The following is a 64,192-nucleotide window of genomic DNA, read 5'->3' as shown; positions in this document are numbered from 1 at the left end:
TGAGTACTTTTACAGACCTACTTACTAAGTAAATTTGTATAATTTTTGTACACTGGATATATACTTTTTGTATAATATGTTACCATGTCTAATCAACTAGTAATATGCATTCTGTCTATAATGGAGACAGACTGTGAATTCCATTGTGATTCTATGAAAATGCCATTCTGAGTTTTGGCAGTTCTAAGCATTTCAACTGGTTTCCATGACCATTGGGCTGGGATCCATAAAGTACCCATTATATGAAACCTACTAATCAAACCTTCAGATTTTTCAATGATATTCAATTTTGTTTTGCCAACATTGGGATATGAGCGTCCATGTAGTCTTCTGAAAAGACAAACTCCATACTTCTTGGAACACAAAAGTGTTACTTGAACTGTCACTTTTCGCCTAAAAGTTATGTTACTGGTTTGCCATGGTGGAAAAAATGCACACCATGTACCACAGTGTCCTTCCTGATTATCAAGGAAAGGTTTCTTCTTTCCATTTTGGCTATCCTTTGGCTGTAAATTTTAACATATTCACTACTATGCTTGATGAGTATGTAAAATGAAATTTGCTGATACATTTATCAGCTATTATTTCACAGTTTCCTTCAGGTTTGTTGTCTCATTACTTCTTGTTGATATCAGTTCTCTGATGCCATGTTGTTTTATGGGCAACATGTGATAGTCTCCATCCCCTTCACATTGTGTACAATAATATTACAAGTATTGGTGTTGTATTTTCACTAAATGTTTGATAACATTTGATAATGAAACATTATTGAACAATTTGTTCCCCATTATTTGGATGCACTTTATTGATTATTATACCACTCTAAAATATGGTGAGATGCAGCACAAAGGCAAGATTTAGTCAAAACACTGAAGCAGTTATGAGAATCCACAGTCATTATTTTACACAGATGGAAAAATGTCCTCTTCCATGACTGAGACATGAAATACAAAGGATCTCATTGAATACCTGCCAATATTTTGTGCTTACTCTTTAAAAATGGTTCACTGAACAGCCTAGACTTGAAGGAAGTGGTGAAGAATAATGTAGGTATAAAAGTGGATACCAGCTCTACAGATGATTAATAAGATTTTAATTCGGGAAAGGCCATGCTTGTGACTAAACATTCAGGCTCTCTTACACTTGGACCAGCAGAGGTCGTGGAGCACAGGCCTGGTGAGGTTGCACCATGCGTAACCATAGCGCAGAGAGGGCTTGGCAGTGCTTGTGGAAATGTTTTCCCCCAGGACCACAGTAAGGGCGGGACTTCTGTCAGAGGTACTCAGAATCTGCCCGGGAAAGACCGTGCTTGCAGACTAAGTGCACAGGCTCTTTTCCACCTGGACCAGTAGAGATCCTGGGGCACAGGCCTGGTGAGTTTATGCCATGAGTAACCAGAGCACAGAGAGGACTTAGCAGTGCTTGTGGAAATGATCTGTTTCCAGCCCATAGTAAGACTCAGGCCTTTGTCAGAGGAAACTGGGGTGTGACCAGGAAAGGCAGTGCTTGAAGATCAGCTCCACAGGTCCTCTTACACCTTGACTTTCTTTTCAGAACCTCATTACACCTATTACAAAATTGAGCATATAGTCAGTCAAAAAAACAAGCCTCAATGTATATAAGAAGATTGAAATACTCCCATGAATCTTATCAGATCACCATGAACTAAGGCTGGTCTTCATTAACAACAAAGACAACATAAAGCTCACATACACACAGAAAATGAACAATGCTCTACTCAATGATAGCGTGGTCAAAGAAGAAATAATGAAATTAAGGATTTTCTGGAATTTAATGAAAATGAAAGCACAACATACCCAATCCTTGGGGATGCAATGAAAGCAGTTCTAAGAGGAAAACTCATAGCTCTGAGTACCTCCAAAAAGAAACTGGAGAGTGCATACTCTGGAAACTTGACAGCACATTTCACAGCTCTAGTACAAAAGAGGCAGATACACCCAAGAGGAGTAGACTGCAGGAAATATTCAAACTCAGAGCAGAAACCAACCAAGTAAAAACAAAAAGAACCATTTAAAGAATGAACAAAACCAAGAGCTGGTTCTTGGAGAAAATTAACAAGATTGATAAACCCATAGCCATATTAACTAGAGGGCAAAGAGAGAGTATACAAATTAAGAAAATCAGAAATTAAAGGGAAGACATAATAACTGAAACTGAGGAAATTGAAGAAATCATCAGATCCTACTACAAAAGTCTATACTCAACAGAACTGGAACATCTATCAGAAATGGATACACTTCTAGACAAATACTAAATGCCAAAGTTAAACCAGGACCTGATAAACCATTTAAACAATCTGGTAACACCTAAAAAATAGAAGCAGTCATCAAAAGCCTCCCAAACAAAATAACCCCAGGACCAGGTGAGTTCAGTGCAGAATTCTATCAGACATTATTGACCACCTAATACCAAAACTCTCCAAAATATTCTACAAAATCGAGTCAGATGGAACACTACGAAACTCATTCTTAAAAGACACAATAAGGCATTCCTAAACACACAAATACCATACAAGGAAAGAGAACTTCAGAGCAATCTCCCTTATAAACATTGATGCAAAAATACTCAATAAAATTTTTTCCAGGTGAATTTAAGATTGTATACAAACAATCATTCACCATTATCAAGTAGGGTTCATCCCTGAGATGCTGGGATGTTTTAATATACAGAAATTCATCAATGAAATTCACCATTTAAACAAACTAAAAAAAAACCCCACATAATGATATCACTAGATTTCCATATATTAAACCATCCCTGCATCCCAGGGATGAAGCCTACTTGATCATGGTGAATGATAGTTTTGATATGTTCTTGGATTCGGTTTGCAAAAATTTTATTGAGTATTTTTGTATCAATGTCCATAAGGGAGATAGGTCTGAAGTTTTCTTTCCTTGTAGGGTCTTTGTTTGGTTTAGGAATGAGTGTTATTGTTGCTTCGAAGAATGAGTTAGGTAGTGTTCCATCTGACTCTATTTTGTGGAATAGCTTGGAGAGTATTGGTATTAGGTATTCTATAAAATTCTGATAGAATTCTGCACTGAACCCATGTGGTCCTGGGCGTTTGTTTTTTTTTTTTTTTTTTTTTTTTTTTTTTTTGTTTTGTTTTTGTTTTTTTGTTTTTTTTTTTGGAGGCTTTTGATGACTGCTTATATTTCTTTAGGTGTTATGGGTTGGTTTAGATGGTTTTTCTCATCCTGCGTTATCTTTGGTATCTAGTATCTGTCTGGAAATATATCCATTTCCACAAGATTTTCCTGTTTTGTTGAGTATAGGCTTTTGTAGTAGGATCTGATGATTTCTTCAATTTCCTCAGTTTCTGTTATGTCTTCCCTTTCATTTCTGATTTTGTTAATTTGGATACTCTCTCTTTGTCCTCTAGTTAGTCTGGCTAAGGGTTTATCAATCTTGTTAAATTTTCTCAAAGAACTAGCTCCTTTTTTGTTTTTTTAATTTATTTTTTGTTTTTTTTAATTTCTATTTTTGAATTTTTGTATTGTTGTTTTATTTCTTCTTGATTTCTGCTCTGAGTTTGATTATTTATTTTCCTCTACTTATCTTGGGTATATCTGCTTTTTTTGCTCTAGAGCTTTCGAGCTGCTAGTGTATGCTCTCTCCATTTTTTGTTTTTTCAAAGAGGTACTAAGATCTAAGAGTTTTCCTCTTAGTACTGCTTTTGTTGCATCCCATAAGTTTAGGTAAGTTGTGCTTTCATTTTCATTAAGTTCTAGAAAATCCTCAATTTCTTTTTTATTTCTTTTTGACCATGCTATCATTGAGTAGAGCATTGTTCAGTTTCCATGTGTATGTAGGCTTTTTGTTGTCTTTGTTGTTATTAAAGACCAGCCTTAGTCCATGGTGATCTGATAGGATGCATGGGAGTATTTCAATCTTCTTATATCTATTGAGGCTTGTTTTGCGACAGACTATATGGTCAATTTTGGAAAAGGTGCTATGAAGTGCTGAGAAGAAGGTGTATTCTTTCGTCTGTTAATTGCATTTGGTTCATAACCTTCAATAGTATCACTGTGTCTCTGTTCAGTTTCTGTTTCCATGATTTGAGTCAATTGATGAGAATAGGGTGTTGAATTCTCCCATTATTATTGTTTGAGGTGCTATGTATGTTTTGAGCTTTAGTAGGGTTTCATTTATGAATATGGGTACTCTTTTATTTGGATCATATATATTTAGGATTGATACTTCATCCTGGTATTTTTTTCCTATAATGAGTAAAATGTGTCCTTCCTTATATTTTTGAAAACTTTTCGCTGAAAGTCTACTTCATTCGATATTAGAATGGCTACTCCAGCTTGTTTCTTGGGGTCATTTGCTTGGAAGTTTTTTTCCCCAGCATTTTACTCTGAAGTAGTGTCTCTCTTTGTCTCTGAGATGAGTTTACTGTATACAACAAAATGCTGGATTCTGTGTATTTATCCAGTCGATAGTCTGTCTCTAAATTTAGGAATAAAGTCCATTTATGTTAACAGACATTAAGGAAAAGTGATGGTTGTTTCCTGTTATTTTTGCTGTTAGAGGTAGAATTATGTCCCTGTGTCTTTTTTTTTTCTTGCTTAATTATTTTCTTTCTTTTTCTAGGGTGTATTTTCTTCCTTGTTTTGAGATTTACATCTATTATTTTTTGTAGGTTTTACATCTATTATTTTTGTAGGTCTGGATTTGTGTTCAGATAGTGTATAAATTTAGTTTCATCCTGGAATATCTTGGTCTATACATCAATGGAAATTTAGAGTTTTGCTGGATCTAATAACCTGGGCTGACATTTGTGTTCTCTTGGAGTCTGTATGATGTCTGTCCAGGATCTTCTATCTTTCATAGTCTCTGTTGAAAAGTTGTGTGTAATTCTGCTTGTTCTGCCTTTATATGTTACATGTTCTTTTTCCCTTACTGATTTTAGTATTCTTTCTTTGTTTTGAACACTTGGTGTCTTTATTATTATGTTTCGGGAAGAATTTCTTTTCTGGCCCAATCCATTTGTAGTTCTGTATGCTCATAGTCATCTCATTCTTAAGGGTAGGGAAGTTTTCTTCTATGATTTTGTTGAGGATATTTACTGTGCCTTTTAGTTGTTATTGTTTGCCCTCTTCTATTCTAATTATCCTTAGGTTTGGTTTTTCTCATTGTGTTCTGGATCTCCTGGACATATTGGGTTAAGAGCTTTTTGATCATTACATCTTTTCCGACTGTTTTGTCTATGTTTTCTATCTTGTCTTCGGCCCCTGACATTCTCCCTTCCATTTCTTGTAGTCTGTTTGTGATACTTGCATCTGTGACTCCTGATTACTTTTTTAGGTTTTCTATCTCTAATCTCTTTTTGTGTTTTATTTATTGTTTCTATTTCCATTTTCAATTTCTTCTACTGTTTGGTTGTGTTTTCCTGTAGTTCTCTGAGTAATTTTTGTGTTTCCTCTTTATGAGTTTCTCCATGGCAGCCACGGCCCAGGAAACCATGGGGACGGGCGTTGGCATGAACTTCCTGACTAAGTTCACCGGCAAGAACTGCTGTAGGGCACAGCCACTTGGAAGTGGCGGTGGTGAAGCGCTGCAAGTGTGATTTGAGGACTTCAAGAGGGAACAGGCTCAGGGCGACTCGGGCTGCACCTCCAGCGCCAGCCATCCCTGAGGGACCTGACACTGGCCAAAAGAAGACCCTAGACAAGAAAGATGGGAGAAGAATGTCTTTTCAGAAGCCTAAAGGAACTATGAATATACTGTTGAATCAAGGGATTTTTTGAGTAGGATAGCCCTGAAATGTAATACCACAAACACCCACACACCCACACACACAGACACACAAACAAGTTAGGTGAAACTTAATTTATTTGAGATGGCAAAAGAATCTTTGGCTATTTGAAGAAGAGGTATGCTAGCTAGATGCTTTAATTAGCACCCAAAATACAGATCAGAAGATTTCCTTTTGTGTGGGAGGTCATAAAAAAATACATATAGTTGATAAAGTTCGCACATCCTGTCCTCCAGCTAGAGAGTACTGATCACATTGAGAAGTGGCTACTGAAAATGGTCTTATAAGACTCGCTCACCTGGAAACAATTTTTCTTTTAAAATGAAAGAACATAAGTTTTTTTAGCCAGTGCCAGGTGCTTTTCCAACCAAACTAGCAGAGAACCTGGGTCACAGGCCTGGTGAAGTTGTGCCTTGAGGACCCAGAGCACAGTGATTGCTTGGTGGCAGGGCTTGTGGCAAAGGTTCTTTCTGGCCCACAGTAAGGGTCAGGCCTGTATCAGATGGAATCTTGGTCTGCCTCTTGTAGTCCTCGAAGCAAACTGGTCCAGCCTGCTGTTCTGGAAGCCGTGGCTCCGCCTCACCTCCCTTCTTAGGGAGGGGAGACAAGAATTCTGCTCCCTTTTTTGGCAAGGGTATTGTATTTATATTCTTGACACAATTTCCCAGTAGAACTATATCCATAATAGTTAATATTTTTAATTTAATTTTATACATAATATATAATAGTTAATGTATTTAAGTTTAATTTTCTGGCAACGAATAAATTTATAGATCAAAATGACTAGATGGAAGAAATACACACTGCAATTGACAACAGTTTTTGAACGTAGACTCATTTTAACTGTGATTGTTTGTGCCTGAAAGCTGCTCTCTTATTTTCCTGATACATGATTAACTGCTGAGCACATTCCAGAGAAATCCCACTTTTTAGTTTAATGTCTGCTAAGGTAAAATTTCATGATTGAAAAGGTGGTTTTCCTGCATAATGTGCTTCCTGTGAGTTAGATGATCAGGAACTGATACTAAGCAGCCACAGAAATGTGGTTGAGTTAAACGATGCTCAATACACATAAAATTGTGTAGTAATAGCATAGAACTCAGACACATTCTCCTTACAGTGTAAATCAGCTTAGATGTTTTACCATATTAAATATAATGTTGATTTTAAGAAAACACACTGAATGACTAGGAAATCATAATCTCTCCACACACATTGAAGACCAGAATTCATTCACTGTTCATCAGACAGCATTACCCAGGAGAAACGGTACAAGACCTCAGAGACAAATCATAGTTCATGCTTGGCATGATGTACAAGAACAGAGGAGGGAAAGGTTTAAGAAAAACCCACAGGACTTTTCTTAAAATAGTCAAAGTTTCCTGTCCATCACTAACAGCCAGAGTTGCTCTGGACATTGTGTATTCTTCCTGTGAACCTTCCAATTTCTGGAGAAGCTTGGAATCAAATATTTCAAAAACTAATAGTCATATAACAGCGATCTTTCTGAAACTGCTTCAGTGGGTCAGTAGGTCCCGTGTTCTGATGTTCTGTGGTATGGCAAGGAGGTGGACATGGGGGATGGTCTAGAAAGTCTGCCATGGGAATCTTAAAGATACTCATCTCTACCCATTCCAATAGGTGTCTGTATTTAATAAACACTAATGTTTAAATAAAATAAACACTCTCAGAAGCTAGAGGCAAGCAAATTTGAACCTTCTCTTACACCTCAAAACACAATGGGCTTGGTCATCTCTGTCCAAGGATCATTAAGTCTGTTATAGCAGCTCCTGGAGTCCTTGTCTGGCTTATGAGGGCTGTTATGGTGCTTTAAGCTCTAGTCCCTCTTGGTTATTTTGGTGCCTCTTATTTTCTCAAGTGTAACAAACTGCTTTAGAACTGACTCCTAGGCTCACTCCATATCCCTGCAGTAATGGGCTTCTAGGAGCAAACGGAAGTGGAGGTGTGGCTGTAATCTCTGAGTCTACTCCTCCATATTGTCATCCCCTTAGCAAGTTCCCAAAGGCTACACAGTGAATTTGTAGCTCAGACTTCCACACCCATGGATTCAGCTTACAAACCTGGGCACGATATACACACCTATAATCTCAGCCGTCAAGAAGAAGAGACAGGAGGATTTTCAATTCAAGACTATCCTGGTTTAATCATGAGATTCTACCTTAATACATCACTGTCTTCATGGGAAAAAAAGAAATTGAAAGGAAAAGGAGATGTAGAAGAATATAGATGAGGAAAATAAAAGAAGAAGAGGAAGGATAAAGTGACTATTTAAAAGATGTTATTTCTGCATCAAACACACAGAGATCTATCTGTGTGCCCTGATTTCCTAAAAATTCAATGTGTTTTCTTAGAATCAAACTGGTATTGAATTGTATAAAATATCTAAGTTGTTTACCATTTAAGGAGGATTATGTCTGGGTTCCATGCTATTACTATAACTAAATTTTACATAGGAGGCATGGCCATCCCTAGATGTGATATTGATGAGGGTGCTGGATCCAAAGTCCCATGTATTCAGAGAACTGACTGTATGCTGACTCTTAACTACACCTTATGGAAATTGTCAAGGTTACAATCAGAATCTAGGGAAGATTCATTATATAAATGAGTCATTCTGTCCCATGTATGATTAGACAGGGTGAGAGTAAAGAAGGTGGCAAAGAGTCAAACAGTGAGCACCAACAGCCCTCCCATCTTGTCTCTTATGTAGTATGTTCTATGACAAGAGTTGTCCAGAGGAATTAAAAAAAGGCAAAACCCAGAGATGATAACCTTCATTGTTATCTGCTTTTTAACTTCTTTCTGAAGATATGTTAGGAGGCCACATATAGAAAGTATATTAAACAGCATCTAACAGAAACCTCACAAATCTCTTCCCCTCAGTGCACAGCAAGTACCCATACTCAGAGGTGCAAGAGTACTTTTCAAGGGAGGACACAGGAAGAAAGGTGGGATCCACTTCTCCTGCTTGCCATAGGTTAGCCTAGTTGTGGTCTGTTGAAGCAAGATTTTTTTTCCACTCAAAGCAATATGTCATGTATTGCTTTATGCTATGAGTCGGAGATTTGGAACAGTGTGTTCTTTTTTTAAAATTTTTATTTTATGTATGTTAGTAAATTGTCATTATCTTCAGACATACCATAAGAGGCCATCAGATCACAAGACAAATAGTTGTGAGCCACCATGTGGTTGGTGGACATTGAACTCAGGACCTTATAGATTGTCCTGAAGCTGTTTATATTTTAATGTTAATTCCACTTCCTCAGGAATGGTTGCCTAGTTCTATAACACCAAATGAATCTTCCCATTTTAATTAGTAAAATAAAGGAAAGCTGTGACTGGGTGTGGCGGGGGAAGTAGAGAGGGCTGAGAGGTCAGAATAAGGTCAGAGGACAGAGGTTAGAGGTCGAGGCAACATGGGGCTCCCCAAAGACCAGCTGGATCTAGGTGGGTTTTATTGGTGTTAAAAAGCTATAAATATTAAGGATTTTACAGGTAGAGGGTTTGTCGATTGAAAGTTGAATAAACCTATATGAAAGTTGAATATAAACCTATATGAAAAGCTATTGGGCTGTAGAGTTGTTTTTGTGTGGGACTTTGGGGTACAGAAATACCCCGGGACAGAGGCAGAGAACAGGTGGTAGAAAACTGCCAAGGGAAGGGAGTTGAGTCGTGGTGTCGGCTCAGACTGGGCGCCAGGTGAGCGTGTGGCTCCAAACTAAAACCGGGCTTAAGGAGTGAGACCTCAGGGCCAGTAGAGAGATAAACCCGTACAATTTTTTAATATTTACTGAAACAGAGAAGCATGGCAGTATCCAGTGCTGGAAGAGCCAAAAAGCCCACTCCAAAATTTCTCAACAAGCCCACATCTCCTAATAGTGCCACTTTCCAATGAGCTAAGCATATACAAACCACCACCTTTGGAGATCCCTGTGACTTGCAAAGGCTTTACCACATTGATTACATACATATGTTTCTCTGCATATGCATTCTTTTATGTATTCAGAGATTACTGGGTTGTGAAATGCTTCACCTCAATGATGACATTCATGGTGTTTAGCTCCAGTATATATTTGTCTATGAATTTGGAGAGTAATGTGATCTGAAATACTGCTTTACCATATTGATTTCATTCAATGGGTTTCCCCTCCAGTATGTTCTTTAATGTCTTTTCAGATAATCATGTAACACAAAGGCTATACACTGATTCTATATGTAAAGTTACTCTACAGTATAAACTATTTACTGACTTTGAAGTTAAACATGAAAGGAAAAAGATTTACCACATTACTTACATTCATAAGGTTTCTCTCCAGTATGTGTTCTTTTATGTATTTTGTGAAAAGGCTTTATCACAGTCATTATATTTCTAAGGTTTATCTCCAGTATGCTTTCTTTTATGTACTTGGAAATTACTATGATATGCAAAGGCTTTACCACATTGATCACATTCATAGAGTTTCTCTCTAATATGCATTTTTTTATGGTTTTGAAGACTACTGACATGAAAAGGCTTTACTGCATTGATGACATTCATAGGGTTTGTCTCCAGTATGTGTTGTGTATTTGAAGATAATTATGATATTCAAAGTTTTCACCACATTGATCACATTCATAGGTATCATTTCCAGTATGTGTTCTTTTATGGTTTTGAAGACTATGGTGAAATGCAAAGGCTTTATCGTACTGATTACATCCATAGGGTTTCTGTCCAGTATGCATTCTATCATGGTTTGAAGACTTATGTGACATGCAAAGGCTTTTCCACATTGAATACATTCTTAGGGCTTTTCTCCAGTATGTGTTCTTACATGACTTTGGAGTCCACAATAGAATGGAAAGGCTTTATCACCTTGAATTCATTCATAGGGCTTCTCTCAAGTAAGTATTTTTACATTACTATGGAGTCAACAATGATATTCCAAAGCTTTAACACATTGATTACATTCATAGGTTTCTCTCCAGTATGTGTTCTTTTATGGATTTGGAGATGACTGTGTCATGCAAAGGCTTTGTCACATTGATTACATTTGTAAGGATTCTCTCCAGTATGAGTTCTTTCATGTCTTCTAAGCTGACCATAACATGCAAAGGCTATACCACATTGCTTACATTCATAAGGTTTTTCTCCAGTATGCTTCCTTTTATGTATTTGGAGATAATTGTGATGGTAATAGGCATTATCTCATCGATTACATTTGTAGGGTTTCTCTCCAGTATTTGTTCCTTTATGTATTTGAAGATAACAGTGATATACAAAGGTTTTACCAGACTGATCACATTCATAGGGCTTCTCTTCAATATGTGTTTGTTTATGAATTTGGAGATGACAGTATTGTGAATAGACTTTATCGCATCGATTGCATTTGTAGGGCTCATCTCCAGAATATGTTCTGGTATGTATTTGGAGACTATTATGATGTGTAAAGTCTTCACCATATTGAAAACCATCATAGGGTTTCTCTCCAGTATGAATTCTTTATGCCTTTGAGGATAACTGTGATATGCAAAGGTTTTACCACATTGATTATATTCAGAAGGTTTCTCTACAGTAAGACTTCTTTCATGCCTGCAAAGATAATTGGCACATATCAAAGCTTTACCACATTCAACATATCATCTAATCTGTTTATCTGTGGGAATTAATTATACAGTACAGTCGAGTTGTACAGGGAAATCAGATCTTAAGTCTTATCACTTTGTTCACAGTCATGGTTTCCCTGTATTTTGTCTTGCCTGAAGATGCCTGTAATACTAAGAGTGTTACATGGGTCAAAATTATATTGTCCCATTCTTTATGAGGTTTTTCACATATTTGAAGAGAACTGGAACAACTGAAGCTTTACCACAGTGAGTACACTTATAAATTTTCCTATAGTGTGAAACACACTACATTTGCATACAGAATTTGCAATGTGAACCAGGACAAACAGAGAAAATTTTCCCATTCCTAGAACTCTTAGGGATTTTCTGCAGTGTGATTTTGTGGATATCCTTCCAATGAAATTGGAAAACTGATTAATTATAAAATTGTATAACACCAAGAAAGTCTACTCCAATGGGGGAATATCTTCTAATTGTTCTGGGAGAGAAAGAGACACCTTGCTTCTTTCAATATTCCTATGCTCACATGATGTGTATCCATTGTAACTTATGATATACCCATTTTTAAAAAAAATACCAAATAAAATATTTCACATTGAATTTCACAGTTTTACTTTTTATTCATTAAAGCCATGTGGTATAGGGATTAAGGTTTCTCCCCAACAACATTCTAGACTCTCATAAACTTCCCCTCTCACTAACTTTAGCAATGCCAGTATAGGTATATGAGCAACACCAGCTTTACTATGGAATATTTGTAATGTATTTTCTTTTTGCAATATGGGAGTGGTATGAGTCTCTATAGATTGGCAGTTCAACAAAATAGCTGCAATGATGCAAATGTTTGTTAAGGCACTGTTTCCTTATCTACTTTTTAGATGAATGCCTTGCAAACACAAATCAGACACCTGTCTCTGAGATTTATGAATCTGTGTGAATTTAATAATCATCAATATACTTAAAGAGTTTTTTTTTAACCACTGTTCTTTTTCTTTAAATCGTCCAGGATACATGAACATTTCTTCAGAGGCATACTCATACCAACTTGTGCATGAGAATTACCTTGCATTACATCTTCTAGAACATTGACAATGTTCTTCATATTATGGAATGAATCCCCAAGTCAGGCAGTCTCTAGATGATCTTTTCTCCACTACCTGCAATATCTTTAAATTTTCCAGCTTCTTTTAACAATCAGAGACTTTTTACACTTCAAAGTCTTAACTGTGGGCTTTACATTTCCCTTCAAGAGGGTAAAAATATCAGGGCAAAATCACAATCAAATGCAAAATCAATTTCTAATCATCCAATATATGGGATCCAATTATGAACTTCTGGGCTCCTCCAAGGGTTTGGGTCACTTCTCCATCTCTGCCCTTTGCAGCACACACCTTGTCTTCTAGGCTCCGGCTGCCTGTCCTCTACTGCCACTGTTGACCTTGGTGGTCATCTCATGGTAGTGGTATCTCCAAAACACTACTGTCAGTCCTGGGGCACTGATTGCAGCTGAGGCTGCACCTTCACCAATGGCCTTCCCAAGTGCCGAGCCTCAGGTACTCTTCATGACCCCTTCATTCCGTAACAACCTGTTCCACTTGGGTGACTCTTAAACATTAACAAGTTCAGCCACAACACTAGGTACAACCTTGGCTATCTCTGGAACTCAGAAAAACATTTCCCAGAAGATTTAACCTCAATGATGCTGGTCTCTTCTTTTTCACCCCTAATTTCTTTTTTTTCTATCTTTTTAAATTTTATTTTAAAAAGCAAAGATTAAAAAAAAGAACAAAAAAAATTTAAACATTTTTGCATAAATGTATACAAATACATTTTTGTCAGTGTTTGGTTTTTTTTAACAACTTTATTTGAAAAAACAAAGATAAATGTACAGACTTTAAGCATTTTTTGTATAAAAGTATACAATACATTTTGGTCGGTACTTGGTTTTTTTTATAAAGGTTTGACAGTGTGATTAAGATCTTACTAGTTACAATGAGCATAATGTACATGTAAAACAAGATGTAACCTGGAAATAGTCAAAGTTTTCTTGGTGTGTACAGAATTTTTTTTTTACAATGAGCAAACATTACATGTAATACAGGGTGTAACCCGAAATTTGTCAATGTGTTCTTGGTGGGTAAGGATTAAGCAAAACTTTTTTTTTTTGTTTTGTTTTGTTTTCATTTTTTCTTGAACTTCACACAGTATGTGAGTTGTTTCTGGGGCAGTGCAAGCCTCTGGGGTTAGCATCCGACTATCAGTGACTGCATATTATGTCTGTTCTTTTGTGACTGGGTTATCTCACTCAGGATAATATTCTCTAGATGCAGCCATTTTCTTAAGAATTTGGTTAAGTCATTGTTTCTTATGGCTGAGTAGTATTCCATTGTGTAAATGTACCAAAATTTTTGTATCTATTCATCTACAGAACGACATCTGGGTTCTTTCCAGCTTCTGGCTATTATAAATAGAGCTGCTATGAACATTGTGGTGCATGTATCTTTGTTGTATATTGGAGTGTCTATGGGGTATATGCCCAGAAGTGGAATAGCTGTGTCTTCAGGTAGTACTATGTCCAATTTTCTGAGGAATCGCCAGACTGATTTCCAGAGTGGTTGTATCAGTTTACAACCCCACCAGTAGTGGAGAAGTGTTCCTCTTTCTACGCAACCTTGTAAGCATCTGTTGTCATCTGTGTTTTGGATCTTGGTCAATCTGACTGGTGTAAGGTGGAATCTCTGGGTTGTTTTGATTTGCATTTCTGTGACGGCTAAGGATATCGAGCATGTCCTCACGTTTTTTAGCCATTCGATATTCCTCAATTGAGAATGTTTTGTTTAACTCTGTACTCCATTTTTAATAGGGTTGTTTGATTCTCTGGTGCTTAAGTTCTTTGTATACCTTGGATATTAGGCCTCTATCTGATGTGGAGTTGGTAAAGATCTTTTCCCATTCTGTTGGCTGCCGTTTTGTTTTTTGACAATGTCCTTGGCCTTACAGAAACTTTGCAATCTAATTAAGTCTCTTTTGTTAATCTTTGACCTTAGAGCTTGAGCCACTGGTGTTTTGTTCAGAAAATTTTCTCCTGTGCCTATGTGTTCTAAGGTTTTTCCTACTTTCTCCGCTAATAGTTTCAGTGTATCTGGTTTAATGTGGAGATCTTTGATCCACTTACACTTGAGCTTTGTACAAGGAGATAAGAAAGGGTCTATTTTCATTTTTCTGTATGCTGAGTGCCAGTTGGACCAACACCATTTGTTGAATAGGTTGTCCTTTTTCCATTGAATGTTTACAGATCCTTTGTCAAAGATCAGGTGACCATATACAGAAGGGCTCATTTCTGGATCTTCTATTCTATTCCATTGATCCACATGCCTATTTCTGTACCAGTACCATGCAGTTTTCAGCACAATTGCCTTGGAATATAGCTTGAGGTAAGGGATAGGAATTTCCGCAGATGTTTTCTTGTTGTTGAGGATGGATTTTGCTATTCTGGGTCTTTTGTTGTTCCATATGAAATTGCACATTGATATTTCCAACTCAATGAAGAAATGGGTTGGAATTTTGATGGGGATTGCATTGAATCTGTAGAGTTCTTTTGGTAGGATGTCCATTTTTAAAATGTTGATCCTTACAATCCATGAGCATGGGAGATCTTTCCATTTTCTGAGATCTTTCTCAATTTCCTTCTTTAGCGGTTTGAAGTTATTGTCATACAGGTCCTTCACTTGCTTAGTTAGAGTCACACCAAGGTATTTCATAGTTTTTGTGACTATTGTGAAGGGTACCTTTTCCATAATTTCTTTTCCACCTGTTTGTCCTTTGAGTATAGGAAGGCTACTGATTTGTTTGAGTTAATTTTGTATCCCGCCGTTTTGCTGAACTGGTTTATCAGCTGTAGGAGTTCTCTGGTGGAACTTTTGAGGTCACTTAAGTACACTATCATGTCATCTGCAAAGAATGATGTTTTTACCTCTTCCTTTTCAATTTGTATCCCCTTGATCTCCTTTTGCTGTCTAATTACTCCAGCCAGGACTTCCAGTACTATGTTGAATAGGTAGGGGAAGAGTGGGCAGCCTTGTCAAGTTTCTGATTTTAGTCGGATTGCTTCAAGTTTCCCACAGTTAAGTTTGATGTTGGCTGTTTGTTTGCTGTATATTGCTTTTATTATGTTTAGGTATGAACCTTGGATTCCTGTTCTTTCCAGGACTTTAAACATGAAGGGGTGTTGAATTTTGTCAAATGCTTTCTCTACATATAGTGATATGAACATGTGATTTTGTTCTTTGAGTTTCTTTATATGTTGGATTACATTGATGGATTTCCTAATATTAAACCATCCCTGCATACCAGGGATGAAGCCTACTTGGACATGGTGAATGATTGTTTTGATGTGTTCTTGGATTCTGTTTGCAAGGATTTTGTTGAGTATTTTTGCATCAATGTTCATAAGTGAGATTGGTCTGAAGTTCTCTTTCCTTGTAGGGTCTTTGTGTGTTTTAGGAATGAGGATTATTGTGGCCTCAAAAAATGAAATAGGTAGTATTCCATCTGATTCTATCCTTTGGAAGAGTTTGGAGAGTATTGGTGTTATGTCCACAATAAATGTCTAATAAAATTCTGCACTGAACCCATCTGGACCTGAGATTTTTTTGGTTGGGAGGTTTTGATGACTTCTCTATTTCTTTAGGTGTTATGGTATTATTTAGATGGTTTACTTGGTCTTGGTTTAACTTTAGGATCTTGTATCTGTCTAGTAATTCATCCATTTCCTCCAGATTTTCCAACTTTGAGGAGTATAGGCTTTTGTAGTAGGATCTGATGATTTCTTGAATTTCCTCAGTTTCAGTTGTTAAGTCTCCACTTTCCTTTCTGATTTTGTTAATTTGTATACTCTCTCTTTGCCCTCTAGTTAGTCTGGCTAGGGGTTTATCAATCTTGTAGATTTTCTCAAAAAACCAGCTCCAGGTTTTGTTGATTTTTCAATGGTTCTTTTGTTTCTATTTGGTCTATCTGCCCTAATTTTGATTATTTGTTGCAGTCTACTCCTCTTGGGTGTATGTGCTTCCTTTTGTTCTAGGGCTTTTAGCTGTGCTGTCAAGTTGCTGATGTATGCTCTCTCCAGTTTCTTTTTGGAAGCACTTAGTGCTATGAGTTTTTCTCTCAGTACTGCTTACATTGCATCCCATAGGTTTGGGTATGTTGTGTTTTCATTTTCATTGAATTCTAGAAAATCCTTAATTTCTTTCTTTATTTCTTCTTTGACCCTGCTATCATTTAACAGAGCGTTGTCTAGTTTCCATGTGTATGTGGGATTTTTGTTGTCTTTGTTGTTGTTAAAGAACAGCCTTGGACCATGGTGATCTGAGAGGATGCATGTGAGTATTTTAATTTTCTTATATCGATTGAGGATCATTCTGTGTCAAATTATGTGGTCAATTTTCGTGTAGGTGCCATGGTCACCCCTAATTTCTTAGTGTCAGCTGACCAGCATCAATACTCCTAGTACTGCAAAGATTTTGCTTTAGTAGTTCTGGTATTATACTATTCACTGCTGATTCATCAGCTCCAGCTAACCAAAACTACAGAATCTTCACATTCAAAACAGCCACAGCCCTGATAAGTGTTTTTATCTTTCCTCTGAAATTTCAGAAGCCAGGCCTCCATAGTCTGCACTGTTTCAAACATTATCTTCCACACTTCTACAGAATATCCCACAGAGCTATTAATATCCCAATAGCTCTTTTAGCTCATAGTTCCAAAGTCCTTACACAATCCTCCCCCAAACATTGTCAGGTTGTCACAGCAATACCCTCACTTCTGTTAACCAATTTTTCTTAGTCAGGGTTTCTATTCCTGCACAAACATCATGACCAAGAAGCAAGGTGGGGAGAAAAGGGCATTCCAGCTTAAACTTCCACATTGCTGTTTATCACTAGAGGAAGTCATGACTGGAACCCAAGCAGGTCAGGAAGCAGGAACTGATGCAGATGCCATGGAAGGATGGTGCTTACTGGCTTGCTTATCTTGCTTTATTATAGAACACAGGTCTCTCTGGCCAATGATGGTAAGACGCACAATGGTCTGGGCCTTCACCCCTTGATTAGTAGTTGAGAAAATGCCTTACAGCTAGATCTCATGGAGGCATTTTTTCAACAGAGGCTCCTTGCTCTGTGATAACTCCAGCTTGTGTCAAGTTGACACAAAACCAGCCAGTACATTGAGGATATGGAATCTGAACTGACCATCCTTTGTAGCCAGGCAGGGCTTCAATGGCGGGAATGGGTTACATTTGGTTGAGCTGCTGCCCAAGGAGGTCCTAGGAGATCCTTAAACAACCCATGCTGATGCTAGGACAAAACTTGTTTCTCTTAAAACTGACAGCAGGGCCCCATTGATGAGGACAATTTCTACACAGCTCCATTGAATGTAGAGGTCAAGCATCACTGCTATGTTCTAGTCTCTTTTAGGAGAGAAGGGACTCTACAGGCTACAGAGAGACCACTTATGCCAACTACTTCCAAAGGAGGACAGCTCTCACCTTCCTTCCTATCCCTTCCATGCTGTGATGTCTTACACAGGTCCTTATTCACCACTAATTCCCTGCAAATGTCAGGGAGATAAGAAAACATTCATTATATAGTCTCACTTCCTGTTCACTGACCAGTGAGGACTCAGCCCAGAAGCAATTGCAAAACTCTTTTTCAGTCACAGAACAGCAGAGGCAGGATAAGATGTTCAAAGCAAGTCTTAACTATATAGCCAAGCCTGAGAGACAGAAGATATTGTTCTAAGCAGAAACAAATTATCAAAGCCCTTGAGGAAAAAGGAAAAATTCTTAACAACACAGAGATATTGCACAATAGAAACAAATAATAGATCAGTGATTCATTAAGAACTTAAAATTAATCCCAACATTGGCTTCTTAAAAAAATACAAATAGAAAAAGTGCATAGTTCTAGTAACTTTACAAAAGAACAGACCAATCCTTGGCATCAATAAGATATCATTTGATCTTGCTCCCTTGTGCAATGTTAGCTGCTGAGAACTGTATCCTGTCACATACAGCTATAGCCAAAGGCCTGTGTCTCAGGCCCACGGAGCTAACTTAACTATGTCAAAAAAGATTGTACACATCTCTATAAGACAGTCTCCTAATTAGAAGTTCAATATTCTTTGGCTAAACACGAACTTCCCAAACTGTATATCCACTAATCTGGTCTGTTCTCACTAATATCCATGAATTAATACATGCTGTGAGATTACAAAATCACCACACTGCCTGAATCAGAACTTTGATCATAATAGTGAACTTTCTTTTGTAATAATCTCAGGTGTAGGGATGTGGGGCTGCTAATGATTGTCTATAGTCACTGACCATGATTTGCCTTGTGCTCCAGCAGGATGGTTTGACAAGCTACAGGTTTCTGTGATGTGACATTTGGAATTCTGGAAACTTTTTGAGGGCACTTCAAGAACCCCAAAAGGCAGTGTGATGATGGTGTGTATATGCTTGGGCCAGGGAATGGCACTATTAGGAGCTATGACCTTGTAAAAGTAGGTGTGTCAGTGTGGGCATGGGTTTTAATAACTCAGTCCTAGCTGCCTAAAAATCAGTCTTCTCTTAGAGGCCTGCAAATGAAGATGTAGAAATCTCAGCTCTTCCTGCACCATGCCTTCTTGGAAGCTGCCATGCTCCTACCTTGATGATAATGGACTGAATCTCTGAACCTGTAAGCCAGCCCCAAATAAATGTCTTTATAAAAGTTTCCTTGGTCATGGCGTCTGTTCCCAGCAATAAAATCCTAAGACTGGCAGGGTGCTTGTTGGTCTTTTAGAGAGGTTGGATGTACTTTGGTGAGTAGCTTAAACAAAAGGAAAGAAATCACATTCAAGGATGTCTTTCTCTTCTATCCTTCTTTCTTTCAGATCTTGTGTTGGGGTGAAGGGGGAGGTGGTAGTGGTGGATAAAGTATGGAAAAAAGAAGAAACCACAAACTAGGAAAACCCAGCTACACTGGTTAAGGCTAAAAGAGGAGTCAGCCTAGGATGAAGTTTGTATTCCACATATGCTCTCACCCTTAAGTCTCTTTTAGGTTCAGATCCCAGGTTATAATTTGAACAATTTAAACATGGATTGGAGACTACAAGTCTAGTCACTTAGACAGATTAGAGTCTTATACAGCAAAGATATCCCCAGGATCATTTCTTAAATACACAGTTTCTTAAAACTGCTGGTCATTCTTTAGTGACAGGGTCTTGAGAAGAAGGTCACATATGGGAAACACATAGGAAAAGGAGATGATAGAATGTGTAAATGCTGGGGTGGGGGGGCTTGTATATGCTATGTTTTATGCTAAGTAAGCTTCTTAAGAATAACATCTTGGGCCCTGCCCTGCCTGATCCAGGGCCCAGGAACCCAGCATTGGGACCTCTGTCCCCACCCAGCGGCTTGGGGCACAGAACCGATCTCGGCCAATCTGCCACTTGGGCCAGCAGTTTACAAAGGTAAGGCCTGGTGAGAAGGATATCTGTGAAGCCAGGGAGCAGAGAGATCTCTGCCGAGTGTACACAGTGAGTGCTCCCCTGCCCTGTCTGATCCAGCAACCAGGAACACAGCATTGGGACCTCTATTCTCACCTGGCAGCGCACGGAAAGCCCGCCCCAACCTGCCTGATCCAGAAACCAGGAACCCACCATTGGGAACTCTTTTCCCACCAGGTGACTTGGGGTGCAAAACAGGTCTTTGCCCATCTGCCACCTGGACCAGCATTTCGAAAAGTCTAAGGCCTGGTGAGTAGGAGATCTGAGCAGCCAAGAGGCAGAGAGACCTCTGCCAAGTGAGCACGGAAAGCACGCCCCTGCCCTGCCTGATCCAGGGCCCAAAAACCCAGCATTAAGACCTCTGTTCCCACCTGGGGGCGGACTGAAAGCACGCCCCTGACCTGCCTGATCCAGGGACCAGAAACCCAGCATTGGGACCTCTGTTCCCACCCATCGGCTTTGGGACACAGAACAGGGCTCATACCATCCAACACCTGGAGCAGTGGAGATTCAGGGACATAGACAGGTACAAGCTCAAAGCAAGAACATATCAGTGACAACAAGATGGCAAGAGGAAAGCGAAAAAGCATATCCCAAAAAAACCAAGACAACCTGGCAACACCAGGACCCAGCTCTCCCATCACAGCAAACATTAGAATGACAAACACTCCAGAAAAAGAAGACGCAGACCTAAAATCATACCTCAAGACGATGATAGAGATCCTTAAACAAGAACGGTAGGAAAAGCAAAAAGAATCAGAAGCTTTTAAAGAGGAAACAAGAAAATCACTCGAAGAACTCAAAGAACTAGAAAAAAACAGAACCAAAGAGAATGAGGAATGGAGGAAATAATTTAAAACAGAAATGACACAATAAAAAAACACTAAAAGAGATAACCCTAGAGGTAGAACACCAAAAAAAGAAATCAGGAGTCACAGAAGCAAGCATTTCCAGTAGACTGCAAGAGATGGAAGAGAGAATCTCGGGGGCAGAAGACAACATTGTAAACATAGACAAGATAGCCAGAGAAGATGCAAAAAACAAAAAGCTCCTAACCCAAAATGTCTAGGAGATCCAGGACACAATGAGAAGACCAAACCTAAGGATAACAAAAATGGAAGAGGAGAGGAATATCAACTAAGAGGCACAGTAAATATCTTCAACAAAATGGTAGAAGAAAACTTCCCTACACTTAAGAATGAGATGACCACGAGCATAAGAAGCCTTCAGAACTCCAAATAGGTTGGACCAGAAAAGAAATTCTTCCCGACACATAATAATCAAAACACCAAGTGCCCAGGCACAGAAAGAATACTAAAAGCAGTAATGGAAAACAGTCAGGTAACATATAAAGTCAGACCAATCAGAATCACACCCGATTTCTCAACAGAGACTATGAAAGCTATAAGAGCCTGGACAGACATCATGCAGACCCTAAGAGAGCACAAGTGCCAGCCCAAACTGCTATACCCAGCAAAACTATAAATCACCATAGATGGAGAGATGAAGATATTTCAAGACAAATTGAAATTTACACAATATCTGACCACAAACCCAGCACTACAACGAATTAAGGTGGAAAACCCAATACAATGAGGGGAACTACATTCTCGTAAAAACAAGAAAACTCCTAAGCAAGAAAACCAAAACAATAAGGAGGCACAGACACAACTCAATCTACAGAAGCAATAAGACTAGGGAACAGAAACCACTATTCCTTGATATCTATTGTCATAAATAGTCTCAACTACCCAATAAAAAGACATAGGCTGTCAGACTGGATATATAAACAAAATTCAGCATTTTGTAGCATACAAGAAACTCATCTCAGAGACAAAGACAGATACTATCTCAGAGTAAAAGGGTGAAAAAAAAACTTCCACGCAAACAGCCCCAAGAAGCAAGATGGAGTGGTTATTCTAATATCAAATAAAATAAATTTCCAACCAAAAGTTATCAAAAAAGATAAGGAAGGACACTCTTTACTCATTACAAGGGAAATCTGTCAAGAGGAACTCTCAATCTTTAACATATATACTCCAAATACAAAAGCAACCACATTCATAAAAGAAACCCTACTAAAGGTAAAAAATACATTTCACCCCACACAATAATAGTGGGAGACTTGAATACCCCACTCTCACCAATGGACAGATCATGGAAACAGAAACTGAATAAGGATACTATAAAACAAGCAGAGACTATGAACCAACTGGTAGTAATAGATATCTACAGAACATATCATCCTAACATGAAAGAAAACACCTTCTTCTCAGCACCCCATGGTACCTTCTTGAAAACTGACCACATAATTTGACACAGAACAAGCCTCAATCGATATAAGAAGATTGAAATACTCCCATGCATCTACTCAGATCAACATGGTCCAAGGTTGGTCTTTAACAACAACAAAGACAACAAAAATCCCACATACACATGGAAACTAAACAATGCTCTGTTAAACGATAGCAGAGTCAAAGAAGAAATATAGAAAGAAATTAAGGATTTTCTAGAATTCAATGAAAACAAAAACACAACATAACCAAACCTATGGGATGCAATGAATGCAGTACTGAGAGGAAAACTCATAGCCCTAAGTGCTTCCAAAAAGAAACTGGAGAGAGCATACATCAGCAACTTGACAGCACAGCTAAAAGATCTAGAACAAAAGGAAGCACATACACCCAAGAGGAGTAGATGGCAAGAAATAATCAAAATTAGGGCAGAAATAGACCAAATAGAAACAAAAAGAACCATTGAAAAATCAAAAAATCCAAGAGTTGGTTCTTTGAGAAAATCAACAAGATTGATAAACCCTTAGCCATACTAACGAGAGGGCAAAGAGAGAGTATACAAATTAAAAAAATCAGAAAGGAAAGTGGAGATATAACATCTGAAACTGAGGAAATTCAAGAAATCATCAGATCCTACTACAAAAGCCTATACTCCTCAAAGTTGAAAAATGTGGAGGAAATGGATGAATTTCTAGACAGATACAAGATCCTAAAGTTAAACCAGGACCAAGCAAACTATCTAAATAATACCATAACACCTAAAGAAATAGAAGAATTCATCAAAAGCCTCCCAACCAAAAAAAGCCCAGGTCCAGATGGGTTCAGTGCAGAATTTTATCAGACATTTATTGTGAACATAACACCAATACTCTCCAAACTATTCTACAAGATAGAATCAGATGGAATACTACCTAACTCATTTTTTGAGGCTACAATAACCCTCATTCCTAAAACACACAATGAACCTACAAGGAAAGAGAACTTCAGACCAATCTCATTTATGAACATTGATGGAAAAATACTCAACAAAATCCTTGCAAACCGAATCCAAGAACACATCAAAACGATGATTTACCATGACCATGTAGGCTTCATCCCTGAGATGCTGGGATGGTTTAATATAAGGAAATCCATCAATGTAATCCACCATATAAACAAACTCAAAGAACAAAATCACAAGGTCATCTCACTAGATTCTGAGAAAGCATTGACAAAATTCAACACCCCTTCATGTTAAAAGTCCTGGAAAGAACAGTAATCCAAGGTCCATACCTAAACATAATAAAAGCAATATACAGCAAATCCACAGCCAACGTCTAACTTAACAGTGGGAAAATTGATGCAATCGCACTAAAATCAGGGACTAGATAAGGCTGCCCACTCAACCCCTACCTGGTCAACATAGTACTGGAAGTCTTGGCTGGAGTAATTAGACAGCAAAAAAAAAAAAAAAAAAAATCTGAGGGATACAAATCAGAAAGGAAGAAGAAGAACATCACTCTTTCCAAATGACATGATAGTGTACTAAGTGACCCCACAAATTCCACCAGAAAACTCCTACAGCAGATAAACGAGTTCAGCAAAGTGGCTGGATAGAAAATTAACTCAAACAAATCAGTAGCCTTTCTATACTCAAAGGACAAACATGTGGAGAAATAAATTAGGAAAAAGATACCTTTCACAATAGTCACAAGAACTATGAAATACTTTGGTGTGACTCTAACTGCACAAGTGAAGGACCTGTATGACAAGAACTTCAAACCTCTTAAGAAGGAAATTGAGGAAGATCTCAGAAAATGAAAAGATTTCCCATGCTCATGGAAGGATCAACATTTTAAAAATGGCCATCCTACCAAAAGCAATCTACAGATTCAATGCAAACCCCATCAAAATTCCAACCCAATTCTTCATTGAGTTGGAAAGATCAATGCGCAATTTCATCTGGAATAACAAAAGACCCAGAATAGGGAAATCCATCCTCAACAACAAGAAAACATCTGCGGGAATCACTATCCCTGATCAAGCTATATAACAAGACAATTGTGCTGAAAATGGTCTGGTACTTGTAAAGAAATAGGCACCTGGATCAATGGAATAGAATGGAGGACCCAGAAATGAGCCCTCATGTATATGGTCACCTGATTTTTGACGAGGTGCTGTAAACATTCAATGGAAAAAAGACAGCCTATTCAACAAATGGTGTTGGTCCAAATGGCACTCAGCATGCAGAAGAATGAAAATAGACCCTTTCTTATCTCATTGTACAAAGCTCAAGTGTAAGTGGATCAAAATCTCCACATTAAACCAGATACACTAAAACTATTAGAAGAGAAAATAGAGAAAACCTAATAACACATAGGCATAGGAGAAAATTTTCTGAACAAAACACCAGTGGCTCAAGCTCTAAGGTCAGATTAACAAATGGCACCTAATGAGATTGCAAAGTTTCTTTAAGGCTAAAGACATTTTCAAGAAAACAAAATGGCAGCCAACAGAATGTGAAAAGATCTTTACCAAGTCCACATTATATACAGGCCTAATATCCAAGGTAAACAAAGAACTCAAAAAGCTAGAACCCAGAGAATCAAACAGCCCTATTAAAAAATGGGGTACAGGGCTAATGTTCTCAATTGAGGAATGTGGAATGGCTGAGAAACATCTAAGGAAGTGCTTGACATCCTTAGTCATCAGGGAAATGCAAATCAAAACAACCCTGAGATTCCAACTCACACCAGTCAGATTGGCCAATATCCAAAAATCAGATGACAGCAGATGCTGGTGAGGTTGCAGAGAAAGAGGAACAGTTCTCCACTGCTGGTGTGGTTGTAAACTGATACAACCACTCTGGAAATCAGTTTGGCCATTCCTTATAAAATTGGACATAGTACTACCTGAAGATCCAGCTATTCCATTTCTTGGCCTATACATCAGAGACACTCCAATATACAACAAAGATACATGCACCAAAATGTTCATAGCAGCTCTATTTATAATAGCCAGAAGCTGGAAAGAACCCAGATGTCCTTCAGTAGATGAATGGATAGAAATATTGTGGTACATTTTCATAATGGAGTACTACTCAGCCATCAGAACCAATGACTTAAACAAATTTTTAAGAAAATGGTTGCATTTAAAAATATCATCCTGAGTGAGATAATCCAGTCACAAAATAACAGACATAATATGCAGTCACTGATATTGGGATGTTAACCCCATAGGCTCGGACTGCCCCAGAAACAACTCACAGACTGTGTGAAGTTCAAGAAAAAAAGAAAACAGAACAAAACTAACAAAAAAATTAACATTATACTCAATCCTTACACACCAACAAAACATTGACTAATTCTGGGTTACATCCTGTTTTACATGTAATTTTTGCTCATTTTAACTAGTAAGACCTTAATGCAGAGTATTAAACCCTAAAAAAAAAAAGTAAAAAAAAAAAAAAAAAAAAAAAAGCAAAGCACTGACACAATTGTATTTGTATACATTTATGCAAAAATGATTAAATTTTTTTCTTTTATCTTTGTTTTTTTAAAATAAAGTTAAAAAAAGTTGCTCAATTGAAAAAAAAAGAATACCATCTTGCATACTACTTACATGGGGTAAATGGAAGGAAGTGGGTGAGGTCTATGAAGTCAGCAGAAGCATCATACAATGGGGCACACTGAGAAGTCTAAACAAACGGGTTTTCAAGAACATTCCTGACCAAGCCTATAGTGGCCCAAGTCTGATAACCACAGCCCCAGACACTGGGAAGAGTTGTGTTCTCAGAATCTGATGCAACTACTCACTTAGACTCTGAATTATTGAGATAAAACAGAGTTCCTTCCCTAAAACCAGGAATATGTTTTAAAGAGCTGGGAATGGTCTGGGCCCTTTGGGCACTGGGACCTCAAGGAAAGAAAATCTGGTCTTATCAGGCCAGCACTCAACACAATAGTGTTTTGTTTTGATTTTGGTTTACCTTTTCAAATGGTTGTCAACAGGTGTCATCTTGCTCATGTGGAAGAAATATACTTTTCTTAATAAGATATCTTAACCTTTACCACATCAGGCCTTACTGTTGACTGTGATCCTGTAATCCTCATCAACAGCTTGTTAAAAGTCTGCTCCTTGATATGGGATATATTTGGTGGCTGGTTAAAAATTAGGGTTATTTCCTTGGTTATGGTCTGGAGCCATATCCTGGACATTCCTGGTAAATTAACTTGTGTACCCTAATATTCTAATCTCTAACATGCCAGGTTAGCATACTGTTTATCTGTGGGGTGTTATACAGGCAGTCGTCCCTCTGCTAAATTCTACTTGTTGTCACCATCTCTTAAGCATTAGTAAATCCTTTACATCATCAGGTCTGCAGTTTTACATCACCTTAATGTTAAATAAGGACAGAACTTAGAGAAACTAGGACTCTCTGAGTTTAGCATTATGCCAAGGATGTTTCTACACACAAGCCACTGTTCTAAATGCTCTAAACAGATGAAGCCCCAATAGTGAAGTTATTCAGAGGCTACCTCTGGGTGCAGCGAGTGGCAGGACCACAGTGGACCTCACCAGCATCTGGCCTCTGATTTCCACCCATCCCAGGAAGACCCACGACACCAGCTGCAGCTGCTCTGCCCTCTGCTCTTCTCCATTGTTGGCAGCGACTCTGTGCTCACCATTTCGCAACCTCGGAGCTTGTCTAAGCACTACTCACAGTCTTTTAGCAGCATTGCTCAGGGAACAACCATTCTAGCCTCCTCAGATGCTAAGGGAAACCTGCCTCAGGGCACCAGAAGAACCCGCCTCCTCTTCTGACTGGCAGATCTACATGATTGGCCAGCGAATCTTGAGGGACATGAGTTTCTCCCTTACGCTGAGATTGTGCTCAGGGATATGGACAAAACAGTGGTTCTTGTCCAGATCCAGACTTTTCCCAGATCTGCAGGGATTTGCATTTCATTAGTACTTGTCCCTGTCCTCCAATAGCTTACCCATCTGTCTCAGAGAGCGGTGCTTAGGGCACATACTTGAGGACAAGCAGGCTCTTACAATATTCTACCTATCCACTCCTGTGTGATGGATCAGTCCCCTTTTCCCTTTCTCAGCAACTGCACATAGCTGTCCATGCAGCACCCTTCCAGGCTCCCACTCTGTGTTCTCCAGTTTACAGAAAAGATCCTCAGTCCCCACTGAGTCATCCCTCTAGCGAGCCTGCCTGACTGGTAGGGATAAGAATAATATTCGAGATGCTTGCATCTCTCCCTGAGGCAAACATCTAGTGAAGCAGTGGACTCTATGAAATTTAGCTTTCCCCAGGAATCTCATTCTGGAAAAAATTGATTTCTCCAGATGAAAATGTCTATACTAAATAAACATTATCTTATTATCTGAATACCTTGAAGGGTAGAAAGAAGCTGAGAATGTGGGAGGGATTTATGAATAGGAAAATATTATTTACATGGCTTGGTTAGATTATTTCGTTGTTCATTTGTCTTTTCTTATTTCTATCTAAACCTTTTAGAAGCCCAGGGATGAATTAGTTACAATATATCATCATCACTGGTCAAAATTAGTCACACCAAGAAAATGTATTAAATTGTTATTAGTTTTCATTAATAGTTTGTTTTTTTCCATTGTTGCCCACCCCATTTTTTTTATTTTAAAGAATAGTCCAACGATGAATGTCTGGCTGTCCTTGAACTCAGAATATAGACTAGGCCGTCCTAGGACATCAGAAAGATCTGCCTACCTTACCTCCAGACTGACCGCATTATATTGGGAATATTATAGCTAGAATATTCTGTTCTTCTAGTTAACTTATTGAGGATGAGTGGCTAAACCTGGCTGGTTAGGGTACCAGTACCCAGGCTCCAGTCATAACTCCAGTTGCAGAAGAAGGTCCCAGCAACTGCAACTCTCTTTAAATTCAACTGTCTTCCAACTATGAGCAATGGTGTTGCACTTTATCATTGAGTCTGTTATGACTCATCAAAGGACTAGGGCAGAGTTCTGTCCTTACTCTACAGAGAATAAAATCCACCCACAGAGAAGCGTGGTTTTTTAGTATAGTTTAGTGCAGCTGTTGGTTGTACTCACCCTGTCATTCTATTAAGTCATTAAATCACGTTGAAACAGCCTAAGACAGGCATGGTGGCACGGGCCAGTAATCACGGTGCTTAGAGAGGCAGAAATTTCAGGATTACAAAATCATCCAAGGAGAGAATGGTCAATGGAATGGTGGGTAGTCCACAGAATAAAGAGACACTTCTATGTTTAAAGTCTGTATTTCCAGAGGAACTTACCTGAGCTCTCGGAATTGGGGTGCGTGGGTCTATCTTGGCATTTATCTGCCACAGCAACCTAGCTAATCGGGTAGAGAGAGGTTTCCAGAGCTCAGGGCCAGAGAGTTTGCCAAGATGAAAACACCCTGCTGGTGCCATGTGGCCTTCTGGTGCCAGTGCCGGTTCTAACCTTAGGTCACTATGTTGTTTTCAGTCTTAGTTTAGTCATAGGGTTAACCTAAGTTTAGGTTCTCAGTTCCTGGAGGAACTGGGGATTTCCCAATAGCAATCCTTCCATTATTATTTTTGTTGTTGTTGTTCCTGAAAACATTGACTGTCTTTAATAATACCTTCTGCCATTCATCTTTTCCTCCTCAAAAGGTAACATTTGTTCCTACCATTCAACAAATAAATGAGACTGGTACACTGTAACACCCACATTCTATATCAGTTGACATAGAAAATGACATAAGGAAAGCACTTATCTCTAATACTGATTGGTGAGGAAGTGTAGCTGTAACTTGGCACAATGTTTCTGGTTTTCAAACTTAAAAGCTCTAAAACACTCCAGCTCACAATGGGGGATGGGTGCATGGCGGGACAGACATTAGGTTCCGAGTATGTTCTCTGGTCATGATCAGCAGCTTGATTATAATAAGTTCTTGCCATTTAAGTTTGATCTCAGCTTGAGATATCAGAGGATCCCATAACAAAAGGCTTTGACACATTGCTTATGCTCACAGAGATCACTGTTTATTGATTAATATTTACTACTGTAGCTACGTGGGAAGACAGTCATGCATTTCCTTCCAGGCTGCGCCTTCACTACTCAGTGAAAGAAAAACTAGGGCAGTGAGTGTCTTCCCACCTCTGTGTCTTTATTGGTAGTTGCAAACAAAGAAGGGTCTGTGCAGGAACTGAGTTCTGTGACCAGTCTTGAAGCTAGTGTTGTCACAGCAGAAAAGAAGATGGACGAGAAGGAGGGTGAAAGCTTTCCTGCTTTGACAGTAGTTGACATCATCAAGGAGTAGCGAGGTAATCAATTGTACATGATCAACTAATGTCCAGACTGCGATTTCTCAGACCCACAAACCAGGCAATCAAGACTACGGATTTAAGAAAACCAACTGAATTTATTGTGAAACCAAATGGTTATAGTTACACTAGTTCAATCAAAATAGAACATCTGGCTGCCCTGGTAAATAGGACTGTTATTTTCCAGTTTAAAGATGTTCTGTCCTAGAGAAAAGGTATGAATTGTGTTTGGTGTGCTCTAATTCAAATCCCTACACAGCATAATGCTTGGTTAAACTTTTAAAAAAATTTTCTGGGACTATAATTACATCTTTTCACCATCATTTTACTGCTTCCCAGCCGTCCCATAGACCCCATACTTTTTTCTAATTCATGGCCTCATTAACAACAGTTACTGTTTGAATGTGACTTCTGTTGGGCTACAGGGCTTCCTGGGTATGAAGCAAAGGGAAGGCAGAACTGTACATTTAGTGTGTAATAGAATGTACACACAAGAGACCTTGCTTAGAAGAGAAGTACTCTGGGAGAATGGAAGAATTTCTGCAAAACTAAAAATTTCCCATACTAGGGTCCTGTCTGCTCCTAGTGTGGAAACTGTGTAAGTCTGTGTGGTCTGAGTCATGTGATCTCTGCTCACCACTAGGGGACCTGTTACAGAAGAGGCAGTGCTGGGTGGCCTTGGCTAATGATAAACTCTAGGAAGGCCTAGCAACCAGGGCACTAGTGAAAGGGAGCCTGTAAGTTCTTTCCAGGATTTTCCTCTGATGAAATTGTGGGACCTGTTAAAGAAACCAAGACATACCATGTGAGAGCCTATACAAAAGAGGGCTAATATTATCCAAAGATGGCATTCTCATTTTAGAAAAGATTAATAATCCTTTGTGGAGAGTACAAAATATTCATCTCCAAACTTCTGATCAAAGTCTTCCCAGTCTGTGTGATCAGGGAGAGGAGGATATGATTTTGAAGCCTTTAGAGCCACAGGAGCCATCGAGTTGATGTCTGAACCAGCATTTTAAAATAAATTATTTATTTACATTTCATATGTTGTCCATTTCCAGGTCTCCCCTCTGGAACGCTCCCACCCCATTCTCCATCCCCTTCACCTCTAAGAGGGTGCTTACCCACCTAACCAACCAACCACTCTGGCCTCACTCTTCTAGCATCTCCCTATGCTGGGAAAACAAGCCTCCACATGACCAAGGACCTCCCCTTCCTCTGATGCCAGACAAGGAAGTCATCTACTACATATGTAGCTGGAGCTATGGACCCATGGACCCATTGTGCATACTCTTTAGTGTTTAGTCCTGGGAGCTCTGGTGGTTGGATTAGTTGATATTGTTGTTCCACCTATGGGGTTGAAATCCCTTTCCTCTCCTTAAGTCCTTCCTTTAACTCTTCCATTAGAGTCCCAGGGCTCAGACCGGTGGTTGGATATAAGTATTTGCATCTGTCTTAGTTGGATGCTGGCAGAGCCTCTCAGAGGAGAGATACACTAGGCTCCTGTCTCGGAGCACTTTTTGGCATCACCCAATAGTGTCAGGGTTTGGTGTCTGCAGATGGGATGGATCCCAAGGTGGGACCATCTCTGGATGGCCTTTCCTGCAGTTACTGCTCCATTTTGTTGCCCCTGTGTTTTCTTTAGACAGAAACTATTCTGGGTTAAAAATTTTGAGATTAAATTTTGAGAAAAATTTGAGGATAAAAAAAATGGGTGGGTGGCCTCATCCCTCAACTGGGGGCTATACTTATATACTGGATGTGTTCTCTACAGGTTCAATCTCCCCTCTGTTGAGTATGTCAGCTAATGCCATTCTCTTGGGTCCTGGAAGCCTCTTGATTCCCTGGGTGTCTGAGACTTTCTAATGGTTCCCCCCTTCCCACCCCCACTGCTACACATTTCTATTCATTCTCCTGACCTCCTGGACTTCTCTCTTTAGGACCCCCTTTCGGGGACCCCCACTTGAGTCTCAGGACACGGGGTTAACCAGTGAAACACGAGAGACCTTCTTGTTGCAAAAGCATGAGGTAGTTTAATGATGGGGATCCGGGCTGATATCTCACGCACGAGTATCGGCCAAGAGGCTTGAAAGCTAGGGGTTTTTATAGAGGGAGGGTCAAGGGGGGCTAGGAAGAGAAGCTTGCCCAATATTCACTGCAGTCAGGGAGTCAGGAGCCTGGGCTCCACACAATGACCTCTTTGCTCCATTCCCCCTATGTAGGAGCATGGGCTTTTTTCAAGGACCTGGCATTTACACAAGAATTAATTACACTCTAGGGACCCAGGTACTGCAGTGTTTATACAAGATAAGTCACAGCTTCCCTAATGACTGTGAATTCCAGAGCTCTGCAATCAATTGTGTCCAGGTGTCTGGAGGAGGCACTTAAGCAGTTAAGCCCTAAATTTCCTAGCTAACAACTGACAAGATACTTCTCTCTGTCTGGTCACTCCCACATTCTATCTCTTTATATAAGAGATAGCCTAGACAAACCATATTCAGACAATAAGAATCATTATTTCTTCAAAAAAGAGCGAAATCAGCATTGCAGAGACTGCCAGATAGTGGAAGGTCTTAATTATTAAGGACTGAAATATACTATGAAGAGAACAACAAAATCCAGCAATAAGATTATCAGGCCTTGAGATTATCAGGCCTTGAATTTAATTTCCTTTCATTTCCTGTCCCGCCCCATACCTGATTCTGCCCCCCTTTCCCTCCCCACCTCTTCCTTTCATGTCCCTCTCTCCCTCTACCTCCTGTGATTATTTTGTTTCACTTTCCAAGTAGGATTGTAGCATCCACACTTTGGTCTTCCTTCTTGTTAAATTTCATATGGGCTGTGAGTTATATTGTGGGTATTCTGAGGTTTTGGGCTAATATCCACTTATTGGTGAGTACATGCCATGTGTGTCCTTTTGGGTCTGGGTTACCTTATTCAGGATGGTAATTTTTCGTTCTACCTATTCGCCTGCAAAATACATGAAGCCATTGGTTTTAATAGCAGAGTGGTACTCCATTGTGTATATTTACTGCATTTTTTGTACCTGTTTTTCTATTGATGAACCTCTGGATTATTTCTAGCTTCTGGCTATTCTTACTATTCAAGTAAAGCTACTATGAACATAGTGGAAAAGATGACCATCTTTTAGGTATATGCCCAGGATGGGGGTTATAGCTGGTTCTTCAGTTAGACCAATTTCAAATTTTCTAAGAATCTCCCAGACTGATTTCCAGAATAGTTGTACCAGTTTGCAATCTCACCAGCAATGGAGAAGTATTCCTCTTTCTCCACATCCTAACCAGCATCTGTTGTCACCTTGGTGTTTGATCCTAAGGATTCTGATTAGTGTGAGGTAGAATCTCAGGGTTGTTTTGATTTGCATTTCCCTGAAGACTAAGGATGCTGAACATTTCTTTTCTCTTTTTCCCCCAATTTTTTGTATATTCTCTGTATTTACATTTCAAATGTTATACCCCTCTCCTCCCTCTTCCTCCTTCTCAACTTGCTTTCAGGAAGGTGCTCCCTCTTCAAGTCATCCCTTCTACCTCAGTGCCTTGGCTGGTTGATGATGTTGTTCTTCCCATGAGGTTGCAAATCTTTCAGCTCTTTTAGTCCTTTCTCTAGCTCTTTAACTGGAGTCCACCTATACAGTTTGATGTTTGAACATTTCTTTAGATGCTTCTCCGCCATTTGAGATTTCTTAATAGAGAATTCTTTGTTTATATATGTACCCCATCTTTTAAAGGTGATAATTTGTTTATTAAAAATTATACAAACTTAGCTAAATTATAACATCAACTTATCAAAGGTTCTAAAAGTCAATTTTGCTTCAGGAAAAGTATCAAGTCTTCATATCCAGAATCTCAGCCCTTTATTACCTTGATTTATGGAACTATACACCAGTTCTTCTAACAATGACATCAAATGAAACCCTGTATCATATTGTTCCTTTACTCATAGCTTGGAATGTGTATCGAAATTTGTTTTATTTTATTTTATTGAGGGAAAATGTGAACAAAAGACCAAACATATATCAGAATGGCTTGTTTCTGAATTTCAACATGCAAAAATTAACTTTACATTGTTAAAAAATAGCCTTAAGTTGATTTTTTTATTAAAGAAGTTTTAAAGCAAGTTTGATCTCTGAGCCTTATAAAAACAGTTAGTTAATTTTAGCTAGGAAACTCACACTCACAAAAAGACATCCTCCAACAGTAATTATGTTAAAAGTACACAAAAGTAAATAAAGTTCTTAAATTGCTAAGAAATCCAGGAAGAAAAATCTAATATTCTGTTGAAAAATTTAGGTAACCTTAATAGAAAGATGCTTGGTCAATCTTTCTTAAAGCTTTTGTGTTTTTTGCCCAAATGTTTAAAAACAAAGGAAAAAATTTTCTGTTTCCTTCCTGTTGGCTTTTAAGATATCAATTTATAGACATTGACTTAAAGAAATATCCAGGGTATCTAACCATATTTGTCATGAATTTAGATACTCGCCTAAAATCTATAATATAAAAGTAAAAAATATATATACTTTCAGCCTAAGATGAGTTTACCTAACAAGTTTTACAAGAGAAATATCACATGAGACCTAAATAAACATTAGATACACAATTATATGACATAGCTTCATTCAAACACACATAATATCCAAGTCAGAAAACTAGACTGGCTTTTCTATGTCACCAGCTTTCATCAGAGCCTTACTTGCTCTTGCCCATATTTCAAGTTCTAGAAGCTCCAGTTACTGCGCAGAAGGCTGAACATCTGCTGGAGGAACAGTCAGGGTGGCCGCTTGGGTTCCTTTGGGCTAGACTCTGCCAGTCCCAAAATCTCATCCAAACTGTTTCAATATCTCTCTCCAGGTCATCTATCTGACCAACTTCACTCTGGACTGTATTTCCTGGGACCTCTGAAACAGCAGCAGCAGCAGCAGCAGCAGCAACAGGGGCCATGTTGACAGCAGCAGCAGCTTCTTCATTGCTTGGGTCTTCTATATCACTGTCATAAGCATCTGCATTAATACTGAGTACTTCACTGACTTCACCTTTCTTTTGTTTTCATTCCAAACCTTCTGGTTGTTCTCTCTCAGGGATGAAGGGATCTTGCTGATTGTCCAAATCAGGTGCCACCTTACAGCCTTCATCTGCTTCCTCTTTCATATTAGTCCAAAACATTGTTACACTCAAGAATCATCAAGGTTTTTGTTGTTGTTGTTTTTTTTTGTTTTTTAAGACAGGAGCTCTAATTGTTCCTGGCATAGTTTATTAATTTCTTCTACTGAACAGTTCTTCAGCACATAAGGGAGCATCGTCTGTGGCTTCTTTTCTCCTATCATACAGAAGGACTACCGCAGTATTTCTCTTGTCTCATACATAGAATCTAATAGGTTTTAATAAGACATTCAGAATACCCACCCACCTTCTTCAAGATCACTGTGCTTTGTCAAGAGTAATTATTTTTCCAGACTTGGTAAAATATTCTTGGTTTCCTGCTGCAGGGAGCCTGAGATGCTCCTCTGCTCTCAGCACTTGCTTCCGCACAACCTACTGTTTCATGCAACCATCTCGCCAGCAAGAATGACGCGGCACACGAAATAGGATTCTTCTGTGGTAAAGCTTTAATGCATCTCAAGAGGCAGAGCATAAGCTTGCAACATGTGAAGACGAACACCCCTAACTATCTAGCCCATCCCCTTATATAGGAATCAGTCCTCACCTTGGACGTGGAGCCCCCTGATTGGTTGAAACTCATCAGGCCATATGACGCCACGGGAGAGGCAGAGCTCAAGGAGTGGAAAGTTATCCAGCACGTGCGTGCGCACATGAATTGTTTACTGCTAACTCCAGCCGGATGTCAGCGCCATCTTGTAATGGAGAATGTGCAGGCTGCGCCCCACATCTCCCCCTTTCTTTTATTCTTTAAGCAAAGTAGGACACCCATATTAGGGGGTGGAGATAGAAGTCAAATCCTCATTAAGGTGTATAAAGACCATGTACAGAAGTAACCGCTAGGCTTTTTATAGCCCGTAGTACTCCTGACCTGTCACTCTGCCATTTTTCTGAGGGAGGGACACTGGGGCAGGCAACCCTCATGCAAAATGACATATCTCCCAGAGATACCCTGCGGCGAGGGGATCTCAGTTCGATGCTTAGCTCAGCATCCCTCATGGGCTGCTCAAACCAGACATTCTAATCCTGTGCAATGAACCAAAGTTCTAGGAGACAAGGGCTGTCTGGCCGGCGACCTACTGCTTAAGTATAGACAACCAGATATCAGCTGATGCTCCATGTTCCAGAGCAATAACCACCTTGTCTCTCTTTTTGTTTGGGCCTTGAGCTTACAAACCAGCCAGAGAAGCAACACAAGTCCACAGCAAAGGATTGCTCCAAAGGGTCCCACCCCCACTCAAGTTGGTATCAGTGGTGAAAAACTTAGGGAAGACTGTTGCATCATGTTTCACTGGAATTGGTTTCAGGAATGCCGACATTATCGCCCATCTCGCCTCTCCTCTGACTCTCTGGTTCCAAAGCATCAGGAGCAGGGCTGTCATCAGGAGTCTCCACCATTTTTCAAGTGAGCCTCTCGGGGACCCAGAAGGGATTATTTTCATCATGAGGGAAAACACAAACATCTCCCCTGGATCTGATCAATACAAGATCCGGTCCTTTCCATTTATTAGTTTTGACATCTTTTCATTTCACCATCTCTCTTGGTTTGTCCATGAGTAGGCAATGCCTTTCAGCCGCCGTATGGCCGTGGTCATCAAGATTTAAAAAATTTAAGGTGAATAGTTTCATGGAAGTTGCAGTTCTAGGCACAGGGGGTAGAGCTTGCATAATTCCCCCTTTTTGTTTTATTAAATAGGATTTGAGGGTATGGTGAGCACGTTCCATGATGCCTTGCCCTTGTGGGTTGTAAGGCAAACCTGTGAGATGTTTCATGGCCATGTGGCTACAAAATTGTTGGAATTTTTGTGAGGTATAAGCCGGACCATTATCTGTTTTTAAGAACTTTGGTTTACCCCAGGCACTCCAGGCCTCTAGGCAATGTTGGATGGCATGCAAGGCCTTCTCTCCAGATAAGGGAGTGGCTGCAATTACACCCAAACAGGTGTCAATGGATACATGTACATATTGCAGCATAGTCAGGCTATTAGCCATGCCCTGAGGCAGGACCTTCCATTGGAACCTCTTGTCAGGTTCTGCATGATTAATAGAAGGAAGGGTAAAGTCAAACCTGGGCCTATCTTGAGAATGTAAAGGTATGGAAAAGAAACAATATATATTTTTTTTTTGCTTAAAATTATACATTATTGTCAGTACTGTTTTTTCAGACATTAAAATAAATTTTACATAAAACCATGTGAATATGATTTTTAGTCAGTACTTGATTTTTTTCAAAGGCTTGACAGTATGCATTGAAAACGTACTAGTTGCAATAAGCGTAAAGTACATGCAAAACAAAACGCAACATGGAAATAGTCAAAGTCTTCTTGTTTTGTGAATATATGTATAGTTTTTGTTTTCTTTATTTCTTGGACTTCATACACTCTGTGAGTTGTTTCTGGGGGAGAGCAAGCCTCTGGGGTTAGCATCCCACTATCAGTGACTGCATATTATGTCTGTTCTTTTGTGACTGGGTTATCTCACTCAGGATGATCTTCTCTAGATGCAGCCATTTTCTTAAGAAATTGGTTAAGTCATTGTTTCTGGTGGCTGAGTAGTATTCCATTGTGTATATGTACCACAATTTTTGTATCCATTCATCTTCTGAAGGACATCTGGGTTCCTTCCAGCTACTGGCTATTATAAATAGAGCCGCTATGAACATTGTGGTGCATATATCTTTGTTGTGTATTAAAGTGTCTCTGGGTTATATGCCCAGAAGTGGAATAGCTGGGTCTTCAGGTAGTACTATATTCAATTTTCTGAGGTATCGCCAGACAGATTTCCAGAGTGGTTGTATTAGCTTGCAACCCCACCAACAGTGAAGAAGTGTTCCTATTTCTCCGCAGCCTCGCCAGCATCTGCTGTCATCTGAGTTTTTGATCTTGGCCAATCTGACTGGTGTGAGGTGGAATCTTAGGGTTGTTTTGATTTGCATTTCCCTGATGGCTAAGGATGTCGAGCACTTCCTCAGATGTTTCTCGGCCATTCGGTGTTCCTCAACTGAAAATGATTTGTTTAGCTCTGTACCCCATTTTTTAATAGGGTTATTTGATTCTCTGGTGTCTAGCTTTTTGAGTTCCTTGTACACCTTGGATATTAGGCCTCTATCTGATGTGGTGTTGGTAAAGATCTTTTCCCATTCTGTTGGTTGCCGTTTTGTTTTCTTGACGATGTCTTTAACCTTACAGAAACTTTGCAATCTCATTAAGTCCCATTTGTTAATCTTTGACCTTAGAGCTTGAGCCATTGGTGTTTTGTTCAGGAAATTTTCTTTTGTGCCTATGTGTTCTAAGGTTTTCCCTACTTTCTCATCTAATAGTTTCAGTGTATCTGGTTTAATCGGAGGTAATTGAAGAACCCATACTTGATCTTCCGTTTTCCATGGTATGGTCCGTACTGCCTCAATTGCGCTTAGGAAAAACCCAGACCCTGCCTTTCTTTGTTGGGGTTAGGCGAAACAGGCTCTAGGGATCCTTGTTCATAATGTCCCAAGCCTTTTCCCTCTTTATATCCCATCTTATCCATAATATCATAAGCCTGTGCAGAATATTTATTAGACAGAATTAGCCCCATTTGTTGCATTATATCTCTCCCCCATAAGTTAACTTGAAGAGGGAGTACATAGGGGACAAATTGCCCACATTGGCTTTCAGGGGCTTTCCAGGTGAGTGAGGCTGCACTGATGGTAGGGCAGGACTTATAACCCAATCCTTGTAAGGAGTGTGATGACTCTACAACAGGCCAGTGTTTGGGCCACCAATGAGTGGATATAATACTTTTATCGGCCCCTGTATTGAGGATGCCCTCAAATTTCTTCTCATTAACCCACAACTTAAGCCTTGGCCTGGTATTCAAAGATACTGCTAAATAGGCTAAGTGGGTCCCAGAGGAACCCATCTGTTTTTCTGCTTTTTCCTTAGTCTTTTTATCAGAGTTATCAGGGAGGAGCAATAACTGTGCAATCCTGTCACCCTGAGTTACAGAGAATATGCCCGTTGGGCTGGAGCACAGTACCTGTATTTCAGAGGAGTGGTCATTGTCTACTATGCCTGGGTGGACTATCAGTCTTTTTGCTGTAAGGGATCCTCGTCCAATGATCAGTCCTAGGGTTCCTGGAGGCAAGGTGACCGTTCCTACAGGGATGGGCTGAACGCCCATCTGAGGCATTAATTAATATGAGTGAGGAGGAGGCACACAGGTCCATTCTTGTTGGCCCGTTTTTTGGCATCCAATTGGTCTGGGCAGTCTGGCTCTCTAGTGGATGGAGGAGCCAACCTTTGAGGTCTCTGATGGAGCGGCAATGTTCAGCTTTATGGTACCCCTTGCCACATCTTGTGCAAAGGGGCGGAGGGTCTCTAGTGACCATCGATGATCTTTTTTCAAGTGTCCAGATTTTCCACATCTAAAACAGATCCATCTATCAGGGGCTCATGGAGGGCCCCTCTGGGACTGCAAAATGGCTGCCGCGAGACCTGCATTAGTCTCCGGCAGTCTGCGCAAGGCCTAAAACTCTACCCAATTTTTTTCATGAGGCTGCTGAGAGAGACCCAGAGACCACAAACCAAAAGGCAGCAAGCTCTACCTCTTTTACGAAATGCTGTAAGACTGGTGGGCAATTCTAGATCTCTCTGTTTAAGAATTGACTTCAGGGCTCTAACAGTCAAGTGTGAAGAGCTCATCACAGCAATGAAATGCCCGAGGCTTATTTACATTGTGGCACAAAGTGAAACTGAAAGGCGAGTAAGCACAAAACTAACACCAGCCCCAATGGACACAATAGGAAATTAAGAGGAAGAGAATAAAAACTGCACTGACAAAGACCAGAGCCTCTATGGACCCTTACCACAGCCGTGGAAGATTTAAACCAAAATTAAAGAAAGATTCAGGGTAAGACATACCTTGCCGAACTTATCTCCCCGCAGTTCTGGATCCTCCATGCCTGGAGACAGGGGGTCTTCGCTGGTGCTGACAATGGAGTGGTCTGAGTTCCCAGGTTCAGGCACCAGATGTATCGTGCAACCTTCTCGCCAGCAAGAATGACACAGCACACGAAGTAGGATTCTTCTGCTGTAAAGCTTTAATGCATCTCGAGAGGCAGAGCATAAACTTGCAACACATGAAGACGAAGACCCCGAACTATCTAGCCCGTCCCCTTATATAGGAGTCAGTCCTTGCCTTGGACGTGGAGCCCCCTGATTGGTTGAAACTCATCAGGCCATGTGACACCATGGGAGAGGCAGAGCTCAAGGAGTGGAAGGTTACCCAGCGCGTATGCACATAACTTGTTTACTGCTATCTCCAGCCGGATGTCAGCGCCATCTTGTAATAGAGAATGTGCAGGCTGCGCCCCACACCTGAGATGTTTGTTCCTCAGCTCTCAGCACTTGCTTCCGCACCACCTACCACACAAGTCCCACTGCTGGCTACTAGGCACTGCTACGCCCTCAGCCACCAGCGCTCTTGCTCAGCAAAAAGACCCGGTCAAGGGATGCCAGTGCCTCAGCTGCATCCTGCCCAGCTTCACTTCTCCTGGAAAGACTTTTTCCTGTCATGGTCCTCGCACTACAATTATCAGCAACAGCCCGCATCTCTGCAGCAACCCACCTCCCTTGATAGCTGCTGCTCAGCCTTTTCGTCCTTGAAGAGCTCCTCCATCTGGACAAGCAGGCTGGCTGTCTCTGCTTCACAAGCTGTGCCTTAAAGGTGCTGCTCACCAGTCCCAGCTCCACCTACCACCTCTGGCCTGGCTGGGCACCAACAGATCCTCACACAGTTAAGGCAGCTCAGAGAAAGGCCATGAAGCAGATTTACTGACACTTGTAAGCTGTCTTTCCCATCGTCACCACATGCCATGCCGGAAAGCATGCAAATTTTAATAGGGTTATTTGGTTCTCTGGATTCTAACTTCTTCAGTTCTTTGTATAGATTGAATATTAGCCCTCTATTGGATGTAAGATATATTCCCAAGCTGTAAATTGTGATCTGGTCCTATTGACAGTGTCCTTTGCCTTACAGAAGCTTTGCAATTTTATCAGGTCCCATTGGTCAATTGTTACTCTTAGAGCCTAAGCCACTAGTGTTCTATTCAGGAAATTTTCCTATATGCCAATGTGCTTGAGAGTCTTTCCCACTTTTCTTTTATTAGAGTCAGTGAATCTTGTTTTATGTGGAGGTCCTTGATCCACATGGACTTGAGCTTAGTAGAAGAAGATAAGAATAGATTTTATTCTTATATGGATAAGAATCAATTTTATTGCTGATGCCCAGACTTACTGGCAGGAGCCTGATATGGATGCCTCCTCAGAGGCTCTGACAGAGTCATACTGTTATAGAATAGGGTGCTTGCAGCTAACCATCAACCTGAACACTGGGACCCAAATGAAGCTTCTCTTGCAAGCGTGTCAATATCTTCTATGGTATCTTCCACAGCTGAGATTCTCTCTTCTATCTCTTTTATTCTGTTGGTGATGTTTGCATCTATAGCTCCTGATATCTTTCCTCAGTTGTCAGTCTCTAGGTTTGCTTCCATTTGTGATTTTCTTATTGTTTCTATTTCCATTTTTCAAACGTGGACTCTTCATCTACTTGATTATACTTTCTAGTATTTCTTTAAGTAATATATTTCTTTCCTCTTTAAGGGCTTCTACCTGTTTGCCTGTGATTTCCTGTATTTTTAGAGGAAGTTATTTGTATCCTCCTCAAGGTTCATCATCTTCAGAGATGGAATTTTAAGTCAGAATACTTCTCAGGTATGTTAGAGTATCACGATCTTGCCCTGGTGGTAGAATTCTGTTTTAATGGTGCTTAATTGTATTGGACTCTGTAGCTTATGCTCTTGGGCTTGACATCTGTTTATCTCTGGTGATAACTGGTCTGGGTATCTCTGTATGGAGCCAGCCTTTTTGGAAGCAATTAAACCCTGTGACCTGGGTAAGAGCCAGTCTTTTGGGAAGCAGGCAGTACTGTCTCAGGTTAGAGTGGGTGTTCTGCATCCCTGGTTAGGGTAGACCTCCTGTATTCCTGCCAAGAGAGAACATTTTGGTAGATAGGGAGGTCCTGAGCTTTGAGAACAGCATATGCTCTAGTTGCAAATGGAGGAGCAAAGTGAAAGGACTGTTCCCCTGTTAATGCAGTACTCCTGTGTCTTTGTTACTGCAGACCTCCTGGGAGACAGGCAGGCTGTGTCCCTGGTTACAGAAGACTTTCTGGGAGTCAGAGGCTGTAGGGTGTGAGAGGTTATCAGGCCCACTGATCTGGCCTCTGTGAAGATATAGGCCTAAAGGAAAAGGGAACTTTATAGGGTTGGTAGGACTAGTGTCAGCTGGGCTCTGGGAGTGTTCTAGCTGGCATGGGTATTTGGGCGGGAGTCTCACCTATGTCCTTGTTTACTATGAAATACCTTGTAGACAGGCAGGCTATAGGCGGTAGAAGAATTTTGGGCATGATGATCTGGCCTTAGTCATAAGGGAAATGCAAATGAAAACAACTTTGAGCTTCCTCCTTTCACCCATCAGAATGGCTAATATTAAGATCCCAAAGGGGAGCACAAGCTGGTGATGATGTGGAGCAATGGGAACATTCCTTCATTGCAGGTTGGAGTGAAAACTTGTACAACCACTTTGGAATCAATATGGCAGCTTCTCAGAAAACAGGAAATAGTTCTATCTTCAAACCCAGATATACCACTCCTGGCTATATACCCAAAAGATACCTCACCACAACACAAGAACAAATGCTCTTCTATGTTAATTGCAGCCTTATTTGTAATAGCCAGAAGTTGGAGACAATGCACATGTCCCTCAACCATAGAATCAGTATAGAAAATGTGGATAATTTACACAGTGAATATAGTTAACTCTTAAAAATGAGGTGTCATGAATTTTGCTTGCAAAATAATGGGACTCAAAAATATCATCCTCAATGAGGTAACTTAGATCCAAAAGGATGTGGATGGTATATATTCACTGATAAGAGGATATTAACAAAAAGAACAGAATACCAGGGTACAAACCATAGATTATAAGAAGTTTAACTAGAATGAAGGTCTAAATAACAATGCTTCAATCTCTCTGTGATGATTATTATATGCTTTTCCCAGAAAGTTGTATGTTTATGCTAAGGAGATATAAATTGGAGAGTAGAAAGGTAGGTGGAGAAAAGGCTAGGAAACAGAGGACGAGGCAGAATGAGGGGGAGATTCCAGGAGGAATGGAGATGGAGGCAGAGGTTTATGTCTTTCTAAGTGCATCTCTTTATTATATTTATGGTTGCTATTATTTCTAAGGGTTTCTATGGGTTATTTAATCTCATATAGATGGGCAGTTTATATCATTGTTTATTGGTTGTAAATTTATTGTATAGAAAGTTTGGGTAGACAATTTAATATCTAAACCTGCTTGATAACATAATGTTTGTGAGTTTTATTCATACTGGGTGATGAAGGAAAGTGAATGAAATCAACACACTGGGGAACCCATTAACCATCGGGGACATAAGCATTAGGTGTATGATCCATGCCTGAGTTCATAGAGGTGGCATGGAGCAAACAGGTAGAGAACCTCATGGTGTCATATGTCCCTGAGGGAGCCAGCACTGGAGAGGATAATAGGTTTACTCCTTTTTTAAAAAAAAGATACTCTGTATTTCCATTTGAAAAGTAATCTTATTCCCCCACCCTTCTCCCATCTTCAACCCCCTCCTTTGTCTTAACAAATGTGCACTCCCTTCTAATCACACTCTCCACCCCAGTGCCTTGGCATTCACTAACACTGGAAAAAAAATGTGACCTCCTTGAACCAAAGGCCTCTTTTTAAAATGATGCCAGACACTGCTATCTTCAGCTAAATATGCAACTGGAGCCATTGGTTTCTCAATGTGTGATCAATGGTTGGTGTTTTAGTCCATGGGAGTTTTGGAGGGTTTGGTTGGTTAATAATGTTATTCTTCACATGAGGTTGGCAGCTTCTATCTGTAGACTGTGGATCTCCTGCTGTGAAAAGGCAGGGTAACACAGTGAGAAATTAAAAGATGTCTGATTCATTGACAGAATTGTTTGGAAAATATATTAAGAAGTTGATTTCTTTCTTTCTTTTTTTTTTTTTTGGTATAGGACAGAATAGTTTATTCAAGTCATGGGAGAGTTCAGAGGGTAGTAGAGGCAGAGAGAGAGAGAGAGGAATAATAGAATAGAGAGAGAGAATAGAGGAGCAGAGTCTCCATGAGCACGTGGAGACAGAGGAGATTAGGGAGGGGGAAGAATAAGGATAGTTTGGAGAGCCAGGCTGCAAGAAAGAAAGAGAGCAAGAAGATGATATCTTTATGTTAATGATGGTATACAGATTTAATGCTCAAGTCAAATTTGTTTTTCTAGTTAGAAAAAGAGAGTACCGAGTTTACTCTAATCATATTGAGATTTCCACCCATAGTTATAAAATAGATTAGAAAAATTAATCAGTGACTACAAGGGAGAGAAAGAATAGTGACTTTAAAATTAAAAAGTTATTATATACAGAAGTCTGTACCCCAGGCAGAATGAATTAAGACATATAATATAATAATAATGTATGGTTTTTTATACATATGTTGTGGTTGTAATATGAAGCTCAAATAAGATTTAGCAACTCCTATTCTGGTAAAATTTATGAGACTCTTTATCTAGAATGAATTATATGTTCACATAATTCATTGACCTTATTGTGATAAAGGTATGGTATATGATACTATTTTATCTATCGACATTGCTCACTGAATGAACCACAATTAATTCGTGTTAAAATGGGTTTTCATATGAAGTGGAAAAGCCTTATGTTTAAAGCACAATCTGAACCCCATTGTCCTTTCATATACTGTACTCTTCCTAGTATGTTATCTGATGTTATTAACATCTTCATAACACATTGTAAAGCCACTCAAAATCCAGCTCCTCTGTGATGGCCATCAATAATATGCAATGCTATCACTATGTGCCATGGGCTATTAACATTCATTCTTGTTTCTCTTTTCAAAATTGGTTCTTTTTATTAAATCAGTAATCTATGATATCCCAAATTACTAATTAGGAAATTTACAATTTTTCTAATATCTTAGTTACTGTTGCTGTAACAAAACACTACAGTCAAAATGGAACACAAAAAAAGTGTTGATTTCCCTGTGTACCTTGATCACAGTTATTTGTATGAAGCCAAGTCAAGAACATATGTGCAGGAGTCCAATCCATGTCCATGGAATAATGCTCATTACTAGCCTCATGTGCACATTGTCTAAAATCTTTTTTAAATTCCCAAGACAAGTTGCCTAGAGGTGGCATTGTACACAAAGAGTAGTGCCACTTTATATCAGTCATTATTTAAGAACATGGCTTACACCCATACACATGTCGACATGATGGCAGCCATTATTCAACACAGATTCCCTATTGTAACAGTTGAGGTTTGTGTAGTCAAGAATGAACCCATTTTCCACTGAGCATAGTACTTCCTATTTTATTAGACAGCACTAATAAATGATGAGTTATTATGATTTTAGTATATTACTTAGCATTTTGTTATAATATAGTATTATTTTTCTTAAGACAAAGTAGTAAGATATGTTGAGTACCATCAAACATTTTTAAACTACTATAATTTCAATAATAATGTTTATTTTTTTACTTCCGCAGAAATTTTGATTCTGATCTAAGTAAAATAGCATAACACTTTGGGAAAAAAATACACCCAAGCAACCCTGCACTAGAAGACAAAATGGAGAAGACCTCCACAACTACCATGAACTTTCCCCTGGTGCTGTGGTAGACAGGGAGGAAGGTGATCCACACACTGCAGAACACCAGCATGCTGAATGTTAGGAATTTGGCTTCATTGAATCTGTCAGGGAGGTTCCTAGCCAAGAAAGCCACAGCAAAGCTCCCCAGAGCCAAGGAGCCCAAGTATCCCAGGACAAGATGGAAGGCAATGACCGAGCCTTTGTTGCAAATGATGATAGTCTTCCCATGTTCAGATTGTATATCACTGTCAATAAAGGGAGGAGATGTTACCAACCAGATGCCACAGAGAACAAGTTGGATTAGGGTACAAATGGGAATGACCAAGTTAGGTACCCCTGTTACCAACATCCCTCTCATCCGATTTCCTGGAGATGTGAGCTTGAAAGCCATGACCACAGTTATTGTTTTGGCCAACACTGTAGAAACAGCCCCTGTGAAAAAGACTGCAAATGTGGTCTGCTGGAGGATGCAGGTAGCTTGGGTGGGATAACCAATAAAGAGCAAGGAGCAAAGAAAGCACAAGATGAGAAAAATGAGGAGGATGTAGCTAAGAATTCGGTTATTAGATCTCACAATGGGGTATCCTTGTTCTTCACAAAGGTGACTAGTACTACAAATGTGAAGGAAGAGAAGCACAGGGCCATGCAGCCTAGAGCCATTCCCAGTGGATCTTCATAAGCCAGAAATGACACAGCTCTTTGGAGGCAGTGGGTTTGCTCAAAATTTGCATATTCATCATCTGGACACCTCACACACTGCTCCATATCTGCTGACAAAAAAGATAAACCCCAAATAACATACCATAGTTATGTTCTAGATAAGGAAGTATTTTTATTAATAAGAGAACACTACAAAAATCTTTGGATCTTGAGTATTTATGTCATTCCTTATTGCTGTAGGGACCACTGACATAGAGCTGTTCTATATTACCCTGTGTTTGGTGATAGAAAAACATACCACCTTACAGAATGGAGGCGAAAAATACTTATTAATTATATAAGAAAAAGGAAACAAAATTTTAGAACGCATTTTATACAATAATATGTATAAAATCATATTATTTAATTTCTTTATCTTTAAACTATCACAGATCTCTGCAGTGTTCTGGCATAGTTCACAATGTCAGATAATAAAATGCATTATGGACTTTGTTGGCCTTGATGGTTGTGCCCTTTGTCAATATGTGAACATTGCTTAAAAACTTTAAATTATTATTGTAAATATACTTTGCATAAAGCAATATTTCTTCAATGAGCTGTGATTGATGATGAGCACTTTCACATTTTTGGGTGCATTCCTGAAAACTTTACAGGTGTTCTAATTCGCAGACACCAAACATTTCATCCTTAATGACATCTAAGCTCTTAAAGTATATTTCATCTAAAGACAATTGCTTTACTGAGCATCTGGATTTTGTCAGGGGCCAAGCTGGATGGTGATACCAGGGAAAAGTTTTATATGGATTTTGTAGTCAAGTTACTTTGTTAAAATTATCAAGCAAGATTAAATATATACATAGAGTATGTGTAGAATTTTTTGTGTAAAATATGCTTATAGAATTCCACTGCTCAGTTGGACCAGGTACTGCTTGGTAATTCCCTCAGTCTCTGTTCCATCCTCCATCCCTGCATTTATCCTTGTGGGTAGGATAAATTTGGGGTAGAAATTTTTGTGGGTGGATTGGTGTTCCTATGGCACCACTGGGGTTCCTGCCTGACTACATACAAGAGATGGCCTCTTCAGGTTTCATATCCCCACTGTGCAAACACAGTTTAGCTGAAAGAACTCCTTACTATATTAAGTTTGCATTCCAAATCACTCAGTATGCCATCAGCATGCCAGCCAACTCTTGCTGTGCCACTTCCTGGTCACCACAATGACTGAGCCTCCTAACCTTCAGAAGAGGACCTTAAGCTCAGAAGTGACTCCTGCCCTGCTGGGAAGAGACCTTAGTAAGTGATCTTTGCATGGCAGGATTTCTGCTAGTGAGGAACAAAACAGCATCTTCTGGTGCTATGAGAGCTAGCCTTCAAGCAAGAAGCTTCCAAGTCAGCTTGGTTCCTCCAAGTCCTGTGTCACAGGAGCTGGTCACACAGAAGTGTTTACACACCTGTGAACACAAATAAGTCCACAACTGCTGTTCTAAGGAACCTAAGGATAATAGGCATAGAAGAAAGCAAAGATTTCCAACTTAAAGAGCCAGTAAATATCTTCAACAAAATTATAGAAGAAAACTTCCCTAACAAAAGAGATGCTCATAAATGTACAAAAAGACGAGAGACCTCCAAACAGATTCAACCAGAAAAAAATTTTCTCCTGTCACATAACAGTTGAACAACAACTGCACAAAATAAAGAAAGGAAATTAAAAGCAATAAGGGACAAGTTGAAGTAACCTACAAAGGCAGACCTATCAATCGCACCCCATTTCTCAACAGAGATTATGAAATCTAGAAGGTCCTGAGTAGATGTCATGTAGATCCTAAGAGAAAACAAATGCCAGCCCAGGCTACTATAGTTAGAAAAACTCACAATTTACATAGATGAAGAATACAAAATATTTCATGACCAAACCAAATTTTCACAATATCTGTCATCAAATCCATTCCTACATAATAAAATAAATAGAACATTTCAACGTAAGGAGGGAAACTGCACCCTAGAAAAAGCAAGATGTAATCTTCTTTTGACTAACACATAAGAAGACAATCACACAAGCATAATTCAGCCTCTAAAAACAAAAATAACATAAAACAACAGTCATTGATCCCTAACACTTTTGATCATGAATGGACTCAATTCAAAAATAAAACGACATAGATTAACAGACTGGCTAGACAATGAGGACCCAGAAATTTGCTACATACAGGAAACACACCTAAGGACAACGACAGACACTGCCTCAGAGTAAAACCTGGAAAACAATTTTCCAAACAAATTGTTCCAGAAACAAGCTTGAGTAGACAATATAATAGCTAATAAAATCAACTTTCAACCAAAAATTCTCAAAAAATATAAAGAAGGAAACTTAATACTCCTCAAAAAACCCACCAACATAAAAATCTCAGTTCTGAATATCTATGTCCCAATAGCAAGGGCACCTACGTTCATTAAACTAAAGCTCAAAGCACACATTCACCTCACAAAATAATAGTGGAAGACTTCAACACCCCACTATCAACAATAGACAGATCATGAAACAGATACTATACTGAGACACAGTAAAACTAACAGAAGTTTTGAAAAAATAAAACATTTCATTCTAAAATCAAAGAATATAACTTCTTCTCAGCAAACTCATGGTACCTTCTCCCAAACTAACCATTTATTAAGTAACAAAGCAGGCCTCAACTGATACATGATTAAAATAATCACATACATTCTATTAGATCATCAGGAATAAAGACTGGTCTTTAATTACAACCACAAGAATAAAATAAATACATAAAAAGCCCATATATACATAAAAGCTAAACAATGCTCTACTCAATAATAACTTGGTCAAAGACAAACAAAAACAGGAATTAAAGACTTTTAGAATTTAATTAGAATTTAAAATGAAGGCACAACGTACACTAATAACTAGATCTTGGATTAAATTTTGTAAATATCCTCTGACAGCCACATCCAGCAGCTGACTCAGAGAGATAGACACCCACAAACAAAACCAATGGATAAACTTTGGGGACAAAAAAGTTGGAGGAAGGATTGTGAGCCCCAAAACAAATAAAAACTCCATAGGAAGTCCAAGAGACTCACAGGCAGAACCTCCAACCAAATAATACAAGGGGTAGACATAGACATCCCTGCACATATGCCACATATGTGCAGCTTGGTCTTCATGTTTTGTCCTAGGCCACTAAAACAGAGGCTATCCAAAAACCTGTTATCTGGGTGGGGAATATGTTCTGTTAGCTGGACTGCCTTGGCAAACCTAGCAACCTAGATATCCCTCAAAAAAAAAAAAAAAAAAAAAGAATTGATAAAGTAAATGTGGTGCATCTGCACAATAAAACACTATTCATCTATGAAAAACAAAATTATCACAAATTTTTAAATAAATTTTACAAATAGATGTATCGTGAACTTATTATCCTAATGAAGTAACCAAGTCCTAAAAGAATATACATGGTACATATGCACTTTTAAGTGTGTATATAAGCTATAAAGTACAGGAATCCTATGCTACATTTCACAGACCCAAGGACGCTTAACAGGCAAAATGACCCAAGCAAGGATGTTTGAGACTCACTTAGAAGGGGCAAGGGGTGAAAATGGTCATGGAAAGCTTATGAAAGTAGAAAACTGTGTGGAAAATAGGATCTGGATGGGAGTGTGGGAGTTTGTTTAGAATGTAAAAAGCAGGATGGCCGGATAGGGTGGCCATGAGAATTAAAGGAAATCTGCAACCAGTAGTGTGTGGTGGGGAATTATGGAGAATCTCCAGAATAAACACAGAGACCTGAGATAGTGGAGGTGAGAAAATCCAATGCAGGTGTGCTTAGCTGTGACTCACACCACTGGAGATATGAATACTGGGGAGACTGCCTCTCAGGGCCAGGCTGAAACCCCAATGGAGCAAGAGAAACACCAACTCGCCCACAAAATGTTCATCACATAATTTATCATAGAAGAAATGCAGAGGTTTGGAATGGAGCAGACTGATGGGAAGACCACCCAATAACAGGTCCATCCTGTGGGCAAGTACCAGTTCCTGACACTATTAATAACAATCTGTTATGCTGGAAAACAAGAGTCTACCATGACTGTCCTCTGAGAAGCTCTACACAGCAGCTGACTGAAACAGATGCAGACACCAACAGCCAATAATTGGATGGTACTTAGAAACCTAATGGAAGAATAGGAAGAAGACTTTCAGCCCCTTAAAGATATTATCTCGACAGGGACACCAACTGAATCAACTAAACTGGTTGTTTGGGACTCTTGGAGACTGAACCTCTAAAAGAATATACACAGGCTGGGCCTAGAATTTTCAAATCTTATGTAGCAGATATGCAGCTGGGTGCACGGGGTTCTGGAATATCTGGAGCAGGGGTCTATTCCAAAAGCTGTTGACTATATGTGGGATGTGCAGTTGCCTATGGGCTGCCATGAAGGAGCTTCTGGCCTTAGAAGGAGCTGAAGCACTTAATCTCACACGGACTTGAAGCCACAATGAGGGGAATAATAAAAAAGAGTTACAAATATTTCTTCCCCTAAAAGTTTTCTGCAAAATATAAAATCACTGGCCATAATATTGTGAAAATAATGAGTTGTTTGTAGAAGATATTGAAGGTTAATTTGCAGGGCCCAAAATTGTTGGTATCATCAAATGATTAAAATCTGAAACTCATAGATTTTAGGGCCTCCATTTCCACCTAGGAAAATTTGCACTTCTAATATAAAAAGCAAAGATACTTGAATTCCGCAGGTGTTTTGCTTATAGAAGTATGTACCTGTCTCATTGGAAACCTCATTTTCTGGGCACTGGGCACAGTCAAAGCAGCAGTCTGCAGTTTGTTGCTGATAAATTTTCCTGAATCCAGGAGTGCATGTCACACTACACATGGAGGTGGGAACCTGAGGATATATATATATGTATAATGTATGTATATATCAAGTGTATAATGACACACATAAATGTATAGGTATACATTTACAAATCTGTATCTAATTTTCAAGTTTTATATGTAGTTATATAATTTAATATATGTATGTCTATGTATATACTTAACAGATATATATATATATTCCCTTGAAAAGTCACTTATCAACTTCAGGCACTTTATTATTTTGTGTAAGCCTCTAGTGCACCAATTGTCAGACAATATTTACTACATCTTGTAATATTAAGTATATAATGTTTGTGCTATATAGATTTTAAAAGTTTCCTTCCTATAGCTGTAAAATTCAAATAGAATATTGATGTGACATAGGTTATAACACTTAATTTAAAATAAAATAATAATAATACTAAGTTGGCTGAGAGGAGAAAGTAGGGTAGATCAAAAACATTCTTTGATGACTTTGAGCAAAGCATGTTATATACGATTCTCATAGAATTAATAGACTATTTCTAAGTTTAAAACAAGGCTGTTAATGCAATATGCTGTACTTAATAGGCTATAACAATGTTCAAACAGAATCACAAAATTTTATGGTTTATTGAAATTATAAATTTTGATATAAATATACTCATATATTGTTCTAAATTTCATAAATGTGTTTTTATTGTGGGGTGAATAGGCATGTGAGTACAGTAGAATATGGAATCTGAAGACCTTTGACTCCTATGACCCAGATTCATAGGAAGTTGTGAGTTATCACATTTTCATGCTGCTAACTAAGGATAGGCCTGTTGCACAGAAATGCTACTCAGTTTTAAAAGTAAGGTCACCATGAATTTTTAGGCAAAAATGGCACTAGAATATACAATCCTGAGTCAGGTAACCGGGACAAAAACCACATGCATGGTATGTACTCACTGTTAAGCTAAACTTAAGCCAAGAGTTCATAATATCCAACATACAACTCACAGACCATATGAAGTTTACAAGAAGAAAGGCCCACTACTGGATGACTAATGCCTTCTTAGTAGGGAGAACAAAATAATCCTGGGAAGCAGAGGTAGGGAGGGAGGAACCTGGGAGAGACAGGAATAGAATATGGGGGCAGGATCAGGTTTGAGGGAGAAAGAGGAAGCACAGAGGCTCAGAAAAATGAATAGAAATTTATAGCAGTGTGGGATGGGGGTGTAGAGAACCTCTAGAAAATACCAGATACAATGGATGCCATTAGCTGAATTTGCCGAAAGTGGGGAGATGGAACTTGAAGAGACCAGGCCCAATAGCTAGACATGTACCCCAGTTGAGGTATGGGGCCACCTATCCATATCAAAAATTTTGAGCAAAAATTTTTCCTGCCCAAAGAAATTGCAGGAACAAAATGCAGGCTATCCAGAAACCATTCAACTTAGAATCCATTCCATGCACATACACAAAGTCCCTATAATATGAATGTCTTCTGAGAGGCTCTACCAGCTTCAGACTGAGATAGATGTAGATACTTATAGCTAACCTTTGGTCTCAGCTGGGGGACCCAAGCAGAAGAGTTGGGGTAAGGACTGGAGGAGTTGAAGGAGATTGCATCCCCATAGGAAAAACAACACGATCCAGTAATCTAACAACTCAGAGCTCCCAGCCATTAAGCTACCAACCAAAGAACACATATAGGGTGGTCCGTGGCCCCTGCTTCATTCATAGTAAAGGACGGCCATGACTAGACTCAGTGGGAAAGAATGTGTTTGTTCTTTAGCAGGTATGATTCCTCATTGAAGGTTAATTGTAGAGGTGTGAAATAGGAATGGGTGGAAGGGTGAGGGAGCACTCTCTTAAAGGTTAAGGGGAGACAGATTGATTGTGGTTTTCATAGAGTGTGGAATAGAAAAGACACAGCATTAGTAATGTAAAAGAAATAAAATAATAAAAATGTAAAATATAAAATATTTTATTTATAATTCTAAACTATACCTTGTATACATCAAAAAATTAATTTAACATTTTATTATATATGTATATATGTACCTAAATATGCATACATACAAATTTAAATTTTATAAAACTGTTTCTGCATTGTGGGGTAAATAGGCATAGGAGTGCAATTGAACATGGAATCCAGAGGCCTTTGATCACTTTGACCTAGATTTACATGAAGTTATGAGTTATCAAATTCTGATGCTGGTAAACAGAGGATGTGTCTATTGCAACAGCAGTGATTGGTTTTAACTACACAGCCATAACTTCAGTGCCTCATATTTTAAAATTACATATACTGGATGTAATGTAATTACAGACAGAAAATGGAGACAGAAAATGTGGTTCATATACAGAATAAAATACTACTCAGTTATCAACCATGAGGGCATCCTGAGTTTATGAGCAAATGGATTGAACTAGAAAATATCATCCTGAGTAAGTTAACTCAGACCAGAAGGACATTCATGGAATGTACTCATTAATAAAAGAATTTATTAGACAAAACAGTATGGAATAACCAAGATACAGTCCACAGAACTCAAAAAGGTCAACAAGCTGAAGGGCCCAAGTGAGGAAACAGCAGTCACATTTTGGAGGAAGAAGAAAGCAATCAGAAAAGTGGAGTGAGAGAGAAAATTGGAAGGGAAATGTGATAGAAGGGGGAAGAGGGGAACAACACATTTTCTGCTATTCAGAGGGGGGAAGGGCTGAAGCCCTGAGAGCCTCCAGAAAGAATGGAAACAGGCAAACTCAGATGGTAGGAATTTAGTGGGACACTGCAAAATGTACCAGAGACCAGGGAGGTGAGAGACCTTCAAGTTCTCAACGAAGGGGTCTCTAGGTAAAATGTACTACAGAGGGGAAAGGGAACTTATAGAGCCCATATCCAATAGAAAGTCAGAGAATAAAGAGAGAGAATGTGTAGCCATCCCACAGTCAAAACTCTGACCTATAACTGTTCCTGTCTCAAAGAACTGCAGGGATGGAAATGAAGAAGAGCCCGAGGAAGAAACAGTCCAGCCACAGGTTCAAACTAGGATACAGCTCAAGTGGAGGCCTCAAGCCCTGACACTATTACTGAGGCCATGGAACACTCATTAAAAAGGGAGATAACATGGCTGCCCTTCAAAAGTCCCAAGAAACAGCTGAAAGAGTCAGATGCAGATATTTGCATCCAACCAATGGACAGAAGCTGCTGACCCCTGTGGCTGATTTGGGGACTAGCTGGAAGGAAGTGAGGAGGAAGACAACTCTGTAGGAGGACCATCAGTCTCAAAGGACCATAACCCCTGAGATCTCTCAGACACCGGACAATCACACAGCATTTACCATCTGATATGAGTCCCGATACACATATCCAGCAGAGATTTACCAGGTGGTGTTCAGTCAGAGAAGATTCACCTAACCACAAAGAAACAGGAGACCCTCAAGGAACTTAAGACCTGGTGGGGTTGGAGGAAGATATCCTCCTGGAGAAAAGGATGCAGGCAGGAGGTATGAGAAGTGGAGAAGTTAGGGATGGACCAGGAGGGGAATAAAATCTGGAATAAAAGAAGAGAATAACAAGAAGGAATATGTTTTTGAAAATAGATCAAAAAGAAAAGAATGAAAATTGTGGTGTACACACCGAAGTTTCTCCTGTGGCCCATTCCAAGTCTTCCAATATATGAAGTTTTTGGCTCTGTGGGTCACAAGAAAAATAGCTTCCTATTTTCACTTTTAATCCAAGGCCTTGAGGAAAATTCCAAATGTTGAAAATGTCATACTCCGCACACTGATTTTCCCTATGTTTCATGTTCACAAGTTCTCCAACTGGACTAGTAAATACCCTGGTCTTTAGCACTGAAGCAACCTAAAAGAGATGGATCATAAGATGATTATATATGCATATCAATTAAAGCAATACAAAATTGATATTTCCCTAAATTTTAATGTCTTTCAGTGAATACAGCTATATTATAGTTATAAAATGTGGGAAAATACAGTATACCTAGTTGGTAATTAAAGAGCTTACCAAATAGAAAGTAACATGTATGAGTGAGTGAGTGAGTGTGTGTGTGTGTGTGTGTGTGTGTGTGTGTGTGTGTGTGTATGTGTGTGTGTGTGTGTGTGTGTGTGTGTATGTGTGTGTGTGTGTACATAATGGGCAAAAATTATTTAAGAAATTGAAGGCATGTATGTAATAATGAGTGGGCAGTCAGAATATCTGGAAGTTGTGGAAACAAATAGTGGTAATGGGTCATTCTTGCACATAGAGTTTACATACATGAAATAATAATAAACTTAAGAAATGTGCTGTGTTGATCATTTGGGTTTTTTAAATAATGTTACTTTCAATGACTATTAATTCTTGTATCACTTCTTGTGAACACTACTCTACTTAAATAATAAGTTAAGGCTTTCATGAGAAAACTCATGGCTCCTATATAAAATATTGAACTCATTCGATAAAATGTTGAGGCACATTTCCACAAAACTCACTTATGTTCACATATAAAATATTGTCTTCTATAAATTTTTATCTTTGTGCAGGAAACATGAGCCAATAAACAATCCGTTGGGGAGTTTTGTACTGTAGAAATCTGTCCACTGAGAGAAGAATCTCTAACAAATATACATGAGTTTCTAGAGGTCATTTAAAGGTCTCACTGTAAACCTCAGCATAATGAAATGTAAGAGACTTTACCTGCCGACAGTCAGTGAAAACTCCTGGTTCTGTGATTTTCTGAGATTCTACTTGTTGAAGAAATAGTTCATGGTATGTGTGGGCCACAGCATACACAGCATTATACAAATTGTAGCCTTCTTCACTCAGGGTCATGTCAAAGTTGTGCCATGCTAACCATTCCAAAGTGTTGTTGAATGTGAAATGGTCCATTTTGCTATGGTTGTTCTTAGACATTGAACAATTCAAATAATTCCACAGTAGCATAGACTGAGAAATGTCTACTGGATATATAGAAGTGTTAATTGTTTGTGAAAAATTCCTAAATAAACTAATCTCACCATTGTGGTGTGCAAGAGTGAGAGTCCCATGGAAAAAATCAAGGCTGAAATCTCTTTTATTTGTGATGACATCCCATTGTGAGGTTGTGATCCAGATTTTCTGTGCACCTAAATCGGCCCATCTTCTAAAGCTGACTTCCAGAGTAGAGTTTCTTTCACCATAAATGATGACAACCTTTGCTGATGATGTCATTATTTGTATGTCATATATCTTACTCCTTGCCATGTATATCTGTTTGTTTTCAGGGATCATATTCACAAAAGCTAAACAGATTCCATGTCTTTGCATTTCTTCTCTCAAGTCAGAAAGAAACTGAATACCCTGGTCATCATCTGAGATGACCAGTCCAATCCAGGTCCATCTAAAATGATACATCAAGGAGACCATGGAATGGGACAAACATGTGTCCTTTGTTGCTATCTGATAGACATAGGGAAACTGATCATGGTCACTCATGTGGGGATTAAATGGTCCAAAGAAAATCTAAATGATGTAAAAAGAGAATTAAACATTCCCAAAAGGAATATAATTGTTAGGAATTTTGACTTATGTACAAATGACATTACTTACTTCTCAGAGTCCTATTGAGGATAGTAAGATTATAGTATAAATATCATGTATTGTTACTATTAGATTCTAAACTTTTCCTAACAAATTTCAGTTTTTTAGAAAACATATTTATCCATTTCCTCAATACATCTATGAACTGATTATTTAATCCTTAATAAAATATATATAAAATATGGAAAACAGCACACAGAAACCCATGTAAACCAAGTTGTCTCCCTAGGCACCTATGAGTAGATTTAGAAGTTGTTACTTCATCCAGTGTCACACATCCTCACCTTTGGATTTCTAGAAAGAATTGCCAGTTTTAAAGATGCTGTCCAAGATGGTCCTGTAAGATCTACTTCACATGTTGGCCATATTGCACAGTCATAATTAAGAAAATTCATAGAATTATTTCCCAGTGAATTTAGTACATCTATATATCCCAATATATCCTCACATGTGAAAGAGTTGATAATGAAGAACAAAGACATATTTGATAAAAGATGAGGATTCCTGTTGATCTCATCAGTTGCAAAAAACAGTACCAAAAAATACTCATATCTTCTTGCTGGTATTCTACAAGAAGTCATAGGGATGGTTAAGGAGGATGTTAGAAGCATGAAAATTTCCCTAAATTGCAGTAAATTTGTGCTAAGAAATATGTAAATGCTTCCTTGCTTGAAATAAGCTTGGGAAATTAGTGAAATTTAGAGATGAATGCCCCCTAAGAACTCCCCTAAATAGGTCACTCTGATATGAAATTTTTTATATTTGTGACTATGGATACATATTTGTTTTATCTCTGGATGCATTACATGGACTACATTACAGTCCAATAAACTAAGATTGCTACACAATAGTCTTCAAATTCTAATAACACTGAATCAGGCATCTTTACAATCTTGGAGTCTCCAAGTCAACTTCAGCTTCACAGCTTCTAGTTCCAATGTCTGGGATTTGAACATTATCTTATGGCTTCTTCCAAAGGCCTTAAGTCATTTCTCCAGCTTTGCCCTCAGTATAACTCTAGGCTTTGATTGACTTCACTCCACAGCTGCTACTTTACTTCATAGTCATTCCTTGGTTCTGGCAATTCCAACACGAAAAACTTTTGATGCATCCAGGCTTCCTCAATAGCATCCCATCGGCTCTCTTCATAGTGACAAAAGTCACCTTCTATAATGACCCATTTAGTCCTGGGCTATTAACTGAGGCTGCACCTTTACCAATGGTTTTGCCTGGCATCTTATACTGCCAAACTATAGCTGTTCTCCATGACAGCTTTATATCTTTAAAACCAGTACCACCTGGGCAATTCTTACACATTACCAACCCAGCTGCAGCACAAGGGATGACTTTAGCTATCTCTGGAACACAGAGATATTGCTAATGCCAAGAAGTGCTTGCTGATAGGGATGTCTCCTCAGAGGCTCTGCCTGAGCCATACTCATATAGATGAGGATGCTTGCTGTTAACCATCGGTCTAAGCAAGAGGACAGAAATGGAGGAGATTGAGAGAGAACTAAAGGAGCTTAAAGATTTGCAAACTCAGGGGAAGAAAAACAATATCAATCAACCAATCCTCCAGAGGTCCAGAGAATAACACAAACTAATGAAGACACATGGAGAGACCCATGGCTCTAGCAGCATAGGTAGAAGAAGATGGCATTGTCTGGCGGAATTAGGAGGAGAAGCCATTGTTCCCATAAAGAATGGTTTCCCAAGTGAAGTGAAATGCCATGGCAAAAAGATAAGAGTGGATTCTATAGTGTGGGAGCATAATCATGGAAGGGATAAGAGGGAGGATGTGATATTATTTGAGCAGAGAGGGGACATCATTTGAAATGGAAATATATAAAATATCTGATAAAAAGATTAAGACATTATCCATGTTTCTATGTGAGAATTTATGTAATCAGCAAGAATTATATTTATATATATATATGTATATATATATATATACATATATACATATATATATACATATATATACATATATATATATAAAATACGAAAAATTCTTTGAAGTCAAACATTACATATATGTTAATTTCATTGTTATTGTCATATAGCCTTAGTACAAAAAGCATACATTTGTTGGTCAGTGGCCCTGGCACATATGTAGCAGAGGACTCTCTATTATGAACTCAATGGACACACTCTCAGAGTCTCAAAGAAGTGATGGGGTAAAGAACTTTGGGAAGGGCTACCAGAAAGGTACAGTATTCTGAATTAAAATATATAGAATTATTACATTTTTAAAGTTTGGTAAAAAGTGTAACATTATTTTCAAATATTAATATTTATCAATCATGGTAATTAATTTAATACACATGTACCCATATCAAAATATATAAAATAATACAATATACTACATAAGTAGATTAACTTTTAGACTTTTTGTACATCAATTTTGATGTTATCTTTTAGTTAGGTAAAAATACTTTCCCAGTTTCATTTTAATAAATACCTCAGTTTTTTAATTCTTTCCCAACATTTAAGTGATGCCTGAGCACTGAGAACTTTTCTCCATATGAAATATTTTCATCTGTTCCACACGCCATTAGCATATATGTTACTATTAGCTATATAAATTGAAGCACGTTATACTGAAACCAAATTAAACAGTGACACATTTGAAACTATTAAAATAATGATTGATGTGCTATACAATTTTCAGTGGTTCCTCATGCTACAATGGAAAGAACAGGACAGAATCCCACAGTTTATATGTACAGATATAAATTTATAATTTATGACATTAAAGTACAAAAATTAGACTTACCTAAAACTGATAACATTATTGTAAAACTTTTCATCTATAAGTGGCTTGCTTGGGAAAAGAAGAAAACCACAGTCACTACGAAATTCTTCATTATCTTCATTATTCTGTATCCTCCAAAAGCAACTGGGTTCAGTCACACTGCACAAGATGAGAGAAAATACCAAGAGCAAGAAGAAAACGGTGAAAGCACACAGCTTCTTCATGGCTGCTAGGATCTAAGATGGGGCAGTTATGAAATACGTTTCTTATGCAGACAAACATCACACACATTGACACCTATGTTTCTGTTTTAAGGGTTTTGCTGTCTGGAGATCCACTGAATTATATTCTACAATTTCTTTCCACTCATCCTGTGTCATAGTCCCTGGATATATCTGGAAATTTGTGGCCTCAAGCACTACATCTGAGGTCTGAAATCTTTTGATCAAAACACTTCTGAAAACATGTTGTGAAGGTCATGTTTTTTATCCTCAGGTGCCATGATTTCATTCATATCCCATGGCAGACACTCCAGGGACCGTCTTCTCCTGAGTAGCTTGGGACAGACTGTGTATCGACAGCCATATGTAAGAACACTATTGGAAATTATAATGAAGTTCATCAGAAGTTTCATATTAAAAAAAGAATTGAAAAAGTCATAAATATCCCATGTTATTCAGACTTTGAGTTGATACATGGAACATTACATGTTCCATTGTCTAGTCTAGAGAAGGGCAATCTCATATGCAACATGAGCCAGGAGCCAAACAAACTGTCTGTTGCATATACACTATTCTATGTCAGCCATATTTGGAAAATCGCCTCCAACTTTCTGTGATTCCTGTCAGCTGGAGAATCTGTGATCATGTTACATCCAGTAATGCCTGGAATTACAGGGATTCAACACCCTCCTGTCCAATATCACTTCCTGTGATGACATTCACTGAGTTATAATGCTTATTGCTTGCCTGATAATCAGTCCCTGGCAGTCAGTGCCATTTAATGAAATATTTCCTTGGGTGATGTTTATCCATATATCATTAAGATGATTAAGAACATTTTTATATGTTTTACTCAAAAAAAATGAGATAATTTCATTGTCATTTATGAGCAAGTTTAATCAGTAATATTAGTATAAACCTTACCTTTTTTTTTTCATTTACTCGGTATTTGTTTTGATACAGTGCTCTTTTGAATGACTTTGCAACAACGCAGTTGAATGTCTGATATACTAATTTAAGTAACTTGTTTCAATTACAATGAATTACACAAATAGAGCATTGATTTTAATTTGTAATAGTTTGAACCACCTTATATGTATACTCATGATTGCCGCACTGAATCCTATCCCCATGAGAAATTGTGGTTTTTAAAAGTATCTCTTCAACACCACTGAATGAATTTTAAGAATGGTTGATACTTCATTGGTTTAAAATAGAATCTTTCTATTGAGTTTGTTGCACTAAATGTGTTAATCTGAATAAAAATTTGTCACATCCTTTGGTTAAATTATACCTTTGTCAGTTTAAATACTATTTCAGTACTTTTACAGACCTACTTACTAAGTAAATTTGTATCATTTTTGTACACTGGATGTATACATTTCATATAATATATGGCTATGTTTAATCTACTAATAATATACATTCTGTCTATAATGAAGACAGACTGTGAAATCCATTGTGGTTCTATGGAAATGCCATCCCGAGTTGTGGCGGTTCTAAGCATGTCAGCTGGTTTGCTTGAGCATTGGGCTGGGATCCATAAAGTACTTATTATATGAAGCCAGCTAATCAAACATTCAGATTCTTCAATAATGTTGAATTTTATTTTGCCAAAATTGGGATATGAGCGTTCATGTAGTCTTCCGAAAAAACAAACTCTATATTGCTTGGAACACACAAAGTGTTACTTGAACTTTCTCTTTTTGCCTAAAAGTTATGTTACTGGCTTGCCATGGTGGAAAAATGCACACCACGTACCACATGTCCTTTCTGGTTATCAAGGAATAAATTCTTCCTTTCCATTTAGGCTATCCTATTGGCTAGAAATGTTAACATATTCACTAGTATGCTTGATTAGTATGTAAAATGAAAATTGCTTATACATTTATCAGCTAGTATTTCACAGTTTCCTTCAGGTTTGTTGTCTCATTACTTCTTGTTCATATCAGTTCTCTGATGCCGTGTTGTTCTATGGGCAACCTGTGATAGTCTCCATCCCCTTCACATTGCATAGAATAATATTAGAAGTATTGGTGTTGTATTTTCACTAAATGTTTGATACCATTTGTTAATGAAACATTATTATACTATTTGTTCCCCATCAGTTGCACAAACTTTATTGATTCTTAAACCACTTAAAATATGGTGAGATACAGCACAGTGGCAAGATTTAGTCAAAGCACTGAAGCAGTTATTAGAATCCACCGTCATTATTTTATACAGATGAAAAAATGTCCTCTTCCATGATTGAGACATGCAATACAATAGATCTCACTGATACCCGCTGATATTTTGCATACAATATCCTTATGGTGTACTCACTCTTTACATAGGGTTCACTGAACAGCCTTGACTTGATGGAAGTGGTGAAGAATAATGTAGGTATAAAAGTGGATTTCAGCTCTACAGATGATTAAGAAGATTTCGATCTGGGAAAGGCCATTCTCGTGACTAAATGCACAGGCTCTCTTCCACTTGGACCAGCAGAGATCCTGGAGCACAGGCCTGGTGACGTTGCACCATGAGTAACCATAGCACAGAGAAGGCTTGGCACTGATCCTGGAAAAGGTTCCCCTCAGGCCCACAGTAAGGGTCAGGCCTCTGTCAGAGGTACTCAGAATCTGTCCGGGAAATGCCATGCTTGCCAAATAAATGCACAAGCTCTTTTCAAACTGGACCAGTAGAGATCCTGGGGCACAGGCCTAGTGAAGTTATGCCATGAGTAACCAGAACACAGAGAGGACTTAGCAGTGCTTGTGGAAAAGGTTTGTTTTCAGCCCATAGTAAGACTCAGGCCTTTGTCAGAGGAAACTGGGGTGTGACCAGGAAAGGCAGTGCTTGAAGATCAGCTCCACAGGTTCTCTTACACCTAGACCTACTTCTCAGCACCTCATAACACCTTTTCCAAAACTGAGCATATAGTCAGTCGAAAAACAAGCCCCAATGGATATAAGAAGATTGAAATACTCCCATGCATCTTATACGATCACCATGATCTAAGGCTGGTCTTCATTAACAACAAAGACAACATAAAGCTCACATACACAAAGAAACTGAACAATGTTCTACTCATCAATAGCCTGGTCAAAGAAGAAATAATGAAATTAAGGATTTACTAGAATTTAATGAAAATGAAAGGACAACATACCCAAACCTTGGGGATGAAATGAAAACAGTTCTAAGAGGAAAACTCATTGATATACAGAAATTCATCAATGTATTTCACCATTTAAACAAACTAAAAAAAAAAAATCCACATAATCATCTCAATAGATTTCCATATATTAAACTATCCCTGCGTCCAAGGAATGAAGCCTACTTGTTCATGGTGAATGATAGTTTTGATATGTTCTTGGATTCGGTTTGCAAAATTTTATTAAGTATTTTTGTATCAATGTTCATAAAGGAGATTGGCCTGAAGTTCTCTTTCCTTGTAAGGTTTTGTGTGGTTTAGGAATGAGTGTTATTGTTGCTTTGAAGAATGAACTTAGTAGTATTCCATCTAACTTTATTTTGTGGAATAGTTTGGAGAGTATTGGTATTAGGTATTCTATAAAATTCTGATAGAATTCTGCACTGAACCCATCTGAACCCATTTTTTATTTTGGAGGCTTTTGATGAGTGCTTATATTTCTTTAGATGGGATTTTTAGATGGTTTTTCTCATCCTGAGTTAACTTTGGTATCTAGTATCTGTCTAGAAATATATCCATTACCTCAAGATTTTCCTATTTTGTTGAGTATAGGCTTTTGTAGTAGGATCTGATAATTTTCAATTTCCTCAGTTCTGTTACATCTTCCCTTTTATTTCTGATTTTGTTAATTTCTTTACTCTCTTTTTGTCTTCTAGTTAGTCTGGCTAAGGGTTTTTCAATCTTGTAGTCCTCGAACCGAACTCACCCAGCCTGCCGACCAGGCAGGAGTGGCTCCTCCTCACCTACCTTCTAAGGGAGGGAAGACAAGAATTCTCCTCCCTTTTTTGGCAATGGTTTTGTATTTATATTTTTGACACAATTTCCCAGTATCAATATCCATAATAATTAATAAGTTTTAAGTTTAATTTTATACATAATACATAATAGTTAATGTATTTAAGTTTAATTTTCTGATAAAGAACACATTTATAGTAGATCAAGATAACTAGATGGAAGAAATACACACTGCACTTGACAACAGTTTTTGAAAGCAGACTCCTTTTAACTGGCATTGTGTACACCTGAAAGCTGCTCTCTTATTTTCCTGATGCATGATTAACAGCTGAGCAAATGCCAGAGAAATACCACTTTTTAGTTTAAAGTCTGCTAGCGAAAATTTCATGATGGTAAGGTGGTTTTCCTGCATAATGTGATTCCGGTGCGTTAGATGGTCAGGAAGTGATAATAAACAGCCACAGCAATGTGGTTGAGTTAAACTATGCTCAATACATGTAAAATTGTATAGTAATAGCATAGAACTCAGACACATTCTCCTTACAGTGTAAGTCAGCTTAGAGGTTTTACCATATTTAATATGATGTTGATTCTAAAAAACACACCGAATTACTAGGAAATCATAATCTCTCAACAAACATTGAAGACCAGAATCCATTCACTGTTCATCAGACAGCATTACCCAGGAGAAACGGTAC

General features: G+C 38.6%; 1 protein-coding gene and 1 pseudogene across 2 annotated transcripts; both read right to left on the bottom strand.

Moving 5' to 3' along the window:
* Positions 1-34,215: 34,215 nt before the first annotated feature.
* On the bottom strand, positions 34,216-39,660 carry LOC308427352 (caspase activity and apoptosis inhibitor 1-like; annotated as a pseudogene). Its single transcript has 3 exons — positions 39,622-39,660; positions 34,966-35,070; positions 34,216-34,866 (listed from the first exon to the last, which is right to left on the bottom strand). The product of its transcript is annotated as a caspase activity and apoptosis inhibitor 1-like (transcript).
* Positions 39,661-45,368: 5,708 nt separating this feature from the next.
* Positions 45,369-59,566, bottom strand: LOC308427351 (vomeronasal type-2 receptor 116-like; the record flags this gene model as incomplete). The annotated part of the gene is given in 7 exon segments (XM_080925507.1): positions 45,369-46,060; positions 46,063-46,254; positions 50,941-51,064; positions 54,647-54,871; positions 55,706-56,509; positions 56,872-57,154; positions 59,364-59,566. Coding segments are annotated over 7 exon segments (2,523 nt in total).
* Positions 59,567-64,192: the final 4,626 nt, after the last annotated feature.

Source organism: Micromys minutus, assembly GCF_963924665.1.
Source record: "Micromys minutus genome assembly, chromosome: 11".
Lineage (NCBI taxonomy): Eukaryota > Metazoa > Chordata > Mammalia > Rodentia > Muridae > Micromys > Micromys minutus.
Note: the sequence above shows the minus strand (reverse complement) of the source record. Positions and strands in the feature narration are given on the sequence as shown.